The sequence below is a fragment of the Triticum urartu genome, chromosome 2 (genome assembly GCF_003073215.2).
Source record: "Triticum urartu cultivar G1812 chromosome 2, Tu2.1, whole genome shotgun sequence".
Taxonomy (NCBI): Eukaryota; Viridiplantae; Streptophyta; class Magnoliopsida; order Poales; family Poaceae; genus Triticum; species Triticum urartu.
The window spans coordinates 94,224,110-94,288,581 of NC_053023.1; the positions used below are offsets into that span (position 1 = coordinate 94,224,110).

Sequence of the window (64,472 nt, forward strand, 5' to 3'; positions counted from 1 at the left end):
GAAACATAATGCTTACATGATTGAACACTTGAGCGATTATATGGCTAATGTTAGAGGTGAACTAAAACTTATTAGTAAACATGCTTCTATGGTTACCACTCAAGTAGAACAAGTACTTAAAGCTCAGAATGATTTGCTCAATGAATTAAATAGTAAGAAAAATGATAATGCTGTTAGAGTTATGACTAGAGGTGGTAAAATGACTCTGGAACCTTTGTATCCTGAGGGCCACCCTAAGAGAATTGAGCAAGATTCTCAGAGAAATAATATTGATGCACCTAGTCCTTCTAAGAGGAAGAAAAAGAAAAATGATAGGACTTTGCATGCCTCTAGTGAACCTGTTGATGACACACCTGAGAATCACAATGATATTTCAATTTTTGATGTTGAAACACAATCTGGTAATGAGCATGAACCTAGTGATAATATTAATAATGATGTTCATATTGATGCTCAACCTAGTAATGACAATGATGTAGAGGTTGAACCTGTTGTTGATCTTGATAACCCACAATCAAAGAATCAACGTTATGATAAGAGAGACTTTGTTGCTAGGAAGCACAGTAAAGAAAGAGAACCATGGGTTCAGAAACCCATGACCTTTCCTCCTAAACCATCCAAAAAAGGATGATGAGGATTTTGAGCGCTTTGCTGAAATGATTAGACCTATCTTTTTGCATATGTGTTTGACTGATATGCTTAAAATGAATCCTTATGCTAAATACATGAAGGAAATTGTTACTAATAAGAGAAAGATACCGGAAGCTGAAATTTCCACCATGCTTGCTAATTATACTTTTAAGGGTGGAATACCAAAGAAACTTGGAGATCCAGGAGTACCAACTATACCATGCTCCATTAAAAGAAACTATGTTAAAACTGCTTTATGTGATCTTGGAGCCGGTGTTAGTGTTATGCCTCTCTCTTTATATCGTAGACTTGATTTGAATAAGTTGACACCTACTGAAATATCTTTGCAAATGGCTGATAAATCAACTGCTATACCTGTCGGTATTTGTGAGGATGTGCCTATTGTGGTTGCAAACGTTACTATTTTAACGGACTTTGTTATTCTTGATATTCCCGAGGACGATAGTATGTCTATTATTCTTGGAAGACCCTTTTTGAACACTGCAGGGGCTGTTATTGATTGCACCAAAGGTAGTGTCACTTTTCATGTTAATGGTAATGAGCATACAATACACTTTCCGAGGAAACAACCTCAAGTCCATAGTATCAATTCTATTGGAAAAATTTCAACTATTACTAATGGAGGTTTTGAATTTCCTCTTCCTACTGTCAAGAAGAAATATGATATTCTTATTGTTGGGGACATGCATATCCCCGTTGAGGTAACTTAGTGTTATTCAAAAATTCTCCGGTTTCATGTTATTCAAAATGAGTTTGTTAACAAGACCCGATCAACATTGTTAGTGGATTCCTTTTGATGAGCATGAGATGGATGAATTTAGAAAACACAACTCTCTGTACCCTCTTTTTACTTTCTGTTATTTATATTAAATAAAGCAAAAATAGTATTTTTCTGTCTGTTTTCTGAATTATCAATGCAATAAAAAATACCCCAAAAATAAAAGTTCTCCAAATGCCCTGAAATTTAAATATGATTTTTTCTGGAATATTTGAGAATATCTGGCACTGAGAACACAACAGGGGGAGCAAGCACCTGGCCATGAGGGTCCAGGGTGCGCCCACCCCCTGGGCGCGCCCCCTGCCTCGTGGGCCCACGATGGCTCCCCTCCACTTATTACAGCTACCACACACTCCTTCTTCCTCCCAAAAACATCACTAGCCAGCTCAAACCCGAGCCCAAGCTCATCTTGCTGCCATTTTCGATCTCCTTGCTCAAAGCTCCATTCACAAAACTGCTTTGGGGGATTGTTCCTTCGTATGTGACTCCTCCAATGGTCCAATTAGTTTTCGTTCTAGTGCTTTATTCATTGCAAATTTTTTTTGCTTAGGTGACCTTGTTCTTGAGCTTGCATGTCAAATTTATATGGTCAAAAGTAGTTTTAATGCATGATATATCCTCTAGGCACTTGTGGGAGTAGTTGCTATCAATTTTGTTGAGTTTGGTTCACTTTTATTTTGAAGTTCCTAAAAATTTCAGATATTTTCAGAAAAAGATGGAGAGATTTTTGAGGGGCTCATCGAGCCGAAGCTCGAAGGATAAGAAAAGTGAGAAGGATAAGAGGCCCAAATATAATCTCCCTCGCACCGCGGAGGTCCGGCCGTGTGAATGGCCTTGTGATGATTTCTTAAGAGCAGACGGGATTTATGATGATTTTTATGAGTTGGTCGAGAATGCAGGCCTCACCGCCTTCCTCCACGACCAACGCGAATAGTATCTCTTACTCACCAATATCTTTGTGCAAAATTTTCATTTCCATGCTAGGAGCTCACCACCTACGTTGGAATTTTATTTATATGATGGGCATAAGGAGATGTCACTTCGTGATTTTTGTCGGGTTTGTTTGATCCCTTTTGAGGGCAGTGTAGAGGAACCGCATCGTGATTATGTGGAGGGGTTTATTGATACAATTGCTGTAGGGGAAACTAGGAAAGTTTCCGATGCAAGAATCACTAGCATACATTTTCCTATTTTACGTTACTTTGCAATATTTTCTAGTAGATGCTTAATTGGTCGCGGGAACTGTGGCAACCTTAGTGCCCCTGGTATTGTTATTTTGTGCCATGCCTTGTTCCGTGATGACACATTTAGTATGGGCGCTATTGTTGCAAAGCGGTTAAATCTTAACCGTACTAAGGGCCCCATCTTGGGAGGTATTTTTGCCTCGCGCCTCACTGCACATTTTAACATACCTATTAGGCATTATGAGAAGGAAGAAAAGTTGTAGCCTCTTGTTTTCCTAGACTATAAGAGTATGGTAGCGCATGATTTTATCGTTAATAATAAGGAAAAGATGCTTAAGTACAAGATGATATTTGATAAAAATCACCCTGAGACTATTACTTTGCCTACTCCTTCCTTGTTTGACTTATCTGCAGGCAAGTACCTTGTTCCGCCGGAGGCCATTCACGCCTACCGAAACCCCACACCAGCTACAGAGCCAGAGCCGGAACCACAATTTTATCCTCACCGGCAGTCTGTTTATCAGTGGAATCCGGAGGAGATTGCCAACCAGTGGCACCAGGGGGATTCTTCTCAGTATGAACCCAGCTACAACTTTGGATATCCGCCAGGCCAGCCGTGGCCATAGACCAACTTAGGCCAAAAGCCTAAGCTTGGGGAGTACATATTTCTCACCGACATTACATTCATGTTCACACACTCATTGCTAGTTGTCGGTACTCATACTTTTTCACTGTATCATCCATGCTAGTTTATTTCCCTTTTATGCTTTCTTCTTATGTGTTTGATAAACCTTAAGCAAAAACAAAAAAATAGTTGTAGCTTTTTAGCTAGTTTACTTTCCATGCCTAAAGTGGTAGTAATTAAAAATAAAACCTAAAAAGTTTTCTCGTTCTTCTTTTGCTTGTTGGGAGCTTTCCCGTGTAAATAGTTTTGTTTCTTTTCTTTGGGGGTCGAGAGGAGAAGACCATATTGAAAATGTTGAGTGGCTCTCATATGCATTATTGTTGATCTGACAAAACAGCCCATATTACCTTGTCTTCTCTCTTGAATTGAATGCCTGCAAATTCCAGCTTAGTCCGATGCACGTGCATTATTATTATTATCCACACTATTCGGTCGTGCGAGTGAAAGGCAATAATGATGATTATATGATGAACTTATTGAGATGAGAAAAGCTTTTATGAACTCAACCTCTCTTGTTTTTGTAAATATGATTAGTTCATCGTTCCTGATTCAGCCTATTATGAAAGAAACTTATTTGCAATGACAATTAGAGATTATAGTTGCTTATGCCATGCTTAATTAGCTAGGAGCTTATAATGGTTTACCTTGCGTGCCAACATGCTATTAAAATGGTTGTGATGTGGTATGATAGGGTGGTATCCTCTTTTAAATGATTCGAGTGGCTTGACTTGGCACATGTTCGTGCATGTAGTTGAAACAAAATCAACATAGCCTCTACGATATTTATGTTCATGGTGCATTATATCCTACTCATGCTTGCATTCGGTGTTGATTAATTTTAATGCATGTTCATGACTGTTGTCGCTCTCTAGTTGGTCGCTTCCCAGTCTTTTTCTAGCCTTCACCTGTACTAAGCGGGAATACTGCTTGTGCATCCAATTCCATAAACCCCAAAGTTATTCCATATGAGTCCACCATACCTACCTATATACGGTATCTACCTGCCGTTCCAAGTAAATTTTATGTGCCAAACTCTAAACCTTCAAATAAACATTATGTTTTGTATGCTTGAACAGCTCATGTATCAACTAGGGTTGTCTGTATCTTCCATGCTAGGCGGGTTATTCTCAAGAGGAGTGGACTCCGCTCCTCAGTCACGAGAAAGTGGCTGGTCACAGGGATGCCCAGTCCCATGCTTTATGCAAATCAAATCAAAATAACTGCAAACAAAACTCCCCCGGGACTCTTGTTAGTTGGAGGCACTCGTTGTTTCGAGCAAGCCATGGATTGATGCTTGTTGGTGGAGGGGGTATATACTTTACCATTCTGTTTGGGAACCGCCTATAATGTGTGTAGCATGGAAGATATCGAGATCTCTCGGTTGTTATGTTGACAATGAAAGTATACCACTCAAAATATTATTCATATCTATTTCAAAACCGAGCTCTGGCACCTCTACAAATCCCTGCTTCCCTCTGCGAAGGGCCTATCTATCTACTTTTATGCTGAGTCATCACCCTCTTATTAAAAAGCACCAGTTGGAGAGCACCACTGTCATTTGCATCAATTACTGTTAGTTTACATTGAGTATGACTTGATTGGAACTCTTTTACCATGAATTACAATGTCTAGTCAGTCCTTGATCTTTAAAGGTGCTCTGCATTTATGTTTTACGGTCTCAGAAAGGGCTAGCAAGATACCATCTTGTCATATCATATCATGATTGTTTTGAGAAAGTGTTGTCATCCGAGATTTATTATTATTGCTCGCTAGTTGATTATGTCATTGATATGAGTAAACATGAGACCTAAATGTTATTGTGAATATGGCTAGTTCATAATCTTTGCTGAAAACTTGAATGATGGCTTTACATATTTACAACAACAAGAGCAAACAGAGTTTGCAAAAGTTTTTCTTTATCACTTTCAGTTTATCAACTAAATTGCTCGAGGACAAGCAAAGGTTTAAGCTTGGGGGAGTTGATACGTCTCTGTCGTATCTACTTTTCCAAACACTTTTGCCCTTGTTTTGGACTCTAACTTGCATGATTTGAATGGAACTAACCCGGACTGACGTTGTTTTCAGCAGAATTGCCATGGTGTTATTTTTGTGCAGAAATAAAAGTTCTCAGAATGACCTGAAAATCAACGGAGAATTATTTTGGAATATATAAAAAAATACTAGAAGGAAGATCCACGTCATGGGGGGCTCCACCTGTCCACGAGGGTGGGGGCGCGCCCTACCCCCCTGGGCGCGCCCCCTGCCTTGTGGGCCCCCTAACGCTCCACCGACCTCAACCTTGACTCCATATATTCACTTTCGGGGAGAAAAAATCAGAGAGAAGGATTCATCATGTTTTACGATGCGGAGCCACTGCCAAGCCCTAAACTCTCTCAGGAGGGCCGATCTGGAGTCCGTTCGGGGCTGCAGAGAGGGGAATCCGTCGCCATCGTCATCATCAACCTTCCTCCATCACCAATTTCATGATGCTCACCGCCATGCGTGAGTAATTCCATCGTAGGCTTGCTGGACGGTGCTGGGTTGGATGAGATTTATCATGTAATCGAGTTAGTTTTGTTAGGGTTTGATCCCTAGTATCCACTATGTTCTGAGATTGATGTTGCTACGACTTTGCTATGCTTAATGCTTGTCACTAGGGCCCGAATGCCATGATTTCAGATCTGAGCCTATTATGTTTTCATCAATATATGAGAGTTCTTGATCCTATCTTGCAAGTCTATAGTCACCTACTATGTGTTATGATCCGGCAACCCCGAAGTGACAATAGTCGGGACCACTCCCGTTGATGACCGTAGTTTGAGGAGTTCATGTATTCACTATGTGTTAATGCTTTGGTCTGGTACTCTATTAAAAGGAGGCCTTAATATCCCTTACTTTCCAATAGGACCCCGCTGCCACGGGAGGGTAGGACAAAAGATGTCATGCAAGTTCTTTCCATAAGCACGTATGACTATATTCGGAATACATGCCTACATTACATTGATGAACTGGAGCTAGTTCTGTCACCCTAGGTTATGACTGTTACATGATCGATCGCATCCGGCATAATTCTCCATCACCGATCCATTGCCTACGAGCTTTCCATATATTGTTCTTCGCTTATTTACTTTTCCGTTGCTATTGTTATCATCACTATAAAACACCAAAAATATTACTTTTTCTACCGTTACCTTTTACCACCGTTACCACTACTATCATATTACTTTGCTACTAAATACCTTGCTGCAGATATTAAGTTTCCAGGTGTGGTTGAATTGACAACTCAGCTGCTAATACTTGTGAATATTCTTTGGCTCCCCTTGTGTCGAATCAATAAATTTGGGTTGAATACTCTACCCTCGAAAACTGTTGTGATCCCCTATACTTGTGGGTTATCAGTCATGTCTACATAGTTCTCGAACCCGTAGGGTCCGCACGCTTAACATTCCGTGACGATCGATATTATGAGTTTATGTGTTTTGATGAACCGAAGATTGTTCGGCGTCCCGGATGTGATCACGGGCATGACGAGGAATCTCGAAATGGTCGAGACATAAAGATTGATATATTGGAAGCCTATATTTGGACATCGGAATGGTTCCGAGTGGTTCGGGCATTTTCCCGGAGTACCGGGAAGTTAGCGGAACCCCCCCCCTCCCGGGAGAAGTTATGGGCCTTATGGGCCATAAGAAGGAAGCACACCAGCCCACAAGGGGCTGGTGCGCCCCCCTTGGGCAGGAGGCCGAATTGGAATAGGTTTGGGGGGGGGGGGGGCTTTCCTTCTCTCCTACTCCTCCTTCCCTTCCTCTCCTACTCCAACTAGGGAAGGGGAGAATCCTACTCCCGGTGGGAGTAGGACTCCCCTAGGGCGCGCCATAGAGAGGGCCAGCCCCTCCCCTCCTCCACTCCTTTATATACGGGGGAGGGGGCACCCCATGGACACACAAGTTGATCATTGATCTTTTAGCCGTGTGTGGTGCCCCCCTCCACCATAATCCACCTCGGTCATATCATAGCGGTGCTTAGGCGAAGCCTTGTTCCGGTAGCATCATCATCACCGTCATCACGCTGTCGTGCTGACGAAGCTCTCCCTCGACACTCTGCTGGATCGTGAGTTCGTGGGACGTCACCAAGCTGAACGTGTGCAGATCGCGGAGGTGTCATACCTTCGGTACTAGGATCGATTGATCGTGAAGACGTACGACTACATCAACTGCATTGTCATAACGCTTCCGCTTACGGTCTACAAGGGTACATAGACAACACTCTCCCCTCTCGTTGCTATGCATCACCATGATCTTGCGTGTGCGTAGGAATTTTTTCGAAATTACTGCGTTCCCCAATAGTTTCTTCATGCGCTTTACTCCAATATGACCCAAACGGCAGTGCCATAAATAAGTTGCACTATCATTATCAACTCTGCATCTTTTGGCTTCAATATTATGAACATGTGTATCACTACTATCAAGATTTAGTAAAAATAGACCACTCATCAAGGGTGCATGACCATAAAAGATATTACTCATATAAATAGAACAACCATTATTCTCTGATTTAAATGAATAACCATCTCGCACCAAACAAGATCCAGATATAATGTTCATGCTCAACGTTGGAACCAAATAACAATTATTTAGGTCTAAAACTAATTCCGAAGGTAGATGTAGAGGTAGCGTGCCGACGGCGACCACATCGACTTTGGAACCATTTCCCATGCGCATCGTCACCTCGTCCTTAGCCAATCTTCGCTTAATCAGTAGCCCCTGTTTCGAGTTGCAAATGTTAGCAACTGAACCAGTGTCAAATACCCAGGCATTACTGCGAGCATTAGTAAGGTACACATCAATAACATGTATATCAAATATACCTTCACTTTGCCATCCTTCTTCTCCGCCAAATACTTGGGGCAGTTCCGCTTCCAATGACCAGTTCCTTTGCAGTAGAAGCACTCAGTCTCAGGCTTAGGTCCAGACTTGGGTTTCTTCACTTGAGCAGCAACTGGCTTGCTATTCTTCTTGAAGTTCCCCTTCTTCCCTTTACCCTTTTTCTTGAAACTGGTGGTCTTGTTGACCATCAACACTTGATGCTCCTTCTTGATTTCTACCTTCGCAGCCTTTAGCATTGCAAAGAGCTCAGGAATCGTCTTATCCATCCCTTGCATATTATAGTTCATCACGAAGCTCTTGTAGCTTTGTGGCAGTGATTGAAGAACTCTGTCAATGACACTATCATCAGGAAGATTAACTCCCAGTTGAGTCAAGTGGTTGTGGTACCCAGACATTGTGAGTATATGTTCACCGATATAACTATTCTCCTCCATCTTGCAGCTATAGAACTTATTGGAGACTTCATATCTCTCAATCCAGGCATTTTCTTGAAATATTAACTTCAACTCCTGGAACATCTCATATGCTCCATGACGTTAAAAACGTCGTTGAAGTCCCGGTTCTAAGCCGTAAAGCATGGCACACTGAACTATCGAGTAGTCATCAGCTTTGCTCTGCCAGGTGTTCACAACATCTGGTGTTGCTCCTGCAGCGGGTTTGTCACCTAGCAGTGCTTCCAGGACATAATTCTTCTGTGCAGCAATGAGGATAATCCTCAAGTTACAGACCCATTTCGTGTAGTTGCTACCATCATCTTTCAACTTAGCTTTCTCTAGGAACGCATTAAAATTCAATTGAACAACAGCACGGGCCATCTATCTACAACAACATAGACATGCAAAATACTATCAGGTACTAAGTTCATGATAAATTAAAGTTCAATTAATCAAATTACTTAAGAACTCCCACTTAGATAGACATCTCTCTAATCATCTAAGTGATCACGTGATCCATATCAACTAAACCATGTCCGGTCATCACATGAGATGGAGTAGTTTTCAATGGTGAACATAACTATGTAGATCATATCTACTATATGATTCACGCTCGACCTTTCGGTCTCAGTGTTCCGAGGCCATATCTACATATGCTAGTCTCGTCAAGTTTAACCCGAGTATTCTGCGTGTGCAAAATGGCTTGCACCCGTTGTATGTGAACGTAGAGCTTATCACACCCGATCATCACGTGGTGTCTCGGCACGACGAACTGTAGCAATGGTGCATACTCAGGGAGAACACTTATACCTTGAAATTTAGTGAGAGATCATCTTATAATGCTACCGTCGAACTAAGCAAAATAAGATGCATAAAGGATAAACATCACATGCAATCAATATAAGTGATATGATATGGCCATCATCATCTTGTGCCTTTGATCTCCATCTCCAAAGCATTGTCATGATCACCATCATCAACGGCTTGACACCTTGATCTTCATCGAAGCATCGTTGTCGTCTCGCCAACTATTGCTTCTATGACTATCGCTACCGCTTAGTGATAAAGTAAATCAATTACATGGTGATTGCATTTCATACAATAAAGCGGCAATCATATGGCTCCTGCCAGTTACCGATAACTGTGTTACAAAACAAGATCATCTCATACAATAAAATTTAGCATCATGTCTTGACCATATCACATCACAACATGCCCTGCAAAAACAAGTTAGACATCCTCTACTTTGTTGTTGCAAGTTTTACGTGGCTGCTACGGGCTGAGCAAGAACCGTTCTTAGCTACGCATCAAAAACCACAACGCGGTATAGTGATTGTTTTTTGATTTTCAGAAAGAACCCTGTTCATTGAATCCGATTCAACTAAAGTTAGAGAAACTGACACCCACTAGCCACCTGTGTGCGAAGCACGTCGGTAGAACCAGTCTCGCGTAAGCATACGCGTAATGTCGGTCTAGGCCGCTTCATCCAACAATACCGCCGAACCAAGAATCAACTAGTGAAGGCAAGCAATATGTATATACCCACACCCGCAACTCATTTGTGTTCTACTCGTGCATATAATATCTACGCATAAACCTGGCTCGGATGCCACTTTTGGGTAACGCGGTAATTTCAAAATTTTCCTACGCACACGCAAGATCATGGTGATGCATAGCAACGAGAGGGGAGAGTGTTATCCACGTACCCTCGTATACTGTAAGCGGAAGCGTTATGACAATGCGGTTGATGTAGTCGTATGTCTTCACGATCGACCGATCCTAGTACCAAAAGTACGGCACCTTCGCGATCTGCACACGTTCGGCTCGGTGACGTCCCACGAACTCATGATCCAGCAGAGTGTCGAGGGAGAGCTTCGTCAGCACGACGGCGTGATGACGGTGATGATGATGCTACCGGAACAGGGCTTCGCCTAAGCACTGCTACGATATGACCGAGGTGGATTATGGTGGAGGGGGGCACCGCACACGGCTAAGAGATCAATGATCAACTTGTGTGTCCTTGGGGTGCCCCCCTCCCCCGTATATAAAGGAGTGGAGGAGGGGGAGGGCCGGCCCTCTATGACGCGGCCTGGAGGAGTCCTACTCCCTCCGGGAGTAGGATTCCCCCCTTCCCTAGTTGGACTAGGAGAGACGGAAGGGGGTGAGAGGGAGGAAGGAAAGGGGGGCGCTGCCCCCCTTCCTAGTCCAATTCAGACCAGACGGGGAGGGGGCGCGCGGCCTGCCCTGGCTGCCTCTCTCTCTCCACTAAAGCCCATTAGGGCCTATATACTCCCCGGGGGGTTCCGGTAACCCCCCGGTACTCCGGTATATTTCCGAACTCACTCAGAACCTTTCCAATGTCCAAACATAGGCTTCCAATATATTGATCTTTATGTCTCGACCATTTCGAGACTCCTCGTCATGCCCGTGATCACATCCGGGACTCCGAACAACCTTTGGTTCATCAAAACACATAAACTCATAATACCGATTGTCACTGAACGCTAAGCGTGTGGACCCTACGGGTTCGAGAACTATGTCGACATGACCGAGACTCGTCTCAGGTCAATAACCAATAGAGGAACCTGGATGTTCATATTGGCTCCCACATATTCTACGAAGATCTTTATCGGTCAAACCGCATAACGATATACGTTGTTCCCTTTGTCATCGGTATGTTACTTGCCCAAGATTCGACCGTCGGTGCCTCAATACCTACTTCAATATCATTACCGGCAAGTCTCTTTACTCATTCCGTAATGCCACATCCCATAATTAACTCATTAGCTACATTGCTTGCAAGGCTTATAGTGATGTACATTACCGAGAGGGCCCAGAGATACCCCTCCGACAATCGGAGTGACAAATCGTAATCGTGATCTATGCCAACTCAACAAACACCATCGAAGACACCTGTAGAGCACCTTTATAATCACCCAGTTACATTGTGACGTTTGGTAGCACACAAAGTGTTCCTCTGGTATTTGGGAGTTGCATGATCTCATAGTCATAGGAACATGTATAAGTTATGGAGAAAGCAATAGCAACAAACTAAACGATCATCGTGCTAAGCTAACGGATGGGTCAAGTCAATCACATTATTCTCTAATGATGTGATCCCGTTAATCAAATGACAACTCATGTCTATGGTTAGGAAACATAACCATCATTGATTCAACGAGCTAGTCAAGTAGAGGCAAAATAGTGACACTCTGTTTGTCTATGTATTCAACATGTACTAAGTTTCCCGTTAATACAATTCTAGCATGAATAATAAACATTTATCATGATATAAGGAAATGTAAATAACAACTTTATTATTGTCTCTAGGGCATATTTCCTTCGGGGAGCTGGAGTCTCAAGTCACGTGCCTATTCCCTTATGAATTCCCAATACCTCCAATTGAACAATAGATTTTAAATCTCGTACCTCTTCAATTCTCATTCCCTTGCTCTAGTTACCCTGACAGCGCGTTTGTTTGGAGGGAGTTGCCGATGGGGAATGGGAGTTAAATTCCTTTGATTGGATCAGGTACATGGGAGTTAGGATGGGAAGAGGAAGGGGAATTATGAGGTCCAACTCCCTTGAATCTCTTCCCTGGGAGGACCAGGTAATTAGGCGTCGTAGTGGGAATTGACGTAAAAAGAAAAAATTGTTCGCTCACGTCTTGTTGTTTAACGGCTAATGAAGTGCTTATTTTTCTTATCCAAACTCCCGTATCGTCAACAGTTCTCGGTCATGTAACTCCCTATAGAATTCCCATCGATAGTTACTACCACACACCAAACTTGGGAATGGGATTAATAATCTACTTCTCAAGTCTAATTTCTTCAGAAACTCCCACTCGTAAACTCCCATGCTCAATCCCTCAAGCTGCCAAAAACGTTGTGAGGGTTATTCCCTCATGCTAAAAAGATTGAGGGCTACTTCCTCTTTTTCAATTTATTCTCATTTTACAAATTGTAATAATCAAGGACGACCTGATTAAGCGTTAGACAACAGATCGATGTTGCATGCATGCTTCTGATGCATTAAGATTTGAGAACCCAAATCTTGCCTATTTTCGAAGCAATGTGCCTTAAAAAATAAGAAAATTCTGAATTTTTTCTATGGGCCTAACAAACTAGAGAGGAGAGAGACAACGTGGCATATATGGTAATTAAGCAAATCCAAACATGAAGTGCAATGTACTGCGAACCAACCTATGGTTAGATGATTAGAGGGACAGTGATATCCCCAACCCACCAGGGTTTTAAGTCCTAGTGCTCGCATTATTCCTGGATTTATTTCAGGATTTTCGGCGATGCGCTTTCAGTGGGAGGAGACGCCCCTGTCGATGACGAGGCGTCTATGGTGACTTCATAAATCTCAAAATGATATGCCGGTTCATTCTCTCAGAGGTGCTCATAGGGGTAGTGTGTGCGTGTGTGCGTTCATAGGGGTGAGTGTATGCGCGTTTGTATAAGCGTTTGCGTCTGTACTGTGTTAAAAAAAGATAATAAAAACAAAAAAAGGAAAATTTGTAGCACCATGGCCTTTCCTAGTTATTTTTCTAGTAGATATTTGTTGCATTCGCGCATGCTATGACAAATTTTCTTGCACAACATGCTATGTCATATAGTGACTTCATTTGGTCAAGCTCAACCTGGCAATTTTTTAGCCCGGCCTTGTTCAACAGACGTGACATTATCGTTCTTTATTAATGATGGGTTAATCAACCAAGGACTTGGGAGTAAGGTTGTGATGCAACAAGCCTGTCCAACTCATCAACACCCAAGTGGATTTAATTAAGCGACCAAGCTAGCTTAGGATGTTTCCATCACCGGACATGTGGTTGATCCATTGCCCCTCCACCGTTGGAGCTGTACACGCTACCATGGGTGAAAACGTGTGGCCTTCCCGCCGCGCTCTATGGCCGGAACTCTCTTTCTATCTCCAAGATTCTCGCCAATGTTACCCTTTCCTCCCAGACATTACAGTTGAATTATTGGAGAAGCTAGGCTCAGAATCCTCTCCAAGTAGCAGTCACAGTTCACACCTCACGCACTGTGTAGAATCGTTTAGCATCTTCAAAGTGAGACCTTGACATAGAAGCTTGCCTTTGGGTCGTTTTCCGGCTTGGGGCTAGTGGGGAATCGCTTTGTGGTGTGAATCTAGCCATGGATGGTGTCCACTTGTTTATGAGCATGAATTATTCAGAATCCCCTTTACTCCTTTGGTGGTGCCCCTTTGCCGAAAATTCGTCCGGGGGTCATCGTCGTCGAGGAAAATGAAAATGACGGCGTCCTCTAGGCTGGTCTTGTTCGCCATGGATGTTAACTGAAGTATATTATTTTCGTTCAGCAAGTTTGCACAGCTCTAATCAAAATAGCACCGAGAGATACTATTAGCCCAACAGGAATTCGGCTGTTTCTTTATATTCTCCAGAATTGCCGCATCTCAAACAGACCTTGACGGGTCACACGGTGTAAAGAAGGCAAGACTGACCCATGTGTGGTTACAAATTTATAAACATAGAAGCAACATGCAATAGCCCAGATTATTAGGTTCTTTCTGCTAGAACCAGCCCATCCAGATTTAACTCATAGACTTAGATGTCGTGGATTGTCTGACCTTTTGTGGCAAAGTCAGAGGTGTACAACAACCTCTGCAGAAGTGTAAAACAACCTCTGCCTTTGCTCAGTTTCATCCGCCGGATTGTAGACCAACCACCCAGATTAGTTGCTACATGAGCAGTAAACAATACTACTTTCATTTCATAATTCTTTGAAGTACAACAACAATAAGAATTGTGGAACGGAGGAAGTACTTGCTACAGTGCGACCAAACTGTTTTTTTCTAAGAACAGTGCTCGAAACAATGCCTGCGACAATCTTGGCCTTGACCTAGCACGGGCGCTCACATTTTTCTGTATTTATCCTAGGTTTTTCAGCGACGCCGTCGAGTACAAGGCCTCTATAGTGACTTTATCAATTTGAAAATTTACCGACACAATTTTTCGCAAGTGTTTTTTTAAGTGTTCATTTGGGTAGTGTGCGTATGTGCACATCCATACAAAGTGAGTGAGCAATAGATCGTGAAGAGCGACCAAGTTCATAGAATACATCTTCGAAGTATTGGGCGTTATTGTAAAGGGAAACGATTGTACACGGCTAACCGGCCGAGCGTTCGGCCGATCGCGCACCATGCATCGGATTTGACTTAAAAGGTGTGTCTCCCAACACCCTGTGCTAGACACATGCCAGTGGGTAGACCTGGCCATGGGCTGCCCGGCCCGACCCGGCCCGAAAAAGCCCGACCCGGCCCGGCCCGACGCTGCTCCCGGGCCGGACTCGGGCCTAGATTTTGAGCCCGGTGGCCTGGCCGGGCTGGGCCCGGGCCCGTCATTTTTGCAGTTTTCTGAAGGGGCCCGGCCCAAGGCCCGAGGCCTGGCGGGCTTTTGCATGTTCGGGCCGGGCTTGGGCCCAAAAACTAGGCCCGATGGTCGGGTTGGGCCGGGCTCGGGCCCAGGTTTTTTGGCTCGGGCTTGGCTAGGCCCGGCCCGGCCCAAGGTTTGGCCAGGTATACCAGTGGGCCAAACACACGTCACCCTGGGGAGTTCGTCTCGTCCCTTCCCCACTCATCGCTCTTATCCTCTCCTCACACTCTACCTTTCCTCGCGATAGATTGATCCGGCCGCCATCGGCACCGCACACTGTTGCAAGCTCCTCTCTCCCACCCCCATTTCCTTCCTCCCATGCCTCTCGGGGCAACCGAGCGCCGGAGCCGGAGCTGGGCCTAGTGCCGGGTCCAACGCTATTCGATGATGGGACGACAACTACAATACCGAAGACAACGGTGGCAAGTGCTGCAACTAGGAGCCACCGATGCTGGAGACGGTGGTGACAAGTGCCGGAGAGCCACGACGGCTAGCGTTCAAGGCGTTTGGAACCACGACGACAAGTGCTAGAGATCTGGCGAGTTTTTTTTGCTGGAAGCAACCCCAAATTTGCTATCATCGTCTTGGTTTTTTGCTGAAACCAGTCAATTTTTTGCTACCACGTTTGTGTTTGCTGGAACCAACAACAAGAATTATGGAACGGGGGAAGTACTTGCTACAGTGCGACCAAACCGTTTTTTTTTTCTAAGAACAGTGCTTGAAACAATGCCTGCGACGATCTTGGCCTTCCATTCTTGAGAATCCATGCTGAGACCTAGCACGGGTGCTCACGGTATTTATCCTAGGTTTTCCAGCAACGCTGTCGAGTACAAGACCCCTATAGTGACTTCATCAATCTGATGATTTACCGACACAATCTTTCGAAAGTGTTCATTTAGCTAGAGTGTGTGTATGTGCACATCCATATAAAGTGAGTGAGCAATAGATTCACGTGAAGAGCAACCAAGTTAATAGAATACATCTTCGAAGTATTGGGACTTATTGTACAGGGAAATAATCGTACATGGCTAACCGGCCGAGCGTTCGGCTGGTCGTCGCACCGTGCGTCGGATTTGACTTAGATCGTGTGTCTCCCAACACCCTGTGCTAGACACATGTCAGTGGGCCAAACACACGTCACCCTGGGGAGTTCGCCTCGTCCGTTCCCCACTCATCGCTCTTATCCTCTCCTCACATCCCACCTTCCTTCGCGATAGATCGATCCGATCACCATTGGCACCGCACACTGCTGCAAACTCCTCTCTCCCACCCCATTCCCTCCTCCCATGCCTCCCAAGGGCAACCGAGCACCGGCGCCGGAGCTGGGCCCGGTGCCGCCTAGTGCTGGGTCCGACGTTATGCGATGATGGGACGACAACTACGGGGCTGTTCGGTTCCTAGCCACACTTTGCCACACCTAACCTTAGGCAAATTTGACCAAGTTAGATAGGTGTTTGGTTCTAGCCACACCTAAGGCAAGTATTTTTTATGAGCAGTGAACCCCACATGCCATAGACACAAAAAGTGTGGCAAGATTCTCTTAGGCAAGCCAAAGTGTGGCTAACAATTTGAGCAACTCAACTAAGGCAAGTGTGGCAAGTATAGCAAAAATCATGTGGCAATATATGGCAAAGATAGTCACAATTCAAACAGCCCCTACAATACTGAAGACGACGGCGGCAGGTGCTGCAACCAGGAGCCACCGATGTTGGAGACGGTGGCGACAAGTGTTGGAGAGCCGCGACGGCTGGCGTTCAAGGCGTTTGGAAACACGGCGACAAGTGCTGGAGATCCAGCGAGTTTTTTTGCTCGAAGCAGTCCCAAATTTGCTACCATCGTCTTGGTTTTTTGCTGGAACCAGTCAATTTTTTGCTACCACGTTTGTGTTGCTGGAACCAATGTACCAATTTTCTACCACCATCTTCAATTTTTGCTAGAATCGAACCAAATTTTTTGCTACCATGTTTTATTTGATGTAACCACTGTATCAATTTTGCTACCACTATCTTCAGTTTTTGCAGGAAGCAACCAAAAAATTTAGGCCGGTCGACAGGCGCCTAGTACGGCCCTATTGTAAAACAAATTTGCTTGAAGGGTAACCAAGTTCATAGAACGCATTTTGAAGTATTGGCGAAATTCCGATCGACATGAACATTATTGTAAAACATATTTACATGAAAGGTGATCAAGTTTGCAGAGTGCACCTTGAAGTAGTAGCAAAATTCTCATTGATACGGACATTATTGTAAAACAGATTCGCGTGAAAGGTGATCAAGTTCATAGAAATGCATCTTGAATTACCGGCGAAATTCTAACAGATGCGGACGTTATTGTAAAACAGATTCACACGAAGGGTGACCAAGTTCATAGAACCTAAGCTCACCTAGACGGTTTTTCTTTTCAAGAAGGTACACTGATGCAGTAAATGTTTTCAAAGAGATTAATTTGCCATCATTAGAACATTCTAGTTTTTTTTTCTGATCGTGTTAGAACATTTTAGTTGCGCAACCTGGTACTACTCGAATTCTGCCCGGATTTATTCCCCAAATCCCCATGGATAAGCTCATGCGCGATCTGTGGGCCGGCTGCGCTAAAGCGCCCGCACACAGAACCGATTCCCCCCGGTTCGGATACCATCCACACGGGCGAGCCCCGCCCACTGAAACCCGGGCCCACTGGCAGATACCGTTCGAGGCCACTCACTGACACCCGAGCCCAGCGAAGATCCGCTTCACTCCTCTATAAATCGCCGGCACAAAACCCGGCTTCCCTTGGCCACAAGGCTTCTCTCCCCCCTGATGCCGCCTTAATTAGCCGCCTGCCCCCCCTAATCCTCCTGTTTGCACGGCGGTTACCCGGCTCCGCGTCGGCGAGCGGTGGCGGCGGCGGGCGGCGGAGGGATGATGGCGTCGGAGCCGGTGGCGCGGGCCGTGGCGGAGGAGGTGGGGCGGTGGGGCAGCATGAAGCAGACGGGGGTGAGCCTGCGGTACATGATGGAGTTCGGGTCCGTCCCCACGGACCGCAACCTGCTGCTCTCGGCCCAGTTCCTGCAAAAGGAGCTCCCCATCCGCATCGCCCGCCGCGCGCTCGAGCTCGAGTCCCTCCCCTTCGGCCTCTCCGCCAAGCCCGCCATCCTCAAGGTCTCCGCCCCACCCGCCCCTGCGCTGATTTTGGTGGTTGATTTCGATTTGACGCTAGGCTAGACTAGGTTGGAATTGCCGTTGGCCGTTGTCCTTGATGGCTTGCTTTTGTCAGTCTGTCCCGTCGATGATTTGACATGCTTCGGTGAGCGCCCAATTTTTTGCTCTGCTTGCTTGGGGAGATGATGATTTTGCTGTCTGTATCCTTACTGTCTTGCTAGGATGTTTTCTCCGGATCATTTTTAAAAGGTCAGCGGATGTTTTTGGTATATCTCCGTGTTTACTGTTAGGATTCGATGCGGTGTCAGTTTTTGTCATGGGATTTGGAATGCGAGGAAGATAGGACCACTGTGTCAGTACCTAAATTGCTGTATTGATTCAGGATGATACTAGTTGAACTCTTGAGTGACCAACTGATGTGCTGTTTAGTTTATTTCATTTTTCATTTCCACTTCAATCGGTCATCAACATGTAAAGTTATCGTAGGATAGGGATTAAGGAGGAACTTTTGAAGACTCTTGCTTGCCAACTTGTTTATTTTTTTTTCTAATAGGAGTTCGGTAGTGGGCTCACATGCTTTTTGTATGAGTATATGCTTGAAGCTTTTGTCGTGCTGTTTTGTCTTCCTGACCTTATCACGTCAATACTAGAGAATCTGAATTCATTGAATAGTAAATATTTACCGAGAAAAAAAAACTCACAGCTGGATTTACTGATTCCTGCCAAACTGAGCATCCTTGTGTGGGACTGATGGTTTGTCTGTTGACGATTGTGAAGGTGAGGGACTGGTACTTGGACTCGTTCCGCGACATCCGATATTTCCCAGAAGTGAGGAATCGGGACGACGAGCTTGCTTTCACGCAGATGATTAAGATGATCAAAGTGCGGCACAATAACGTGGTACCGACTATGGCTTTGGGAGTGCAACAGCTGAAAAACGAACAGTTCAGCTCAAGGAAGCTTCCCCCAGGATTCGACGAGATCCACGGGTTCCTCGATCGATTTTACATGTCAAGGATTGGTATTCGCATGCTCATAGGTTTGTGAGCTTGGTACTACTCTTCTCTCTGGAGCTATATTTATAAACGTTGTCTAAGCTCTTGTCATTCTATCCTAAATCTTGCTTGTGATTCGGAACAAGTGATGGATCATGTGCCTTTTCTAACAGCTGATTCAGTAGTAACATATAGTCATATACTGAAGTTCAATGTTAAGCTGTCAAGCAGAATCCTTATCTTTGGCTGATTTGCAAATTTGACTTGTATTGATAGACAGTTCTATTTTGGTTGCTTACTTGATATTTTTTATGTTCAAACTTCATGATATGCTACTTGAGCTAACTGTACTGTTATATGGCTTAAAAACTGAAAAATGGTAAATATGTTTGCTTAATGTGTAAATTCTGTATCAAATCATTTATACTTAAGTCGAGTGCTAATTGTTAGAAACTTGTTCTGAATTAGACCGACTTGCTTAATTTCAGGGCAGCATGTGGCTCTGCATGAACCTGAACCACAGCCTGGCGTCATAGGCCTCATCAATACAAAATTGTCCCCCATACAGGTAGCTCAAATTGCTAGTGAGGATGCCCGTTCCATTTGTATGAGGGAATACGGATCAGCTCCTGACATCAACATTTATGGAGATCAAAATTTAACATTTCCGTAAGTTTCAGATATAAACTCCACCAATCACCTTTGTTTTTTTGGTGGATTAAATCATGTGTTAGCAACAGCACCTCTTTGTTGTCACTTGTCAGGTTACATGTTCATTGGCTTATAGTTTTTGTTATCATGTTGATTGAGTGGCCTCATTTGTTGTTGTCTTGCTAACTAACTACTTGCAATTAACTATGTGCAGATATGTCACATCGCATCTTCATCTCATGCTGTTTGAACTGGTGAAAAATTCCCTTCGTGCAGTACAGGAAAGATATATGAATTCTGATAAAGATGTTCCTCCTGTCAGAATTATAGTTGCTGATGGAACAGAGGATGTTACTATTAAGGTATGATTTCCTTGATACCACCTAGCATCTATTTGGTACATTCTAGGCTAAAGAGTGCACAAGCAGTTACTAAAACATTGCAGTTTGCAAATATGTGCAATGACCGATAAAATTCCCTTGTTTGGTTTGTTTTCTTCCGGGCACTGTGTCAGGCCTCATCGAGGCTTCTGAACTTTTCTCCATGTATATGAACCTCTCTACCTTTCCAATGAAATGAAACACAAAGTGTTTTTGCATTTCTTGAGAGAAAAAAAATCTACTGATACCTATCTTTGTATGAATTTAGCATCTCGCCTTACTAGGCTGTGCATAAATGCAATTGTGAATTACTTGATTTGTATTTTAATATTGGGTTACAACCTGACTAAGAAAGATATGGATTAATGTGGACTGCTGAGTGCAAATCTAAACCAAAACACCAATTCGAATGCATGTCCATTCTAGTTTAGTGCCTAACTAGGACATTATTGTTACTCTATGCTGATACTTTCGATGAAGCTGCAGACACTACTATATTGTTTTACGGCGCATGTCTGCTGACATGTCATTACTGTCCTAAAACTGGATCCATTGTCAAAGTGCTAGATATCAATTCTTGTATGTGATAGTTGTCTTCTTATGCTAGAAGCTATAACCCGCTAAGATTTGTGGAACATATGAGGCCCATTCCTGTCAAATATTCATCATAAGGAACCATTCCCAAGGGTCGTTGGAGTTCATTGTTTTGATAATGCAGGTCAGTGATGAAGGCGGTGGAATACGGAGAAGTGGGCTCCCTAGAATTTTCACATATCTTTACAGCACTGCAAAGAATCTACCTGATATGGAGGGCCCTAGTGAAGGAGTGACTATGGCTGGATATGGTTTTGGACTTCCAGTTAGTCGCCTTTATGCGCGATATTTCGGTGGCGACCTACAAATCATATCCATGGAGGGATACGGTACGGTCATATTTTGCTTTGTTTCTGCTAATCTCTCAGCGTGAACCTTGGATAATTTGTCAATGTTTACCTGAATTCTCATGTATATCTTTCTGCTTCTGTCATCGTGATGTATTTGGCTGATCATTCTTGCCTTCTGTGTTACATAGGCACCGACGCTTACCTCCACTTGTCACGACTGGGAGACTCGGAGGAGCCATTGCCTTAGTGACCCCTTCTATCCTGATACAGTTTCTGTAATTAGGTTGCTCTTGTTATATTGTAATCCTTGTTCTGGTTTGCAAATATTGTTTCAAGGGCCAGCCATATATAGCTGTTAAACCTGTATCTTCTAGCTATAATTATCTCATTGTTTCTGCTTTTCTGCCTGTGTTGCATAATTTGGCATTGTTGTTCGTAAGCACAATCATATGCGGTAGACGGTACATAGTTTCAGACTCGTCAGGTGATGGAAGCTAAAATCTGCTTATTGTGATTACTGCTTCCGTCCTATAACGTAAGATGTTATTACAACCAATGTACTTAGGACGGAGGCAGTAGCAATTTTGGGGCTGGAAGTTGCATCTTGTATGCCCTGCACGCGACTATTCATGCCATTATGTGTCTTACACTCTGACCAGTGTACCTCAAGGAAATTTGGTCCTTTTTCAAATATTGTTAACTCTTGATAGCTTGTCACTTTCTATCTGCCTTTGTTTCTCCTAGCATTTGGTAGATGCTATAAGATTAGGTTTTTTAAAAGACTGGAAGTCTTTTCATTTCCTGTTTCCTACTTTTCCAATGCAGTTTGATTTTATTTGGAATCAGTTCCCTGTCCTGAGAAAATGTCGCTTCCAATCAGTAGGTCGTCGACCCTTGTACTAAGAAAGCTCACTCCCGTGCGCAGTGGCATGGGACGTCCCAATTGGGCAGGTGGCCTGGGCGGCTGGGCGTGCTCGATATGAGGTGGGTGAATCTGGCGTTGCAGGCCAAATGGCTTTGGCTGAAGCGAACAGACCAGACGAGGCCGTGGTCGGAATTCGGATTCTCTGTACCGACATCCCTCGATAGCCCCACATCTACATGTATCTTTGCAGCTCTCGGGCTAGGAGCCTTCCACACATACCTCTCTTCCGGTTTCCTGGCAGTAGCTCAAGTTTGCAGAACATGATTTCTCGCGAGAGCCTGTAGAGTAGCTAGCTCAGAGATGAAAGAGTTGACGAAAGAGTGAGTACTCCCTCCGTCCGTGAGTAAGTGTGCTTTTACTTTTTCTCTTAAGTCAAAATTTTAAAATTTTGACCAACTTTATAGAGAAGAGTAGTAACATATACAAAATCAAATCGGTATATTATGAAACTACATTTCAAAACGAATCTATTGATACTAAATTAGTGCCATAAATGTTGTTGCTTTTTCCTATAACATTAGTCAAAGTTTTAAAATTTATATTTAAAATAAAAGCTAAATGTACACTTATTCGCGGACGGAAGGAGTAGCCTATAGATTTTTTCAAAAAAAATAAAATAAAATTCAAAAGGCCGAAAATGGTGTGCGGGCCTTATAAGGTGTCATCGGGCCCAGATGGCCAGGTTTGCACACAAGTACCAGTTCAAAAAAAAAAACTCTACAACACCAGTCCTGACGCGGCGGCGGCCGGCCTGGATTCCGCACTTTGCAGGACGATATCGTTAGAAGAAAAATTCACTGTAGGTCACAAAACATGAGCCGGATGACACTTTGGTACCGCTACTTTAAAATATCCATGTATTCGCGCACAGGATTCATTTTGGTCCGTATGTACGATTTCGTCTACGTTTTTGCTGATTTGGCCGCGTCAGCGGCCGCCAGCTAGACTTTGATCGCCACGCAGTCGATCCTAGGGTGAACACTACTCGATCCGGGTTTTTTTTTTCAAAAACGCATGACCAGCTCCCTGTCTGTCTTCTTCCTGCCCCCGTCCCCCTCCCCCGGCGCGCATCTGGGTGGAACAGGGTCGAGTCTGGCGTCGTCGGCTATCGAACAGCCGCACCGACGCGCCGCCGCCGCCCCGCTGGGCGGCGCTCTCGCCGGACGCCAAACAGTCCAGCTCCTGGTCGCCCACCGGCGGCTCCATGTCGGTAACGAGCCACCACACGCCCGCGGGCCCGAAACAAAAGGACAGCGACATGCACGCGTGGCTGCGCTATCCCCTATAGTGGTACGGGGAGCGCGCTGGCGCTGGCGGAGGTCTGGGTCAGGCTGGGCAGCGGCGTGCGGCAGCATGGACGCGGAGGGATTGTTGGCGTCGGCAGCGATCAACATGGGGACGGAGCTGGTGGCGCGGATGGCAGGGGTCGGCGGTGCCTGCGGCGGCGTGCTGCTGCCTGCTGCTCGGCACGGAACGGTTTACCCCTTCGTCCGCGCCGCCTTCCGGCTCTCCGACGAGGAAGTGTTGCGGCGACACGGCCTCGACGCTCTCGCCGTCAACCTCGTCGTTCAAGTGCGTCCGTCCGCTACGAGCCGGCTCCTCGCCAGATGACTCCGCTTCCCTGATTCACTGTTGGATTTCGTGTCGCACTCCACGAGCTGCTGCTCGGACAGAGACGTGAGGTTCTTACGGCTGCCTGAAATCTCCATCTTAATTTTGCTGCCTGAAATCTCCATCTTAATTTTGCTTCAATCAAACACATGAACATTCAGGCTGTTGACCAAATTGTAGTAAGATAAGCAGCTGAGTACATACTAAATTGCACTAAGATGAGCAGCTACATACCAAACACATGAAAAATCGAAAGTGCTTTTGTCCGTTGACGGAGTACTCCGTACTAACCACTAATATTACAGGCTGTTGACCAAATTGCAGTAAGATGAGCAGCTACATACTAAAAAATCCCATGGAAATTCAGTTCGAAACAATGGAATTCCATCATCATCATCAGAAAAGAGAAGAAAAAAGCTTGTACTTGTAGCAATGGAGTCGAGTAGGACTTACTGGTGAAGGCGATGTTGGTGAGACTGCCGCGTAGTCATGGATGAGGAGCTTCTCGTCGGCGCCCCAGTAAACCTGGACTGCGACCACTACGTGCACAACTCGGCGGCGCTCCGCGAAGGGATGTGCTACATGCTTGAGCACATCCTCGCAGATCATGAAGCTGCAGTCACAGGGCGGGTGGCCGCCAACGCCGGCATGTCGCAGCCGCGCATCTTGCAGGACATGTTTGACGGAGGCGGCCGGCCGAGCGCCGTCGGCGGAGTTGCTGAGCACATGGGCGCGCGTCGCGCAGTTGAGGCCGCCGGTGAAGATGGTGCCGGAGACGTAGCTCCTCTCCGGCAGCACCTCCCCCTCCTTCTTAGCTGCGGGCGCGTCCGTGGACGCGGACGCCGTGGTCCTGTCCGGCGTGGGCGGGATGTGCACCGTGCAGTGCGACCCCGGAGGCGGCGGCGGACGCGGTGGCGCTGGCGGTGGCGAGGGACGAGGGGGGGGAGGTGGGGGAGGAGGACGACGGGGCGGTGGCGGTGGCGGGGGGGGGGGAAGGGGGGCTGGAGGTGGTGGTGCCGATCGGGGCGCAGAAGCACGACCCGGCGTGGAAGCACTGCCTCATGGTGCGCCTCGCCGGCCGGGACCGCCTCAAGTGCGTCTACTGCGGCAAGCACTTCCTCGGCGGCGGCATCCACCGCTTCAAGGAGCACCTCGCGCGCCGCCCCGGCAACGCCTGTTGCTGCCCCGACGTCCCCGCCGACGTCGAGGCCCTCATGCACCGCATCCTTGACGAGGTCGCCGCCAAGAAGCTGCGCAAGCGCGCCCTCGCCGTCGCTTCCTCCCCCGCCGCCTTGCCGCCGGCCTCCTCGCCATCCCCCTCCCCTTCCACCTCCAACGGCGACTTGGCCAGCCCCATCCACGTCGTCCTGCTCAACCAGGCCCCGCGCGCCGCCGAGGAGACGCCTCCCATGGGGACGGGGTCGGGGTGGACGGAGAAGGACGGTGTGTCTGTCTCTCTGTGTGCGTGGGAGCGGGCGGGCGGGCAGCTGCTGGTGGCGATGCATACTCGGGGTAGGAGCGCGAAAGGAGAGGCGCAACTTTTCGCAAAACCCCCCCAGATGCAGTAGTATTAACCCACGCTAGACCAGTGGCGATCAAAGTCTAGCTGGCGCCTGCTGACTCGGCCAAGTCAGCGAATACGTACATGAAAATGTAGATACGAACTAAAGCGAACCCTCTACGCAAGTACATGGACTGTAGTTCGGGTATTTTGAAATAGTGGTACTAAAATGTCAGCCAGCTCAAGTTTTGTGACCTATGATGAATTTTTCTCTATCGTTAGACTAGCCATAATGGGCAGTAACATAAAGTAGTAACATGCTCATGTTACTACTCTATGTTACTACCTCTACAGTGGGGAGTAACATATGTATGGTAACATGCAACACTTTATTTATTAGGCTATAGACTCATTTTGCCTTGATATGTGTGATGTTACTCATACTAATAGTAACTAGCTATGTTACCACATGTCTCTCTTTCTTTATTTATTGCTTGTCACATCATCTTTTTATCTAGATATATGTGATGTTACTATCTATATTACTCCCATTGTGGGTAGTCTTAGGGCTCTACAGAACCCGTCCGATTTTTTTCTGGAGGTAATCTCCCACGTTCATTAATAAATTAAAAAACTGGTTTGCTAGTTATCTCACATGTAACTCTAAAGCCGTTGGATCTTGTTTGTTTTTAATATTCGTGTAACTTGATTGTCTCGCTCGCGCGCTAGCTCGCGTGACGTTGTTGGGCGCGACGGCCCGCATCCGCGGCCATGCGAGTGGGAGGCGGGCTGTTGTTTGTTTTTCTTTCACGATTTTTCGGCTGGTGGGCCATTTTACTTTGTCTCGGTTGTGGGCTGTTGCTTCGCATTTTCTCTCAGCACCCGTTTTGTTTGTTCTTCGTGAGGGCAGGGGGCTGCGCCCATTCCTTTGGTCAGTCCACACCCTTTCCTTTCCGAAGGGGTTCCAGGCGACGGCGTTGTCGGGAGTGAGAAGGAAGGAGAGATCCCCGCAGCGAAGTGAGAAGGGAGGAGAGACGCCCGCACTTGAGTGAGTAATTTCCCCTCCCTTTTGTGTTCCTTTTTTTGTTCTTTTTTTGTGTATCCATCGATCTAGGGTTTGCCCCAATCGACAAATCTTGTGTAGGGATTCAGTGGGCCGGTAGATTTTTGTGTTAGAGATTCAGTGGGTGGTACGCCCGGGAGTTGATACATGTTCTAGTGTTTGCCCCAAGTCATACAGAGAGATTTAGTTGGGGTGAGCGTTTTCAGTTCAGTTGGCGTATTTAGACAGTGGGGATTAATGGTTTTTCTCTTAGTAGTGGGGATGGGGATGGGTGGGGGATTAGTATAGGGTTTTTCTTGTGTGCTATGCGACTGTGATGACTTTTTTGTGTGTTTTTGTGATTGTGTGAGAGTGTTTAATAGACAGGGGAGATCCATTATGTGTAATTCACTTTGTATCTCTGAAACTAAGTTGTGTTCGATCCATCCTGCGTGATGTTTGTTTTTTGTGTACAAATTCCAGAGCATCTCACTCTATGTGTATTCATGTGAGTTGTAATAGGAGGAGAAATTCTCAGATATTTACTAGATGTGTTTGTAGTAATACGAGTCTAAATCGTTGTGAAGATAGTGGTAAGTTGTTTTTGAGTGTTTTTTTTTGTGGATGCATGCCTAGGTAGGCTAACAGCGCTAGTAGGCACATGTTGGTGATTTCTCTTGTAATCCACAAAAGGTATCAGTTTGTTAGATTTGAATCTTCCCTATTTTTTTAATGGTGCATTTTTCTGATGTACTAGAGTGATGTGTTTTGTGCAACTTTTCGTGCCTAGAATACAAAACTGCCTGCTATTCAAGTGTCTCTAGATCTGGTACAGCCAAAACAAGCAAGTGTTGTCCTGAAAAAAACAAGCAAGTGCTGAACTTTCTGTGCCTAGAATATAAACGTGTCCGGACTATTTTTTTCTAGTTACTAGTTGTATCTACTAATGGCCTCAAGTACAGTAGAGGGGTTAGTAATCCTTAGTCCTGGTGGTAGTCAGACTTAGCCAGGGGGAAACAGGATAAGCAGAGTACAGTAAGTCATAGCAGAGGCAAGGGAGGTCACTTAGGTTCAGTGTAGTGTTGAAGTAGGCGAGTATATGTATGCGTAGATGTAGGTTGAGTGTACTGTGTTGTCTATAGTTCATGAACTTTTCAGTGTTGTTGTTTGATGTAGTTCTAGAAGGCTTTTCAGTGTCGTGATATTTTCGTACAAAAACATGCTTGTAGTTCATGCCGTGAGACTAGCCAGTATTTTTGCATATGTCTTTTGTGTGTGAGCTGCTTGCTTGCTGTAATATTTCTTCCATACTAGGGGTCTACAATTTTGATTATCTGAGAGGGTCAACTTCAGTTTTGAAATGAAGCAATTCGTTTTGCCGACAGTTTTGCCATAGTCCTTTTTTAGTGTTCAACCAGCAGATTTACATGTTGTTTTGATGTATATTCTTGATTTTTCTGCTGCCCGTGCTTCATTTATAAATGGTTCTATTTTTTTTTCATTTTTTGTCATTTTTCTGAGTGTTTTGAAATAGGATCAGTGGAGTTGTTTATATAGTTCTAGCAGATTTTTTGCTGATACTATAGTTTTTTATTTAAAAAAAATCAGTGTAGTAATTTGTACACAAGCATGTTGTAGTTCTTTTATAGTTGTTGGTCGAATTCACTTTTTAAGTTTAGTGTTTTGATGGTAAGGGATGTTAGCATCCCCACAGGAGTATAATTTTATTTTTTATGTTTAATTGGGACAATTCTATTATGACACCACTTTTTTTCCTTTTTTGCTTGACCAGGATGCTTCGCCCAGTTTGCTTTTCCGCATTGTCGTCAGAGCTTCAACATGTATCTTCGCAATGCTGATGAAACCTTCATAGAGAAGTTTCATGGGGATGGGTCTTCTATTTTTTGATGCCAGTTTGCAAGTTGACCCTCGACTTGTAACAAGGTTCCTTGTTTCATTCCACTTGTAAGTGGACCCTCGACGTGCAACTGGGTCTTTTGTTTGATGCCGCTTGCAAGTCGCCCCTCGACCTACAACGAGGACTTATGTTTTCATACCACTTGCAAGTGGTCCCTTGACTTGCAACTAGGTCTTCTGTTTTCATGCCATTTGCATGTGGACCCTCGACCTGCAACTGGGTATTCTCTTTTTCATGCCAATTGCAAGTGGATCCTCGACTTGCAACTTGGTCTTTTTATTTGATGCCACTTGCAAGTGGACCCTCGACTTGCAACTCTGTCTTCTATTTTTTTGATGCCACTTGTAAGTGGACCCTCGACTTGCAACCGAGTTCCTTTGTTTTTCATGCCACTTGCAAGTGGACCCTCAACTTGCAACTACGTCTTCTTTTTTTATGCCACTTGCAAGTGGACCCTCAACTTGCAACAGGGTTCCTTTGTTTTTCATGCCACTTGCAAGTGGACCCTCGACTTGCAACCATGTCTTCTTTTTTTATACTACTTGCAAGTGGCCCCTCGACTTGCAACCGGGTTCCTTTGTTTTTCATGCCACTTGCAAGTGGACCCTCGACTTGCAACCAGGTCTTCTTGTTTTGATGCCACTTGCAAGTAGACCCTCGACTTGCAACTGGGTCTTTTCTTTTTCGTGCCACTTGCAAGGGGACCCTCGACTTGCAACTGTGTTCTTTTTTGTTTCATGCCACTTGCAAGTCGACCCTCAACTTGCAACTGTGTCTTCTTGTTTGATGCCACTTGCAAGTCGACCATCGACTTGCAACTCAGCCTTTTTCTTAGATGCCACTTGCAAGTGGATCCTCGACTTGCAACCAGTTCTTCTTTTTTTATGCCACTTGCAAGTGGCCCCTCGACTTGCAACCGAGTTCCTTTGTTTTTCATGCCACTTGCAAGTGGACCCTCGACTTGCAACTACATCTTCTATTTTTTTTGATGTCATTTGCAAGTGGACCCTCGACTTGCAACCGGGTTCCTTTTTTTATGCCACTTGCAAGTGGACCCTCGAGTTGCAACCAGGTCTTGTTTTTTATGCCACTTGCAAGTGGCCCCTAGACTTGCAACCGGGTTCCTTTGTTTTTCATGCCACTTGCAAGTGGACCCTCGACTTGCAACTGCGTCTTCTATTTTTTTGATGCCACTTGCAAGTGGACCCTCGACTTGCAACCGGGTTCCTTTGTTTTTCATGCCACTTGCAAGTGGACCCTCGACTTGAAACCATGTCTTCTTTTTTCGATGCCACTTGCAAGTGGCCCCTCGACTTGCAACCGGGTTCCTTTGTTTTTCATGCCACTTGCAAGTGGACCTTCGACTTGCAACCAGGTCTTCTTTTTTGATGTCACTTGCAAGTGGACCCTCGACTAGCACCGGGACCCTTTCTTTTTGATGCCACTTCCAAGTGGACCCTCGACTTGCAACCAGGTCTTCTTTTTTTATGACACTTGCAAGTGGACCCTCGACTTGCAACCGAGTCTTTTTTTTCATGCCACTTGCAAGTGGACCCTCGACTTGCAACCGAGTCTTTTTTTTCATGCCACTTGCAAGTGGACCCTCGACTTGCAACCGGGTTTTCTGCTTTGATGCCACTTGCAAGTGGACCCTCGACTTGCAACTGCATCTTCTATTTTTTCATGCCATTTGCAAGTGGACTCTCGACTTGCAACCGGGTTCCTTTTTTTCATGCCACTTGCAAGTGGACCCTCGAGTTGCAACCAGGTCTTGTTTTTTTATGCCACTTGCAAGTGGCCCCTCGACTTGCAACCGAGTTCCTTTGTTTTTCATGCCACTTGCAAGTGGACCTTCAACTTGCAACCAGGTCTTCTTTTTTGATGCCACTTGCAAGTGGACCCTCGACTAGCACCGGGACCCTTTCTTTTTGATGCCACTTGCAAGTGGACCCTCAACTTGCAACCGGGTCTTCATTTTTTCATGCCACTTGCAAGTGGACCCTCGACTTGCAACCGGGTTTTCTGTTTTGATGCCACTTGCAAGTGGAGCCTCGACTTGCAACTGGGTTTTATGTTTTGATGCCACTTGCAAGTGGAGCCTCAAGGTGCAACCGGAATTGAATTGTTACTCACAACATCCAGAACGTTTTGATGATGTTCTAAACTGATGGACCAGATAGGCGAATGGGTAAGGTGGAATCATCTGCAGAAAATTAGCTCCATTGCCTTGCATTTGAGAAAGCCTCGGGTCAAACACCATTCCCAGGGTACTGGGAGCGCACATGCTACGATCAAAACATACAGGTAAGTTTATCTTTGTTTCTGCCCTCAATCAGATTTTTCTAAGCTGGATCGTACCTGAGTACCAATGTAGTCGCGTGCATAGATACCTTCATTTGCTACAAATGCAATGTTACAATGAATCAAAACTTTTGTTGGAATAGATATTCAAAAAGTTTATGCTTGTGTTTTGTATGTGAAGACTGAAAGTTGTAGCTGCTTTTTTTTTTCAACATAAGATTTTGATCAGATGTAGGCTCCTATTTTTTACATCAGTTATAGTTGTCATCACTTTTATGGTGAAGACTAAAAGTTGAACCACAACCTGATACACACCATTTTTTTACCTTAAAACATGCAAATCGCTGTTATATGATCTTATTTTTTGCTTACTAGATATATGAACTTTTTTTTATTTTTCTGTCAACATGATACAACACACTGTGATTTAGTTATCTAAGGAATTCTAACACAGTTGATTGCAGTTAATTTCAAAGTTTTCTCTCTCTTTTTTTAGTTGAGAATGGAGTGTTTCATTTATAGAATAAGCAATTTTTCCTAACAAGTTAAGTATGCTTTGTCATTTACTCCAGTCTGCAGATTTGTATGGATGGAACTATGAATGTGATTGCTTATGGCCATTTTGTCATCATGCATTTCCCCCATTCTGAATATAAATTCCCTTCTCAACAATGCAAAAGACAGTCATTTTTCAGACTTTATTGCCTGATCAGTTTATGAAACTACATCAAATTTTCCTACACTATAATACACTGACTTGTACTTATTAATTGGCAAAGCACCAAAATTTTGTTTGTCTTCTCTTACACATATACTTTGTTTTTAGCCTTGTTTTTTTGATTGAGAGAACAAGACAACAGATCTTGAACCGGTGCCAGCCAACTGATGTGCGTTTTTCCTACACACCAGCCTCTGTTTGTTTCTCCCATCAACAGATGGAAAAAGAGAGGTCAAAAGTATATACAAGGTTGTACAAGACCAGCCTCTATATGTTCCTCATTTGGAACAGAATTTAAGATTGTACACTATAATACACTGTGATTCTTTGTCAATACACTGTGATTCCCTATGTTTCTAAAGTATGTACAAAAGCTGCATAAACCCTCGCTAGGTTTTATTTTCCCAGCCACCAAAACTCATTCTACAAGCAAGCAAGTGTTTTCTGCGGACAAACAAAGCCCAGTCCTTTTCTTTTGTCAAACAAACAAACAGGCAAATAATAAGTCCAACAAACAAGGCCCAGGAGGGGGGGTAGTTGGGTTGGGGGGGTTGGGGGGGAGGGACAAAACAATACAAGTCAAAACATACAAACAAGTCCAGGTGGAGGAGGGGATCGGGAGCAAACAGTTTGTTTTGTTTGTCAACGAGAGCAGTTTCTAGAGGTGACGTCACATTTAGATGTGAGATATTATCTCACATCTAGATGTGACATAGACAGACCCGTTAAAAAAATCCTCGCATTAATCCGCCGCAAATCACAGAATCGCCGAAGACTCCCGCACATCTCCGCCGGCGAAACCCTAGCGGCGGCCGGCGATGGGGGAGTACGCGGCGGTCAAGACGTCGGTGTGGTGGGACATCGAGAACTGCGCCGTCCCGCGCAGCTGCGACCCCCAGCTCATCGTCCAGAACATGAGCTCAGCCCTCGCCACCGCCGGCTACCGCGGCCCCATCTCCGTCTCCGCCTATGGGGACACCCACCAAATTGCCCACAACGTCCAGCACGCCCTCTCCAGCACCGGCGTCTCCCTCCACCACGTCCCCGCCGGTACCCCTTCTCCTCCTTACGTACGGCCAGTAGCTCTGCTTTTTCACTTTTGTCAATGGTCCGTCTCTCTGGTGAACTGATTGCTGGGATGTTCGATTGAGACAGATGCTTCTGAGTGGGTATGGTTGATGGATGTGGCGTAATTTTGGACAATACTAGTGGAATCTTAGGGTCCCTGATTTGGGGTGTGCTTCCTCTAATTGATTTCAGTCTCGTGGTTTCTCTTTTTAGGAACAGGTCAGCTTTATTTGATTACGAAATAATGCTCTGACACTCATGAACACACCACAACTCGGCTCACACTTATCTAAGTGTGCTAAACAATGTGCGGCCTGGTTGCTCACCCATGGGAGGCAGTGTAGGAGCTATGTAGGATCCTTGGGGGGTGGGGGGGGGGGGGCAAACATAAATATGGATGTTTAGCAGGCCAAAAGACAATTTTTCCTAATCTTCCTCTTCCCCCCAAAAATTTCTTTCACGCATTTGACCATGGCTGGGGGGCCATGGCCCCTGCAGTCTTCAATGTAGCTCCACCACTGATGGGAGATGACCCGCATTCAGCTCTTGAAGAGTTTCATATGACACCAGCTCGATGAACGGTCCACTGCAGAGATGTAAACCCATTTCACGGCACGGCCACAGTCTGACTCAAGCACCCCTGGGCACTTGGTCACCAACACCAAAGCACGGAGACCTTAGAGGCACAAAAATATTCCTGCTTCCTTCTGGCCTGCTAATAGGAGAACCTTCCCCTAATGATATCGAATGATGATCCTGATTCAATGATTCCTGCCTGTCCAGAGCTAGCCTCCCAGCCGGCATCAACATAGCTTTAGCCCAAGCCCTCATTCATCACCTTAGCGTTGGGAAACATACAGACCTTTCCCTTGGCATCTATGACTGGAACTTCATAGCAGAAGCTGCTAGGGGGTTAAGAAAATTGTCGAGGAAAGGAACTGAGGCTGGCATGGAGACCTATGTGACCCCCAAACAATCACTCATGCACGAATCAGAGAGAAAATAGGTTGATAAACTGTTCTTATTGCTTGGTTGAGATACATACATATGTTGTCCCTTGTATCTTGTATGGGAGGACTTACCTGACCCCCATGTAATAACCCAATGGATAGGCATATGGATTCGATCTCTATCTCTAGTCTCATCTCTTCCTATCTTAATAACCCTCCTTATTTAAATATATATACAGAATTTGTTTGAATATTAGCTAATCTTATATCCGTGCACATAACAGCCCAATAAGTGAGATGCGCTGCTTGAAAAGTATATGTGATATTGTGGTTTCTCTATACAACAACAACAAAGGCTTTAGTCCCAAACAAGTTGGGGTAGGCTAGAGCTGAAACCCACACGATCTCGAAACCAACTCATGGTTCTGGTACGTGGATAGCTAACTTCTACGCACCCCTGTTCATGGATAGTTCTTTGGTGATATTCCAGTCCTTCAGATCTATGTTTTTAAAGCGTCCCTAAGGCGACGCCTAGGTGTCGAAGCGCTCCCCCTCCGCTTTGGAAAATCGACCGCTTTGGGCGCCTAGGCGTCCAAAGCGCCCGCCTAGGCGTCGCCTAGGCGCCAAAGCGCCCCCCCTCCCTAAGGCGGTAAGGCGTCGCCTTAAAAACATAGCTTCAGATATCTCTTTATGGACTCTTCCCATGTCATCTTTGTTCTACCCCGACCTCTCTAAACATTATCAGCACTCTTTAGCTGTCCGCTATGCACTGGAGCTTCTGGAGGCCTGCGTTTAATATGCCCAAACCATCTCAAACGATGTTGGACAAGCTTCTCTTCAATCGGTGCTACCCCAACTCTATCCCGTATATCTCTTGAACATGTGGTTTCTCTATGATTCTTAATATTGTTTGTCTTTGTACTTTCCTTATGATTTATCCAGTGATCCAAATAAGTGAGCGTGTACTACATTATACTCTTGCGAGATTATCATTCCCATTTGTCGGATCCATACTTGTATAAAATGTCTTCCGATTAGAAGAATGACCTTGAAGTACCACTATAGGTTTCTATCCCAAATATTCTTTACGGAGCTGGCGAATGAACATGGCAGCTATGCACTGATTGCATTACTTTTTGAGTTACATGTCTAGCATACTGTATATTTAAGCACATCTTTTCATTTACTATTATTTCCTACCGAATGCAGGCATTAAAGATGCAAGTGATAAGAAGATCTTGGTTGACATGCTGTTCTGGGCTATTGACAATCCTCCACCAGCAAATTATCTGCTTATCTCTGGTGACCGGGACTTCTCTCATGCCATTCATAAGCTTAAAATGAGGCGATACAATATTTTATTGGCACAACCTCCAAACGTGTCTCAAACACTTACTGCTGCAGCAAAGAGTGTTTGGCTCTGGAAAAGCCTTGTGGCTGGAGAACCACCATTAGAACAGTCACCATACATAAGCAGCACATCTTGTGGCAATAAGGATGATTTGGCTACATCAAGGAACATAGTTTCTCGTTCTTTGGATGTGACTCAAGATGCCAACCCTGAAGTGCAGAATATTTTGTGTGATCGTCAAAGCGGTTCTAACGGCATGGCAGATAAGAAATGTGAAGTTAAGCGACCTCGAGAAATGGAGACAGACAATGTGTCCAAACCAGCAAGCAAAAAGCAGCTGAAGAAGATGAGTGGGCTGGCAAATACCAGCACTAAGCAAACTGCTGTCAAGAAACCAACACAAGGGCAACTAAAAGCAGTCAAGGGGCAGGGCTTGATCTGCTATAAGTGTGGTGATGGGCACCGTGCTGCAGAGTGCACCTTTAGTGGTGACTGCCACGGTTGTGGCCGACAGGGCCACAAGGACCGAGTGTGCAAAGTGAATCCTAACAGCGTCGTCAAGTGGCAGCCGGCACATGCACAAGACTTAGTCACGCCCTCACCGGGGTCTGTCTCCCGGCAGGCAGCCCCTCATGTGCCTTCTCCACCTCCAGCTTCCCCCGTCGCGGCTGCGTCACCACAGACAACTGCTGAAACTCCTTCTGGTCCAACTTCGACACCACCACGGGAGTGCTTCTTGCAGGAGACTCCTGCCGTGTCAACCCCACCTCCGGCTTCTGCGGCTCCTGTACCGCCACATACTGGTGTTAGCGATTTTTCTGCCCCAGCTCACTCTGGAGTCTATGCCATGCCGACAGCTGTGTCAATGGGTAAACCAGACGTGGTGACGCAGCAGACATCTTCAGCCCCTCATCCTCCTACGGCGGTTCTAGCTCACCGGCCAATGGCAGGACCAGGACAGTATCATCAAGTGGGTGCTTCTCGGCCGTTTCCAGCTTGGACACCACCACCATGGTGCTTCTTGCAGGCGCCTCCTGCTGTGCTGAGTCCACCTCCGGCTCCTGTGCCGCCACATACCGGTGATGGAAAATTTTCTGCCCCAGCTCACTCTGGAGTCTACACCATGTCAACAGCTGTGTCATTGGGTAAACCAGATGTGATGACGCAACGGGCATCTTCAGCCCCTCATCCTCCTACGGCAGTTCTAGCAGCTCACCGATCAGTCACAGGACAGTATAATCAAGTGGGTGCTTCTCAGCTGCAACCTGCATCTTCAGCCCCTCGTCCTCCTACGGCAGTTCTAGCTCACCAATCAGCCGCAGGACAGTATCATCAAGTGGGTGCTTCTCAGCTGCATCTGGCATCTTCAGCCCCTCATCCTCCTACGGCGGTTCTAGCTCACCAACCAGTCGCAGGACAGTATCATCAAGTGGGTGCTTCTCAGCTGCATCCAGCTTGGACTTTTCCTCCGGGCTACTTCTGGCAGGCAATGCAGCTTCTCCTGCAGCAGCGCCGCTCGTGACTTCCGTGCCGCCCTGGCGTTGCAGCTTGTCCTGCACCAGCTCACTCCAGAGTCTACCCCATGCCCTTCCCCTTTGGCAGGCCATGCTGACAAAGTGACAAGTATACTCCTATTGGATTCTTTGTATGCCCTTCCCTTCAACCGCCTGAGAGGAGGAAGAGAGGAAGGAGGGCTATGATGAAGAAGAGGTGGAGGAGGTTTTCACTAGCTTTATAGTAGGTATTTCTTTGCCTAACTCAAGTTACTGTTTGAAAATGTTGTCCTCCAGAGGATTTCTTTGATTATGTTTAAGTTATTAAATTGTCACTTGAGCACCAACATAATCAATTGTGCAATTTAGATTTAAAATCTGGACCCAACATGAAAGTTCTAGAGTATTTTCCATAGATGCTTAAAGTGCCATCATTTACTATGTTTTAACCCGTGCTGAAATTTGGATGGGTTACCAAAGTTGGCTAATCATTATGATCAACCAAAATAGTCGCTTGAGGCATAACTCGGGGTTTCAAAGCATGACTCCATGGTAAATGCATATTGTTGCATATGCATTCAAGGTTGGAGACCTTGGTTATGAACATAATAAATTGTCACTTGAGCACCAACATAATAAATTATACAATTTAGATTTAAAATCTGGATCCAACATGAAAGTTCTAGAGTATTTTCTGTAGATGCTTAAAGTGTCATCATTTGCTATGTTTCAACTTCTGCTGAAATTTCTATGGGTTAGCAAAGTTGGCTAATCATTATGATCAGCCAAAATAGTCGCTTAGGTTTAACTCAGGGTTCCAAAGCACGGTCTCCATGATAAATCCCAAATAGAGTTTTATGGTCACTTGGTCACCCACCTCATGACATGTTTTCTAGAATTTCAATGCTCTTAGTTGAATTCTACCTTGGAGGGGCTGAGGCGGATTGTTGGCAATGGTTGGACAGGAGCGTTAGAGGCAAGTTGGGTTGGAGCTGCGACAGCTGCACCTTGCACTCTGGTTGAGGCAGGTACATGCATATTGGTAGTCAATGGATGCACGTCACCATTGATACCATTGGATGTTTGTGTATGTTGCGCTCCTTGTTCTTATCGTATATGTTGCTCATGACTCTTGAGAAGGTTTTTTTTTGTCGAATATGGCTACTGAATCATTCTTATTATGCTCGAAATTCTTGCTCGTGTTTATGGAATATGTTGGAGCTCCTACAGCTGCACCTTGCACTCTGGTTGAGGCAGGTACATGCATATTGGTAGTCAATGGATGCACATCACCATTGATACCATTGGATGTTTGTGTATGTTGCGCTCCTTGTTCTTATCGTATATGTTGCTCATGACTCTTGAGAAGGTTTTTTTTGGGTCGAATTGGCTACTGAATCATTCTTATCATGCTCGTGTTTATGGAATATGTTGGAGCTGCTACAGCTGCACCTTGCACTCTGGTTGAGGCAGGTACATGCATATTGGTAGTCAATGGATGCACATCACCATTGATACCATTGGATGTTTGTGTATGTTGCGCTCCTTGTTCTTATCGTATATGTTGCTCATGACTCTTGAGAAGGTTTTTTTTGGGTCGAATTGGCTACTGAATCATTCTTATCATGCTCGTGTTTATGGAATATGTTGGAGCTGCTACAGCTGCACCTTGCACTCTGGTTGAGGCAGGTACATGCATATTGGTAGTCAATGGATGCACATCACCATTGATACCATTGGATGTTTGGGTATGCTGCACTCCTTGTTCTTCATCGTATATGTTGCTCATGACTCTTGAGAAGTTTTTTTTAATCGAGTATAGCTACTGAATCATTCTTATTATACTCGAAATTCTTGCTCGTGTTTATGGAATATGATGGAGCTGCCACAGCTGCACCTTGCACTCTGGTTGAGGCAGGTACATGCATATTGGTAGTCAATGGATGCACGTCACCATTCATACCATTGGATGTTTGTGTATGTTGCGCTCCTCGTTCTTCATTGTATATGTTGCTCATGACTCTTGAGAAGGTTTTTTTGTTGAATATGGCTACTGAATCATTCTTATTATGCTCGAAATTCTTGCTCGTGTTTATGGAATATATCGGGTTATGACTCGCACTTATGAGGAAATAAATGCATATTGTTGCATATGCATTTAAAGGTTGGAGATCCCACATGCCCTCACGTGATGGTGTGGATGTGGATGGACACCGAATGGTGTCACTTTAGTTGTGCTCGACATAAGCTATTGATGAGATTTATGTTTTTATTTTATTTTTTTGAGATAACTTACCATAACTTGTATGTGCTATGAGATTTATGTTTTGACATGCACGCACATGATCATTGAATAGTTGTTGAAATTTGGAAAACATTGTACTGCGGTAGTCAATTGCAAATGGACTAATGCTATGAATCTTGTGCTTTCATATGGTGTCTTTTCATTTGGTTGTACCACATATTGCCATGTTTACATTGATGGCTAGGTGATTGTTTAAGCAACTTACTGTAGGGGGATAGCACATGATCTGGATATGCACACGCAAACACTCACATGATCATTTGCTGGAGTACATTTAGTGATGTGATTAATTAAGTCTTGTTACCATGCTATATTTAGTAGGTACTCCCAACGTTCACAAATATAAGATGTTTTGGATATTTCAATATGGACTACATATGGACTGAAATAAGTGAACAGACACTAAAATGTGTCTATATATTCTGAGAGGCGATTTCCTATGCATGGTGGTAGCTACGCACGCATGGTGGCAGCTACACACCCTTTGGCATAAGTGCCTTTTTTGATATATGAGGTGTCGGGTTTCTTATGGCATTGGCACAAGTGCATTTTTGTTGTATAGAAACGACTTTTCTCACTTCACTTTGTCTTTTTTATTTCTTTTTTGACACAAGTGCTTTTCGTTGTGTAGAAAGGGCCTTTGCTCACTTCTCTCAAGTCTTTTTGCTTGCCTTTATGGCATAATTGCCTATTTGCTTGCCTGGCTGGTCCAAAGTCACGATATTTTTGTTATAGAGTTATTTTTCATAGTCCAAAATAATTAGAGATAAAAATTGGGGCCGTGCGTAGCTACCACCATGGGTAACAAATTATTTCTGATTCTGAAAGAGTTAGAACATCTTGTATTTGTGAACGGAGGGAGTAGGTCCTTGAAGGTTTCTTTATGAATCTTGAATGTTTAGGTGAAGCCCCATGGCAGTACACGCTAGGAACCTGCTCGGATTATGTTTTATCAGTTTACGTGGAACCCCACGTGTCACTGGGAGAAGGGGCGGGGGGTGATCACAGGCTTAGTTCTGTATGGATTTTACATTTAACATTGAATTGTTTATATGAAATTTTTGCACTATTGTGTTTATGATCTGCATATATTTCAATCGTCTTGCTTGTGTGTCCATATTACCATGTTTATGGGAGATTTTGCCAGAATTTCTCAGTGGAATATTGTTGTTTTGATCTTTAGTGTGTGGTACCATTTCGGGCTTGTCCATATATTGTTGCCGGGCATCTTCACTCACGTAGACTCCACGGCTGTGAGGGAATCCAATTTATGAGTTCTCTGTCAGTTTAATTTCTTGCTACATCCTCTTCCTCAACAACATTCACTTGCTGTTACTAAACGTAGATGCAGAATCAAAGTTCTTGATATCAATCCTTCTATGTGATGCTCCCTCCGTCCAGGTTTATCGGGCCACTTAGCAAGCCAGCTGCGTCTGTGTTTTTAAGGCCCCGCTGGACGTGGGTGTTTGCTTCCCCTCGATGATCCCCTCTGTTGAACGCACACAGGATTGGCTGCCGTTTCGGGTGAATTGCTGCATGCAATAACGACGGGTTAATCTTGTTAGCGCTGGACGTGTGCGATGGTTCGCTGCATGCAAAAGCAAAGCTGGCTGCTGCGATGCTCCGAAATAACTGTGAGTTAATCTGATTGGCTGCTGCTATGCTCGAAAATCATGGGTGGTTACCAGTAATATCCTTGGTCCTCGAGTTTTGGCTAGCCGGAGTACATGCTTTGTAATGTCAGCAGAGTGCTAGATTTTGTGGACTGAGACCTGTTTTGGTCATGTTATAGTATTAAACAATCAACATGAGGGATCATGGTGGCTGTGTGCATCACTTGATGCGGAGAGCCAATATGTTCTCATTAAATACATCCCAGGTGGTGAACCTGTGGTTTAATTCTTTGACCTTCAATGCTTTGCTAGTAGAGGTCAGGGATGAAGGTAGTGGAATGCGCCTCCGTATAATTCTTCAGTTTGCAAAGAATCCACTTGATATTGATGGCCCTAGTGAAGGCGGAACTAGCAGGATATGGTTAAAGTCTTCTTGCCATTCGCCCTTTTTGCTCGATATTTTGGTGGTGCCTTGCAAATCATATCTGTTGAAGGATATGGTGTGCTCATTTCCGCTCAAAAAATATGCTGTGCTCATTTCTGCTCAAAAAATATGGTGTGCTCATGTTTCACTTCATATGCATAGCAGGATGGCTGTTCTTTTTCTTTTTGAATGTTTGGTTTGTGTTTGTGTCTTGGTTTTGGTTTTGGTTTTGGTTTCTTCCTAGCTTTTAGCTTTTCAGGCTTCTTTACCAGTCGTTTTGGTTGAAAGGCCTGCACTATTTTGACGCCATTTTCTAGTACAGTACAAAATTACACGCACATAAGTGCGTGTTCCAGAGGAAGATGTTTCACTTCCTTTGCTGATATTCAGTCAATGCGAACCCTGAACAATTTATCCATGTTCCCCTGTAGTTTTAAGTGCATCTTTCTGTTTGACCTATCACAGAGTATCATCTCATCTGATTGTTCTCGCTTTTTTGGTATGCAGACACCTAGTCCCAACACCTAACCTGCTCTGATGGCAGAAGCAAGGCGATGGTACGGAACTTGCAATTTTGTTGAAGGGGCGTGGAAGCACTGGCGGCGGCGGCGGGGATAAATTTAAGAGAAGGGGGTCACGGCATGGGAGAAGGGGAGAGATAACGGGACAGGTGCATGAATCTTGAAGCAAATTACAAGTGCTTAGAGAAGATACTACCTCTGTTCACTAATATAAGACGTTTTTGCAGTTTGAGGGAGTAGAAATTCCGAATCATGTGGCGTACGTATCTGCGTATGTCATTGGATTGTACTGAAAACAAAGTCACATGCAAGCTAGATGTAACAAATGACAGTTAGGACATGGGACAGATGACCTAGGAATTATCAGGTTTCTTAGGACAAGGCTTTTTGACAAGAAGTTACTTTCTTAATATATGATTTGTACCAGTCGTGATTTATACACCCTAGATACTGTAATGTGAGAAGTATACAGATATACTAGCTCCTGGACAGCAGTACTGAGCTACGTGGGTTTATTGGCGGCCATGTTAGGGGTGTTCATACAAAATCGAAGTATGTTGCTGGCGGGTTATATTTTGATTAAAAACATTGCGTCTTTCAGGATTTTTTGGGAAGCTTTCAAATAATAATCCAAATTTTGGAGAAATTTTAGAGGAACAACTCTGGTCTCTGTATATTTCTGACATGTACAGAAGATTAATCGCCATGCAATTCCTATCTTTTTTCTAGACGACTAGATGATGCCACATAGAATTGTTGGCGTGTTTTTTTGGCTGCGTTTTAATGATATAATAGCAAACCGGCGGCTGCCCATTGCTACTGAATATGTCAGTGTCTTCTTCAGGGGTGGGTGTAACACGTCGAGCAGCAACGTATTTGGTGAAAAGATGAGGCATCACAATTTTTTTTGAGATGTCAAGGTCGAACTGAATCCATGATGTCACAACTTGATGATTGATGAGAGTACTGTAATATGGCGAGCATCAAAGGTGGTGAAAATGTTTGGGCTGAGATCTTCAGTTTTTTATCTGGGAAAGAGTCCTGACATTTGTAATTTTTTTTGTGAATTGAGTATAACCTTTGCACTGAATATTTGTGATTTTATAGAGGTGGAATTAGGTCAAACGGAGCTGCATGGGACCCACGAGCTCGGGGGGCGTGCTTTGTGGGCTCGTGGCTTTCCCGTAGGTCTTCTGGCCTCCCACCGAATCTTCTAGGGTCCTTTCTCGTTCACAAAAAATCACCGTAAAGTTTCATCATGTTTGGATTTTGTTTGGTATTGATTTTTCGAAAGCCAAAAACAAGCAAAAAAAATAGGAACTCACACTGGGTACTGAATTAATAGGTTAGTCCCAAAAAATGATATAAAATACCATATAAATGCATATAAAGCATCCAAGATTGATAATATAATAGCATTAAACAATCAAAAAATATAGATATGTTGGAGACGTATCAACCCCCCTCTCCCGTTGCCGCCACTGGGTACTGGATTAATAGGTTAGTCTCAAAAAATGATATAAAATACCATATAAATGCATATAAAGCATCCAAGATTGATAATATAATAGCATTAAACAATCAAAAATTATAGATATGTTGGAGACGTATCAACCCCCCTCTCCCGTTGCCGCCACATCGAAGAATGCCGGGCATAAAAAAAATTTGGTCTGGTCCACCACGGCCACCACTGGTAGAAAGGTCAATGGGGTGGCTAAGGACTCTTCGACGGCGGTCGACCGCCTCCCGTTGCTCCTGCTAGTGCCAAATGAGCTCGGAAGCCGATGACGGCCTCGTCGGCCCTCGCAGAGGCGCGATGAAGAAGAAGAAGAAGAAAAAACCACTCCTGCTCCTCGCCTCATCCGACGGATCATGCACCGTCTTCGGCCACCCCTACGACTACTACTTCGGCGCCTCTGGCGGCCGCCAAGTTCTTGATGAAATGCCTACTAGGTAATAAAATCATTTTCCATTTCGGCCTTTGCATTTTGCGGTGATTGTTGGTGGCCGATGGATGATGGACTTTATTGTTGTTGTCATAGTGCGGAGATGAACACGACCGGATTCTTGACGTCTTTGGAGTCGTCTCATACGCTTTGCCTCGAGGATCTCAATTATGATTCGGTGTTCGATCATCAAGTCGAGACCCAAGAGGAGGTGGTTGAAGAGGAGTTGACCGAAGAGTAGGTGGCTGAAGAGGAAGAACTTGAGGAGCTGGCTGAAGTAGAAGAGGGTGATGATCCAATGGGGATCCAAACCCAATCGAGCACGAAGCAACCAAGGGGAAGGACTCACAACTATAACCAAGTGGAAGATCTAGCTTTGTGCGATACTTGGATGAACAAATCCATGGATGCAACAGTTGGAATGGACTAATCCAAGGATCATTTTTGGGGGAGAATTGCGGAGTACTACAACGACTTCATGGATGTCACACCAAGCCACACCCAAGCCTCTCTTGGCATCGTTGAAGCACCATCCAAGATCAATGCAACCGATGGCCGGTTGCATTGATCAAGTGCATCACACACCACCAGGCGATGTGCGGTCACGGAGTCTGGCTCTATCATTGAAGAGAGACAAAAAGTTCGGCCACAAGTCATTCATTGTATCATTGCTACTCATACGTCTTTAACTTATCTATAATTTTTATTGTTCCATGCTATTATATTATCTATTTTGGATGTTTTATATGCATTAATATGCTAATTTATATTATTTTTTGGACTAACCTATTAACCTAGGGCCTAGTGTCAGTTTTTGTTTTTTCCTTATTTTTGAGTTTACAGAAAAGGAATATCAAACGGAGTCCAAACGGAATTGTAACGCCCTCGATGCGGCTATATCTCCCACGTGTCGAAGCACGTCTTAGAGGCATAACCGCATTGAAAGCAATGTCGCAAGTGAGGTAATCTTCACACAACCCATGTAATACATAAGGGAAAAAGATACATAGTTGGCTTACAATCGCCACTTCACACAATTACAAGAATAAAGCATTACATCATCCAGATACACTCAAGGTCCGACTACGGAACCCAAAATAAAAGAAGACTACCCCAAATGCTACACAGATCCTCGATCGACCCCAACTGGGCTCCACTACTGATCAACTGGAACGAAACAACACAAAGGACAAGATCTTCATCGAGCTCCTCCTTGAGCTTGGTTACGTCACCTGCACGGTTCAATGGCACCTGCAAGCTGATTTTGGAAGTATCTGTGAGTCACGGGGACTCAGCAATCTCACACCCTCGCGATTAAGACTATTTAAGCTTATGGGTAAGGTAAAGGTATGAGGTGGAGCTGCAGCAAGCGACTAGCATATTTGGTGGCTAACATACGCAAAAGAGAGCGAGAAGAGAAGGCAAAGCACGGTCAAGAAACTATGATCAAGAAGTGATCCTAGAACAACCTACGTCAAGCATAACTCCAACACCGTGTTCACTTCCTGGACTCCGCCGAGAAGAGACCATCACGGTTACACACGCGGTTGATGTATTTTAATTAAGATAAACTTCAGGTTTTTTACAACCGGACATTAACAAATTCCCATCTGCCCATAACCGCGGGCACGGCTTTCGAAAGTTCATAACCCTGCAGGGGTGTCCCAACTTAGCCCATCACAAGCTCTCACGGTCAACGAAGGATATTCCTTCTCCCAAGACAATCCGATCAGATTCGGCATCCCGGTTACAAGACATCCTCGACAATGGTAAAACAAGTCCAGCAAGACCGCCCGATGCGCCGACATCCCGATAGGAGCTGCACATATCTCGTTCTCAGGGCACACCGGATAAGCAATCCGTACAACTAAAACCAGCCCTCGAGTTTCCCCGAGGTGGCACTGCAAGGGGCTCTAGTTGGACCAACACTTAGACAAGCACTGGCCCGGGGGGGGGGGGGTTAAAAATAAAGATGACCCTTGGGCTGGCCTAACCCAAGGGAAAAAGAGGCTAGGTGGCGAATGGTAAAACCAAGGTTGGTCCTTGCTGGGGGAGTTTTATTCAAAGCGAACTGTCAAGGGGTTCCCATTATAACCCAACCGTGTAAGGAACGCAAAATCCGGGAACATAACACCGATATGACGGAAACTAGGACGGCAAGAGTGGAACAAAACACCAGGCATAAGGCCGAGCCTTCCACCCTTTACCAAGTATATAGATGCATTATAATTAAGTAAGAGATATTGTGATATCCCAACAAAATATCCATGTTCTAAACATGGAACAAACTCCAATCTTCACTTGCAACTAACAACGCTATAAAAGGGGCTGAGCAAAGCGGTAACATAGCCAAACAACGGTTTGCTAGGACAAGGTGGTTAGAGGCTTGGCTTAACAATATGGGAGGCATGATAAGCAAGTGATAGGTATCGCATCATAGGCATAGCAAAAGAGCGAGCAACTAGCAAGCAAAGATAGAAGCGATTTCGAGGGTATGGTCATCTTGCCTGCAAAGTTCTCCGAGAAGACGAAAGCTTGATCCTCGAACACGAACTCATCTCCCGGCTCTACCCAAGCAAGAACAACAAGCAAAAGGAACACAATCAACCACGTGCAATGCTCAAACAACATGATGCAAACATGGTAGGATATGCGGGATGCGATATGTAATGCATATGCAAGACTTGGAAAGGAATGATTGAACCTGGCCTCAACTTGGAAAACCAAGAGTGCCACTGGAAAGAGGAGTTGATTTCGGTCGAAATCGATATAAAGATCACCGGAATCGGATGCACGGTTTGGAAATGGCAAGCAAAACAAATACGACAATGGTCTGCGATAATCAACACGAGACCATCTAAATGCATCAATAACAACATGCTACAACACTCCAACATGACAACAAAATACATGGAAGGGATCCACTCAAGAAGCTTAACAAAAGATGAACACTGAGCTACGGCTAATTCAATCAATAACAGGTTCAAACAAGCATGGCAAAAGTGCAAACGATAACAGGTTTCAGACTTAGTGAAATTAACAGCATGTCAGGAATTTATCATCAGGAAGCAATGTTTAGAACACGATAACTACATGCTACAGGAACATATCATGGCAAAGTAAGGCATGGAATGAAGCTACTCAAAGCATATAACAAAAGTCCCTTAGTGACCATGAGCCAAAAGGGATCAGAAAATACAATTGCAAGCATGTGAACATAGCAAAAACACAAACAGATCCAGACTTAGTGAAAAACTGGAGCATGGCAAAACAGTTAACAAGTAGGCATGCTTACGAGCTCGATGCACTCACTACAAAGCATGACATGACAAAATAAGCATACACTCATCAAGAAGACATGGCATAGAAGCTAGACATGGAAAGAACAACAACATAGCATGCACGGATCAACAACAACAACCTCGGCAAAATTGCTAAACATGTTAACAATCTGCCAGGAACATTTTATAGCAAAAGTAGAGCTCGATTGACTCAAGCTAGGGTGCTCCATAAATGCAAACAAAGGCATGGATGGATATAGCACCACAATGTTAACAAAACATCCTTACTGATCATCCTCAAAATAGGCACGGATCACTAGGGAACAACATGAACATATGGCATAAAAGCAATATCAGGACAAGGACTTAGTGAAATTCTAAGTCCCTGAAATCAGCATCATTGAGTAAGCTACTTTGCATGCTTGTGCTAGTCACCACAAAGATCACAAAAATACAAGGCAATCACCTCTGTAAAGATAACATGGCATTCTATAAAACACATGTAGAGCTCAGGATCATAGCATGCACACATTAATCATGGCAAAAATGACAAAAGGCCATTTGCTGGAACAGATCTGACATAATCATCACATAGCCCTCTTCCAACAGCATTTTGGGCATCAAGATGAGCTCAAATGAAAATGATGCAATGAGATTAAATGATGTACTCGTCGAGACGAACATTTTTATATGCTACACGCATGAATCGGAGCAACGGGTGGTGAGTTATGACATGACAAAGATAGCATAAAAATTAGGGTTCGGAGGAAAAAGTCAACCGGGGGATGGATCCAGATCCAGATCGGATCCGGCGGGATCATTGTAGACGCACGCGCCCCGAGGTCCGCCGGCCGGAGTCGAGGTCGCCGGAGGACGAGGCGACCGGAGATGAGGAGCTCGCCGGAGGGGCTCGGCGCCGGCGATGGCGGCGCATGGCGGCGACGGCGCTCGGCAGGGAGGCGTGGAGGCGCGGGGCAGCGGTGAAGGACGGCGAGACGGCGCGGTGGCGCTCGGCAGGGAGGAGGCGGCGGCGAGGCGCCTCGGGCGCGAGAGGCAGGCGCGCGGTCGCGCTCGGGCCGGGCGGGCCCGCGATGGGCTCCGCCGGGCCGCGCGGTGGGAGGACGCGGGGAGGCCAGGTGGCGGGCGCCGGTTAGCCTGGAGCGGCGGCGGGGATGATGTGTCGGCATCTGATTCGCCGGAGCGAGGTGGCTGGCGGTGGTGGACATGTCCGGTGCGGCGCGGACATGTCCGGTGGCGCGATGAGGAGGGAGACTAGGGTTTGTACCGCGAATTTTGGGGAGGAGATCACATATATATAGGTAGAGGGAGCTAGGAGAGTCCAAATGAGGTGCGGTTTTCGGCCACGCGATCGTGATCGAACGACCGAGATGATGGAGAGGTATTAGGTGGGTTTTGGGCCACTTTGGAAGGGTGTTGGGCTGCAACACACACGAGGCCTTTTCAGTTCATCGGTTAACCGTTGGAGTATCAAACGAAGTCCAAATGGCACGAAACTTGACAGGCGGTCTACCGGTAGTAAACCAAGGCCGCATGGCAAGTCTCGGTCCAATCCGATAACGTTTAATACCCGCACACGAAAAGAGGTAGAAAGGGACACCGGATGAGATAGGAGCGCCGGATTGCAAAATGGATAAAGGGGAAAATGCTCGGATGCATGAGACGAACACGTATGCAAATGAAATGCACAGGATGACATGATATGGAATACATGACACGCAAGCAATGACAAGGCAAAAACAGCGAATAACTGGAGGACACCTGGCACATCGGTCACGGGGCGTTACAGGAATAAACCTTTACGATGATTTTTCTTGGACCAGAAAACATCCACGGAGCTTGGAGAGGGGGCCAGAAGAGTCCCGAGGGACCCACAAGCCCTCTGGTCGTGCCCTAGGGGGCGCCTCCCTAGCTTGTGGGAACCTCGGGAGTCCCCCAACCCTAATTCTTACTCTATAAATTCCAAAATATTCCCAAACCAATAGAAGCGTCCACCAAAATACTTTTCTGCCACCGCAAGCCTATGTTCCCGTGAGATCCCATCTTGGGGCCTTTTCCGGCACCCTACCGGAGGGGGATTCAATCATGGAGGGCCTCTACATTAACCGTGCTGCCCTTCCTATGAAGCGTGAGTAGTTTACCACAGACCTACGGGTCCATAGCTAGTAGCTAGATGGCTTCTTCTCTCTCTCTTTGATCTTCAATACAATGTTCTCCTCGATGTTCTTGGAGTTCTATCCAATGTAATATTCTTTTGCAGTGTGTTTGTCGACATCCAATGAATTGTGGATTTATGATCAGATTATCTATGAATATTATTTGAGTCTTTTCTGAACTATTTTATGCATGATTAAATATCTTTGTATTTCTCTTCGAATTATCGGTTTGGTTTGGCCAACTAGATTGGTTCTTCTTGCAATGGGAGAGGTGCTTAGTTTTGGGTTCAATCTTGCGGTATCCTCACCAAGTGACAAAGTAGGGGTAGCGAGGCACGTATTGTATTGTTGTTATCAAGGGTAAAAATATGGGGTTTTCATCATATTTCTTGAGTTTATCCCTCTACATCATGTCATCTTACTTAAGGTGTTACTCCATTCTTATGAACTTAATACTCTAGATGCATGCTGGATAGCGGTCAATGTGTGGAGTAATAGTAACAGATGCAGAATCGGACGTGATGCCAATATTCATAATCATTGCATTGGATATCGTCATAAATTTTCACTTTCCTATCAATTACTTGACAGTAATTTGTTCACCCATCATATGTTTTCTTTCAAGAGAGAAGCCTCTAGTGAAACCTATGGCCCCTGGGTCTATTTTCCATCATATATTTTCAGATCTATAAAACAAAAAACCCAAAAATACCTTGTTGCAATTTATTTAGATTTACTTTAGTTTGTTCGTTTATTTATCTTTTATACCTATCTCTTTTAGATCTCACTCTTGTTCGATATCGTGAAGGGATTGACAAACCCTTTTTCGCGTTTGATGACCCACAAGTATATGGGACCAATTGTAGCTCTTTTCAATAATTAGGAGTGTTGAACCCAACGAGGAGCAGAAGGAAATGACAAGTGGTTTTCAGCAAGGTAATGTCTGCAAGTGCTGAAATTGTAAGTGGCGGAGTAGATTGATAGCAACATAATTTGTAGCGAGCAAGTAACGATAGTAGTAACAAAAGTGCAGCAAGGTAGCACAATCCTTTTGAGGCAAAGGACATGCCAAAACGGTCTCTTATGATAAGCAAAGCGTTCTTGAGGGTACACGAGAATTTCATCTAGTCACTTTCATCATGTTGGTTTAATTTGTGTTCGGTACTTTGATAATTTGATATGTGGGTGGACCGGTACTTAGGTGATGTTCTTACTTGAACAAGCCTCCTACTTATGATTAACCCTCCCGCAAGCATCCGCAACTATGAGAAAAGTATTAAGAATAAATTCTAACCATAGCATTAAACTTTTGGATCCAGTCGGTCCCTTATGGAATAGCGCATAAACTGGGGTTTAAGCTTCTGTCACTCTCGCAACCCATCATCTAATTGCTACTCCACAATGCATTCCCTTAGGCCCAAATATGGTGAAGTGTCATGTAGTCGACGTTCACATGACACCACTAAGGGAATCACAACATACATACTATCAAAATATCGAACACATGTAACATGATTTCTCCCGTGACCTCAAGAACAAAAGTAACTACTCACAAATGATAATCATGCTCAAGATCAGAGGGATATTAAATAGCATAATGGATCTGAACATATAATCTTCCACCGAATAAACCATATAGTAATCAGCTACAAGATGTAATCAACACTACTAGTCACCCACAAGCACCAATCTATAGTTCCAGTAACAAGATTGACCACAAGAGATGAACTAGGGTTTGAGATGAGATGGTGTTGTTGAAGATGTTGATGGAGATTTCCCTCCCCAAGATGTGAGAGTTATTGGTGATGATGATGACGATGATTTCCCCCTCTGAGAGGGAAGTTCCCCCGGCGGAATCGCTCCGCCGGAGGGCAAAAGTGCTCCTGCCCAAGTTCCGCCTCGAGACGGCGGCACTCTATCCCGAAAGTCCCATCCTTATATTTTCTATGTCAAAATGACCTATATACCAGAAGATGGGCACTGGAGGTGGGCTTGGGTGAGCACAACCCACCAGGGCACGCGTGGGCTCCCTGGCGCACCCAGGTGGGTTGTACCCACTTGGTGGGGCCCCTCTGGTAGTTATTTGCTCCAATATTACTCAAATATTCCATAAAAAATCTCCGTGAAGTTTCAGCTTGTTTGGAGTTGTGAAGAATAGGTAGTCTGACATAGCTTTTCTAGGTCCAGATTTCCAACTGCCGGAACTCTCCCTCTTTGTGTATACCTTGCATATTATGAGAGAAAAGGCATTAGAATTACTCCAAAAAACATTATTATAGATAAATACATTATAAATAATAGTAAGAAAACATGATGCAAAATGGACGTATCGACTCCCCAAAGGTTAGACCTCGCTTGTCCTCAAGCAAAAACCGAAATCGAAAACATGTCCACATGCTTAGAGAGAGAGAGAGAGAGAGAGGTGTTGATAAAAATAAAATACACACATAGAAGCATCATGTTGATTATTATAACATCAACAATATTAAACATAAGACTTTTATCATAGGACTTTTATCATACACTTCTCATGAATAAGTAACAATTCATCACACAATTGAAGTATAAAGCAAAAACTCTATTAAAACCCAACAAACTATGTTCTCAGTCAACTTTGCAACTACAATTCATCATCTTTTCAGGAAGGGTCGCGTATCGGAGCCTTTAGGCAAGTCCACATACTCAACCATCATATAGTCTTCTATGATTGCTAACACTCACCGCGTACACATGAGCAAAACGTTTCAACCGGACACATAAAAAGATAGGGGCTTATAGTTTCGCCTCCCAACGTATTCACCTCAAGGGTGATGTCAACAATAATAACTCATGCTATCTATATTCAATTGGACATATGTGCCTAGATCTTTCCTCACTACATGATGCTTGCCAAAGGAGAAAAATAAAAAGGAATAGAAGGAAAACTTTGACTCTTTGCATAAAAGTAAATACATAAAATTAAAAGATAGGCCGTTCGCAGAGGGAAGCAGAGGTTTCCATGCACTTATTTGTTTGTATGCTCAACCCCTTAGTGTAAGAGAATGTCACGTTGCATTGCCCCTTGTGATAGCGACCTTTATTATGCACTCGATTGCTTTTATTCTTCACCATCACAAGTTCGTGCAACGCTCAATTTTCTCTTACACCAAATGATCTCACACTTTTAGAAGCAATTTTATTGCCTTTTTGCACCGATGACAACTTACTTGATGGATCTTGCTCAATCCCTAGGTAGGTATGGTGGACACTTGAAAATAAGATTTGGGTTTAAGGGTTTTTAGATGCACAAGTAGTATCTCTACTTAGTGTGGAATTTTTGGCTAGCAAAGATAGGGGGCAAGCACCACAAGTTATAGGATCTATGACAATATGACTTCTATGTGAATATAAACAAACATAAACCATTAAGTTGTCTTCCTTCTCCAACGTCAACAATTTTGGCATATAATATTTTGATGAGGGCTCACAATCACAAAAGATTTCTAGGATAGTATATTTATATGTGAATCTTCTCTTCCCTTATTAATTCTTTCATGAGTTGCATCATTGACTAATGTTATGTTTGTCAATCTCTAATAAAATTTTCTACTTATACTTTTCCTTATGTGGTGTCATCACCTACCGTAAGATTAGTACATGATCTTTTCTTCATTTATTTCCTTTCTTTTATTTATCTTATTTCTCTTTTTCTTTCTTCTTTCTTTTCTTTTATTTGCAACATGAGATTAAAGAAAGCAAAGACTCAAACTAAACTTTATTATATAACTTGCACCGATTACAAGGATAGATCAATAAGGAAACTCGCAAAGAAGAAATGATCGAACTAAACTTTTATTCATCTAAAGCAAAAGATTGAACTAAAATAAGTAAAGGCAAAAAGATAGTGGGATGATACGATACCGGGGCACCTCCCCCAAGCTTGGCGGAAGCCAAGGGGAGTGCCCATACCCGATACTCAGTTCTCTTTTGGTGGTGAAGAAGATGATGGTGATGATGAAGTAGTATTCTGTTGGGGAACGTAGTAATTTCAAAAAAATCCTACGCACACACAGGATCATGGTGATGAATAGCAACGAGAGGGGAGAGTGTGTCCACGTACCCTCGTAGACCGAAAGCGGAAGCGTTAGCACAACGCGGTTGATGTAGTCGTACATCTTCACGATCCGACCGATCCAAGTACCGAACGCACGACACCTCCGAGTTCAGCACACGTTCAGCTCGATGACGTCTCACGAACTCCGATCCAGCAGAGCTTCACAGGAGAGTTTCGTCAGCACGACGGCGTGATGACGGTGATGATGATGCTACCGACGCAGGGCTTCGCCTAAGCACCGCTACGATATGATCGAGGTGGATTATGGTGGAGGGGGGCACCGCACACGGCTGGGAGAGATCAACAGATCAACTTGTGTGTCTAGAGGTGCCCCTGCCCCCGTATATAAAGGAGAAAGGGGGGAGGCCGGCTGGCCCCTGTAGGCGCGCCAGGAGGAGGAGTCCTCCTCCTAGTAGGAGTAGGACTCCCTTCTTTCCTACTCCTACTAGGAGGGGGAAAGGAAGGGGGAGAGGGAGAAGGAAAGGGGGGCGCCGCCCCCTCTCCTAGTCCAATTCGGACCAGAGGGGGAGGGGCGCGCGGCCTGCCCTAGGCCAGCCCCGTCTCTCTCCACTAAGGCCCATAAGGCCCACTATTTCTCCCGAGGGGGGGGGGGTTTCGGTAACCCTCCGGCTCTCCGGTTTTCTCCGAAACCACCCGGAACACTTCCGGTGTCCGAATATAGTCGTCCAATATATCGATCTTTATGTCTCGACCATTTCGAGACTGCTCGTCATGTCCGTGATCATATCCGGGACTCTGAACTACCTTCGGTACATCAAAACACAAAAACCCATAATACCGATCGTCACTGAAGTTTAAGCGTGCGGACCCTACGGGTTCGAGAACTATGTAGACATGACCGAGACACGTCTCCGGTCAATAACCAATAGTGGAACCTGGATGCTCATATTGTCTCCCACATATTCTACGAAGATCTTTATCGGTCAAACCGCATAACAACATACATTGTTCCCTTTGTCATCGGTATGTTACTTGCCCGAGATTCGATCGTCGGTATCTCAATACCTAGTTCAATCTCGTTACCGGCAAGTCTCTTTACTCGTTCTGTAATACATCATCTCGCAACTAACTCATTAGTTACAATGCTTGCAAGGCTTATAGTGATGTGCATTACCGAGTGGGCCCAGAGATACCTCTCCGACAATCAGAGTGACAAATCCTAATCTTGACCTATGACAACTCAACAAGTACCATCGGAGACACCTGTAGAGCACCTTTATGATCACCCAGTTACGTTGTGATGTTTGGTAGCACATAAAGTGTTCCTCCGGTAATCCGGAGTTGCATAACCTCATAGTCATAGGAACATGTATGAGTCATGAAGAAAGCAGTAGTAGTAAACTAAACAATCAAGTGCTAAGCTAACGGAATGGGTCAAGTCAATCACATCATTCTCCTAATGATGTGATCCCGTCAATCAAATGACAAGTCATGTCTATGGTTAGGAAACTTAACAATCTTTGATTAATGAGCTAGTCAAGTAGAGGCATACTAGTGACACTCTGTTTGTCTATGTATTCACACATGTACTAAGTTTCTGGTTAATACAATTCTAGCATGAATAATAAACATTTATCATGATATGAGGAAATAAATAATAACTTTATTATTGCCTCTAGGGCATATTTCCTTCATATTCTCCAATATAACCATGAGTAGATCCTTCAAACCTTGAATCTCCTGAAGGGCTTGATGAATTAATTCAATATTTTTATTCACCTCACCCATTATGTGTTTATTCTCCAGGCCCCACGGTTTTGTTCCTGCACCGTTTTCTCTTGGCCGAGATATGTTCCAATTGGACGGTATGTGCCTACGAGGAGTATTTTCGAACCCATAATTGTGAATCAAATTGCGAAAATTGTTACTATGTAACCTGTGTAAAGGCCTCCTCGGAGGGAGTTCTTCTTGCACTTCTTGACTTGATTGATTGTGTGAAGATCCCATGGCTTGATGAGGATTGGGGTGAGTATAGATGCCTGCTAGTGTGCCTCTCGCGGAGGTCGGAGAGTGAACCCCAAAAGTATTTCCCTCCTCTTCCTCCATAGCAGCCTCTCCAGCTTCATCTCTCCTTAGATCCTCCCGAATCACCCTTGTGTCTTCTTCTCCGTTATTGAAAGGTGAGGAAGACATGATGTTAGTCTAGCTGAATCTGTTAGAAAACAACAAGAAAAGAGAACAGAGGATTTCTCTGTGATACGGTGATTAACAGGTTCGGGAAGTATATATAGATTTTTTATCTTGGGGGGTCAAGTAAACTGTAGAAAAACGGAGTCCGAAAGGTGTCCCAGGTGGGCACAACCCACCTAGGCGCGCCGGGCAAGCCTGGCGCGCCCTGGTGTCTTCTGCCCACCAGAGTACGCTTCCAGGAAGTTTCTTTATTTCCTAAATTTTTAAATATTCGAAAACTGATAAAAAATATTTTTGCGGATTTTTCGGAGTCCGTTTACTTACCGTATCACATACCTCCTTATTTTCACGATTCTGGAGTGTTCTGGAAGGACTCTTTTATATGTTCTTCTAGTGTCAAAGTTTGGATAATATTACTTTCAACATTAATGGGTGTACCTGAGATATAATGCTTTATTCGTTGCCCATTGACAACCTTCGGGTTAGTACCTTCGGAATTATTTATTTTGATGGCTCCAGACCGATAAGCCTCCTCGATAACATAGGGGCCTTCCCATTTTGAGAGGAGTTTTCCTGCAAAGAATTTGAAACGAGAGTTATACAAAAGAACATATTCTCCGACTTTAAACTCATGCTTTTGGATTCTTTTGTCATGCCATCTTTTAACTTTTTCTTTGAATAATTTTGCATTTTCATAAGCTTGGGTTCTCCATTCATCTAAAGAGATAATATCAAATAACCTCTTTTCACCAGCCAGTTTGAAATCATAATTGAGCTCTTTGATGGCCCAATATGCTTTATGTTCTAACTCAAGAGGCAAATGACAAGCTTTTCCATACACCATTTTATAAGGAGACATACCCATAGGATTTTTATATGCTGCTCTATAAGCCCAAAGTGTATCATCTAATTTCTTAGACCAATTCTTCCTGGACCTATTGACAATCTTTTGCAAAATTAATTTTATTTCTCTATTGCTAAGCTCAACTTGACCACTAGACTGAGGATGATAAGGTGATGCAATTCTATGGTTAACATCATACTTGGCAAGCATTTTACGGAATGCACCATGAATAAAGTGTGAACCACCATCAGTCATTAAATATCTAGGGACTCCAAACCTTGGGAAAATAACTTCCTTAAGCATTTTAATAGAGGTGTTGTGATCAACACTACTGCTTGGAATAGCTTCTACCCATTTAATAACATAATCAACAGCAACCAAAATATGTGTATACCCATTAGAGGAAGGAAAAGGTCCCATGTAATCAAATCCCCAAACATCAAATGGTTAAATGGCAAGTGAATAATTCATAGACATTTCTTGACGCTTACCTATTCTTTGACATTCATCACAAGATAAGATGAACTTATCGACATCCTTGAAGAGAGTAGGCCAACAAAATCCAGATTGTAATACCTTGTGAGCAGTTCTATCTCCAGCATGATGCCCTCCATACGCTTCGGAGTGACATTTCTTTAGGATTTGTCCCTGTTCATGCTCAGGTACACAATGTCTAATAATACCACCTACTCCTTCTTTATAAAGATGTGGGTCATCCCAAAAGTAATATCTCAAATCATAGAAGAATTTTTTTCTTTTGTTGGTATGTGAAGCTAGGTGGTAAATATTTAGCAACAATGTAATTAGCATAATCAGCATACCAAGGAGTACTGTGAGCAACATTATTGCAGCTAACTGCTCATCAGGAAAACTATCATCATTAGGTAGTGGGTCATCACGCACATTTTCAAGCCAAGATAAATTATCAGCTACGGGGTTCTCAGCTCCTTTTCTATCAATGATATGTAAATCAAATTCTTGTAACAAGAGAACCCATCAAGTAAGTCTAAGTTTAGCATCTTTATTTTCCATAAGATATTTAATAGCAGCATGGTTTGTGTGAACAGTTACTTTGGAATCAACAATATAAGGTCTAAATTTGTAACAAGCAAACACCACAGCTAAGAATTCTTTTTTAGTAGTAGCATAATTTCTTTGAGCACTGTCAAGAGTTTTACTAGCATAATGAATAACATTCAGTTTCTTATCAACTCTTTATCCTAGAACAACACCAACAACATAATCACTAGCATCACACATAATTTCAAAAGGCAAGTTCCAATCAGGTGGTTGAACAATAGGTGCAGAAATCAAGGCTTTCTTGAGTGATTCAAAGGCTTCTAAACAATCATCATAAAAAACAAAAGGAATATCCTTTTGCAAAAGATTCGTAAGAGGCATAGAAAATTTAGGGAAGTCTTTGATAAATCTCCTATAGAAACCAACATGACCTAAGAAACTACGAATACCTTTTATATCTTTAGGACATGGCATTTTCTCAATTGCATCAACCTTAGCTTTGTCCACTTCAATACCTCTTTCAGAAATTTTATGACCCAAGACAATGCCTTCATTAACCATAAAGTGACACTTCTCCCAATTCAAGACAAGATTTGTTTGTTCACATCTCTGCAAAACTCACTCAAGATTGCTCAAACAATCATCAAAAGACTTCCATAAATAGAGAATTCATCCATGAAAACCTCAACAATGTTTTCACAAAAGTCATAGAATATAGCAGTCATACATCTTTGAAAGGTAGCAGGTGCATTACATAAACCGAAAGGCATACGTCTATAATCGTAGGTTCCAATGGGACAAGTAAAAGTGGTCTTTTCTTGATCAGGTTGAGAAACATGTATTTGTGAAAAAACAGAATATCCATCAAGGAAGTAAAAGTGTGTGTGCTTAGATAATCTTTCAAGCATTTGATCAATAAAAGGTAGAGGGTAATGATCTTTGCTAGTTGCTTTATTTAATTTTCTAAAATCTATTACCATTCTATAGCCTATAACAATTCTTTGTGGAATAAGTTCATTCTTATCATTAGGAACAACAGTTATACCTCCTTTCTTAGGGACACAATGAAAAGGACTTACCCATCTACTATCAGCTATAGGATAGATTATACCTGCTTCCAGAAGCTTTAATATTTCTGTTCTTACCACTTCTTTCATTTTCGGATTTAACCGACGTTGATGATCAACAACAGGTTTAGCATCAGGTTCCATATTAATTTTGTGCTAACATAGAGTGGGACTAATGCCCTTTATATCTTCTAGAGTATATCCAATAGCAGCCTGGTGCTTCCTTAGAACTTTCAATAATCTTTCTTCTTCGTGTTCTAAAAGGTTAGCACTGATAATAACAGGATATATCTTCTTTTCATCAAGACAAGCATATTTCAAAGTGTCTGGTAATTGTTTTAATTCAAACACAGGATCACATTTAGGTGGAGGAGGACCTCCTAGATTTTCAATAGGCAAGTTGTGTTTAAGTAGATGATGTTGTTCAAAGAAAATTTATCTATTTCATTTCTTTCATGCATATGTAAATCATTTTCATGGTCTAGCAAATATTGTTCTAAAGGATAAGTTGGTGGTATAGCAATAGAAGCAAGACCAATTAATTCATCCTTACTAGGCAATTATTTTTCATGAAGCTTTCTACTAAACTTGGAAATATTAAACTCATGAGACTCATCACCAAAACTAACACCGACATTTTGCTTCTCACAATCTATCTTAGCATTAACAGTTTGCTTCTCACAATCTATTTTATTTTCCCACACAAGACTTCAACATCTCTAACAATCCCAATTGGTGATATAGTGTCTCTATTAGCAAGTTTAATAGTAACATCTATCTCTTCTATCTCTGCGGGTGCCATGTCTTTTCATAATTTCCTGATATAAGGTATAAGGAATAGCACTCACACTAGCACCTATGTCACATAAACCATGATAACAGTGATCTCTGATACGTCCATTTTGCATCATGCTTTTATATCAATATTTATTGCATTATGGGCTGTTATTACACATTATGTCACAATACTTATGCCTATTCTCTCTTATTTTACAAGGTTTACATAAAGAGGGAGAATGCCGACAGCTGGGATTCTGGCTGGAAAAGGAGCAAATATTAGAGACCTATTCTGCACAGCTCCAAAAGTCCTGAAACTTCACGGATGATGTTTTCCAAATATATAAAAACATTGAGCGCAAGAACTTCACCAGGGGGCCACACCCTACCCACGAGGGTGGGGGCGCACCCTACCCCCCTGGGCGCCCCCTACCTCATGGGCCCCCTGGTGGCCCTCTGGTGACCATCTTCTGCTATATGGACTCTTTCGATGGAAAAAAAATCATAAGCCATCTTCTCGGACGAAACTCCGCCGCCACGAGGCGGAACCTTGGCGGAACCAATCTAGGGTTCTGGCGGGGCTGTTCTGCCGGGGAAACTTCCCTCCCGGAGGGGGAAATCATCGCCATCGTCATCACCAACGCTCCTCTCATCGGGAGAGGGCAATCTCCATCAACATCTTCAATAGCACCATCTCATCTCAAAATCCTAGTTTATCTCTTGTATCCAATTCTTGTCTCCAAGTCCGGGATTGGTGCTAGTAGGTTGCTAGTAGTGTTAATTACTCCTTGTAGTTGATGCTAGTTGGTTTAATTGGTGGAAGATCATATGTTCAGATCCTATATGCACATTAATACCCCTCTGATTATGAACATGTTTATGCTTTGTGAGTAGTTACTTTTGTTCCTGAGGACATGGGAGAAGTCTTGCTATTAGTAGTCATGTGAATTTGGTATTCGTTCGATATTTTGATGAGATGTATGTTGTCTCTCCTCTAGTGGTGTTATGTGAACGTCGACTACATGACACTTCACCATTATTTGGGCCTAGAGGAAGGCATTGGGAAGTAATAAGTAGATGATGGGTTGCTAGAGTGACAGAAGCTTAAACCCTAGTTTATGCGTTGCTTTGTAAGGGGCTGATTTGGATCCATATGTTTCATGCTATGGTTAGGTTTACCTTAATACTTTTGTTGTATTTGCAGATGCTTGCAATAGAGGTTAATCATAAGTGGGATGCTTGTCCAAGTAAGGGCAGCACCCAAGCACCGGTCCACCCACATACCAAATTATCAAAGTACCGAACGCGAATCATATGAGCGTGATGAAAACTAGCTTGACGATATTCCCATGTGTCCTCGGGAGCGCTTTACATCATATAAGAGTTTGTCCAGGCTTGTCCTTTGCTACAAAAAGTATTGGGCCACCTTGCTGCACCTTATTTACTTTTGTCACTTGTTGCTCATTACAAATTATCTTATCACAAAACTATCCGTTACCACTTATTTCAGTACTTGCAGAGAATACCTTGCTGGAATCCGCTTATAATTTCCTTCTGCTCCTCGTTGGGTTCGACACTCTTACTTATCGAAAGGACTATGATAGATCCCCTATACTTGTGGGTCATAAAGACTCTTTTCTGGCGCCGTTGCCGGGGAGTGAAGCGCCTTTGGTAGGTGGAATTTGGTAAGGAAAAATTTATATAGTGTGCTAAAATTTACTATCACTTGTTACTATGGAAAGTAATCCTCTGAGGGGCTTGTTCGGGGTATCTTCACCCCGACCAGCAGAGCAAAGAGTTGCTCCTCAACCTACTGAACCTACTGAAAATGAAAATGCTTGCTTTGAAATTCCTTTGGGTATGGTAGTAAAGCTGCTAGCTAATCCTTTTTAGGAGATGGAACAAAACATCCTGATGAGCATCTAATATATGTGGATGAAGTTTGTGGATTATTTAAGCTTGTAGGTGTACCCGGAGATGTTCTTAAGAAGAAGGTCTTCCCTTTATCTTTGAGGGGAGATGCATCGACATGGTATAGGCTATGTGATGATATGGAGTCTTGGAACTACAAACGATTGAAATTGGAATTTCATCAAAGTTTTATCCTATGCATCTTGTTCACCGTGATCGCAATTATATATATAATTTTTGGCCTCGCGAAGGAGAAATCATCGCTCAAGCTTGGGGGAGGCTTAAATCAATGTTATATTCATGCCCCAATCATGAGCTCTTAAGAGAATTATGCTCGGCTTTCTGTTAACAATCGCACCATGCTTGATACTTCTTGTGCTGGCTCTTTTATGATGAAGACTATTGAATTCAAATGGGATTTATTGGAAAGAATTAAACACAACTTCGAAGATTGGGACCTCGAGAATGGTAAGGAGTCAGGTATGACACCTAGTTTTGATTGTGTTAAATCTTTTATGGATACCGATATTTTTCGTAACTTTAGCACTAAATATGGACTTGACTCTGAGATAGTAGCTTCTTTCTGTGAATCTTTTGCTGCTTATGTTGATCTCCCCAAGGAGAAGTGGTTTAAATATCATCCTCCCATAGAAGTAAAAGTAGCTGCACCTATTAAAGTTGAAGAAAAGACTATTACTTATAATGATCCTATTGTTCCTACTTCTTATGTTGAGAAACCGCCTTTCCCTGTTAGGATAAAGGATCATGCTAAAGCTTCAAATGTGGTTCGTAAAAGCAATATTAAAACATATACACCTCCTGAGCAAGTTAAAGTTGAACCTAATATTGCTATTGTTAAAGATCTCTTGTCTGATAATATAGATGGGCATGTTATTTATTTGAAACTGCTAGAATTGCTAAACCCCGTGATACAGATAAACCTAGACCTGTGGTAGGCATGCCTGTTATTTCTGTTAAAATAGGAGATCATTGTTATCATGGCTTGTGTGATATGGGTGCTAGTGCTAGTGCAATACCTATTGACTTATACAAGAAATTATGCATGACATTGCACCCGCTGAGTTAGAAGATATTGATGTCACAATTAAACTTGCTAATAGAGATACTATTTCACCAATGGGAATTGTTAGAGATGTTGAAGTCTTGTGTGGGAAAACTAAATATCCTCCTGATTTTCTTGTTCTTGGTTCCCCACAAGATAGTTTTTGTCCCATTATATTTGGTAGACCCTTCTTAAATACTGTTAATGCTACCATATATTGCAAAAGGGATGTTGTTACTGTCGGTTTAGATGATATGACTCATGAATTTAATTTTTCTAAATTTAGTAGACAACACCGTGAAGAAGAATTATCTAGTAAGGATGAAATTATTGGTCTTGCTTCTATTGTTGTACCTCCTAGTGATCCTTTAGAACAATATTTGCTAGACCATGAAAATGATATGTTTATGAATGAAAGAAGGGAATTAGATGAAGTATTCTTTAAACAGGAACCTATGCTGGAATTTTTTTTACCTGTTGAAATCCTAGGAGATCCTCCTCCACCCAAGGGTGATCCCATGTTTGAGCTTAAACCATTACCTAATACTCTTAAATATGCTTATCTTGATGAGAAAAAGATATACCCTGTTGAGGGAGTCCTGGATTAGGGGGTCTCCGGACAGCCGGACTATATCCTTTGGCCGGACTGTTGGACTATGAAGATACAAGATTGAAGACTTCCTCCCGTGTCCGGATAGGACTCTACTTGGTGTGGAAGGCAAGCTAGGTAGTACGGATATGGATATCTCCTCCTTTGTAGCCGACCTTGTGTAACCCTAACCCCCCGGTGTCTATATAAACCGGAGGGTTTTAGTCCGTAGGACAACATACAATCATACCATAGGCTAGCTTCTAGGGTTTAGCCTCTCCGATCTCATGGTAGATCAACTCTTGTAATACCCATATCATCAAGAATAAATCAAGCAGGACGTAGGGTTTTACCTCCATCAAGAGGGCCCGAACCTGGGTAAAACATCGTGTCCCCTGCCTCCTGTTACCATCCGCCTTAGACGCACAGTTCGGGACCCCCTACCCGAGATCCGCCGGTTTTGACACCGACATTGGTGCTTTCATTGAGAGTTCCTCTGTGTCGTCACCGTTAGGCTTGATGGATCCTACGATCATGGTGAGACTTTTCTCCCCGGACAGATTTTTGTATTCGGCGGCTTTGCACTGCGGGCCAATTCACTTGGCCATCTGGAGCAGATTGAAAGCTACGCCCCTGGCCATCAGGTCAGGTTTGGAAGCTTAAACTACACGACCGATATCTGCGGAGACTTGATCTTCGACGGATTCGAGCCCCTGCCGAGTGCGCCGCACTGTCACGATGGACATGATTTAGTTCTGCCGCCGAACAGTGCCCTGGAGGCCGCACCCGCATTCGCTCCGACCTTTAATTCGGAGCCAACTGCGCCGATCGAGGGCGGGTGGCTAGACCCCACCGTGGAGGCTGCAGCCTCAACAGCGATCGAGCCGAACACCAACCTTATCCTTCGCGAGGCCCGTGACTCCACATTGCCGGACTCTCTTCCGAACTCTGAACCATCCGTGCCCCTGCCAATCGAATCCGATTGGGCACCGATCATGGAGTTCACTGCCGCGGATATCTTTCAGCACTCGCCCTTCGACGACATACTGAATTCACTAAGGTCTCTCTCTTTGTCAGGAGAGTCCTGGCCGGATTATGACCGGCAGGATTGGGATGCGGACAACGAAGAAATTCGCTGCCCACCCACCACCCACTTAGTAGCCACTGTCGACGACTTAACCGACATGCTCAACTTCAACTCCAAAGACATCGACGGTATGGACGATGATGCGGGAGATGAAGAGGAACCACTGCCCATAGGGCACTGGACAGCCACCTCATCATACGATATATACATGGTGGACACACCCAAAGAAGGCAATGGCGACGACACAGTGGAGGATGACCCCTCCAAGAAGCAACCCAAGCGCCGATGTCAGCAGCGCCGCTCTAAGTCCCGCCAAAGCAAAAGTGGTGATACCGGCATAGGAGATAATAACACTCCGGATAGTGCCGAAGATGGCAACAATCCCCTCCAGCACGATCTAGGACAGGAGGATGGAGAGGCCAGCCCTCCAGAGAGAGCGGCAGATGGAGAAGCGGAGGATGATAATTACATGCCCCCTTCGAAGACGAGGCAAGCCTCGACGATGACGAATTCGTCGTGCCAGAGGATCTCGTCGAACAAGAGCGCTTCAAGCACCAGCTTATAGCCACGGCAAATAGCCTTAAGAAAAAGCAGCAGCAGCTTCAAGCTGATCAAGATCTGCTAGCTGACAGATGGACTGAAGTCCTCACGGCCGAGGAATATAAACTCGAATGCCCCTCCAAGAGTTATCCAAAATGCAGGTTGCTACCCCGACTAGAGGAAGAAGCGTATGACGCGGCTGACCGGCCACCTCGTGGCCGCGAAAGAGAGGCCTCTCAGCCCACAACTCAAGCCGCACCCCGGTGCCACTCAAAAAATACCAAGGCTCGGGGAAACGTGCTAGACCTGTGAGATATATTGGAGGACAAAGCAAGGCAAACAAGATCGATCTACGGATCGCGTGGGCGCCCCACGACACGAGACGATAACCGTCACGCCGGATACAGCAAAAGTAAATCCGGCCAGGCCGAACACAACAGACAAAACTCATTCGAGCTGCGTCGTGATATAGCCCAGTACAGAGGCGCTGCACACCCGTTATGCTTCACAGATGAAGTAATGGATCATCAAATCCCAGAGGGTTTCAAACCCGTGAATATCGAATCATATGATGGTACGACAGATCCCGCGTTATGGATCAAGGACTATCTCCTTCATATCCACATGGCCCGTGGTGACGATCTACACGCCATCAAATACCTCCCACTCAAGCTTAAAGGACTAGCCCGGCATTGGCTCAATAGCTTGCCAGCAGAATCCATAGGTTGTTGGGAGGATCTAGATGCCGCATTCCTCGACAACTTCCAGGGCACCTATGTGCGACCACCAGATGCCGATGACTTGAGCCACATAATTCAACAGCCAGAGGAATCGGCCAGGCAATTCTGGACACGGTTCCTAACTAAGAAAAATCAAATCGTCGGCTGTCCGGATGCAGAGGCCTTAGCAGCTTTTAAACACAACATCTGCGACGAGTGGCTAGCCCGGCACCTTGGTCAGGAAAAGCGGAAATCTATGGCAGCCCTCACGACACTCATGACCCGCTTTTATGCGGGAGAAGACAGCTGGCTGGCTCGCAGTAATAACATATCAAAGAACCGTGGTACTTCGGATACCAAGGATGGCAATGGTAGGTCACGTC

General features: G+C 44.2%; 2 protein-coding genes across 16 annotated transcripts; both read left to right on the forward strand.

The window, feature by feature from the left end:
- Window positions 1-17,798: 17,798 nt before the first annotated feature.
- LOC125536063 (pyruvate dehydrogenase (acetyl-transferring) kinase, mitochondrial-like) lies at window positions 17,799-21,487 on the forward strand. The gene is made up of 6 exons (XM_048699175.1): window positions 17,799-18,176; window positions 18,954-19,215; window positions 19,660-19,840; window positions 20,037-20,184; window positions 20,921-21,125; window positions 21,275-21,487. Exons 1-6 carry the CDS (start codon window positions 17,937-17,939, stop codon window positions 21,331-21,333), a joined length of 1,095 nt encoding a protein of 364 aa, XP_048555132.1. The 5' UTR covers window positions 17,799-17,936; the 3' UTR covers window positions 21,334-21,487.
- A 4,496-nt stretch (window positions 21,488-25,983) lies between these two features.
- On the forward strand, window positions 25,984-41,352 carry LOC125536064 (branchpoint-bridging protein-like). 15 transcript variants are annotated; one of them, XM_048699190.1, is made up of 7 exons: window positions 25,984-26,171; window positions 27,958-30,387; window positions 31,211-31,351; window positions 34,330-36,212; window positions 36,930-36,992; window positions 40,814-40,976; window positions 41,055-41,352. In XM_048699190.1, the coding sequence occupies exons 3-4, from the start codon at window positions 31,270-31,272 to the stop codon at window positions 35,991-35,993; spliced, it is 1,746 nt and encodes a 581-aa protein (XP_048555147.1). In that variant the 5' UTR covers window positions 25,984-26,171; window positions 27,958-30,387; window positions 31,211-31,269; the 3' UTR covers window positions 35,994-36,212; window positions 36,930-36,992; window positions 40,814-40,976; window positions 41,055-41,352. The 15 variants fall into 15 exon arrangements, with proteins under 15 accessions (XP_048555147.1, XP_048555149.1, XP_048555138.1 ...); XM_048699192.1 differs by lacking the exon at window positions 31,211-31,351 and having other exon boundaries at window positions 25,987-26,171; XM_048699181.1 differs by lacking the exons at window positions 25,984-26,171; window positions 27,958-30,387; window positions 31,211-31,351 and adding exons at window positions 31,709-32,152; window positions 39,671-39,903 and having other exon boundaries at window positions 36,861-36,992.
- Window positions 41,353-64,472: the final 23,120 nt, after the last annotated feature.

Bases quoted from the DNA above. Each gene is read 5' to 3' on its own strand.
- LOC125536063 (XM_048699175.1), top strand. From the start codon at position 17,937: ATGATGGCGTCGGAGCCGGTGGCGCGGGCCGTGGCGGAGGAGGTGGGG. The intron at 20,185-20,920 runs GTATGATTTCCT...TTGATAATGCAG, and splicing joins CAGAGGATGTTACTATTAAG to GTCAGTGATGAAGGCGGTGG. The intron at 21,126-21,274 runs GTACGGTCATAT...TGTGTTACATAG, and splicing joins CATATCCATGGAGGGATACG to GCACCGACGCTTACCTCCAC.
- LOC125536064 (XM_048699181.1), top strand. From the start codon at position 31,921: ATGGGGGAGTACGCGGCGGTCAAGACGTCGGTGTGGTGGGACATCGAG. The intron at 32,153-34,329 runs GTACCCCTTCTC...TACCGAATGCAG, and splicing joins CCTCCACCACGTCCCCGCCG to GCATTAAAGATGCAAGTGAT.